The following is a 70,876-nucleotide window of genomic DNA, read 5'->3' as shown; positions in this document are numbered from 1 at the left end:
TGTGAGGTGGACGGATTATCTCGGCAAAGGAGAAGTGATCACTAACACAGATTTACACAGATTTGTGAAGAATATTGGAGAGAAATCGGCCTTCTGTGTCCATAGAAAAGTCTGAGATCTCTGAGTTCAGCTCATGGAAAATGGCGGCAAAAACAAAAGTGTTTATAATTGTGTTCAGTTTACTCCCCTCTTCTATAGGGGACAATGCCTGCTATGTGCCCCCCCCCACAGATCTTATCTATCCATACATCCCTCTTCTATAGGGGACAATGCCTGCTATGTGACCCCCCCCCCCCCCCATCCAACACCGCACAGATCACATCTATCCATACAGCCTTCTTTTATAGGGGACAATATCTACTATGTGCCCCCCCCCTTTGCACAGATCTTATCTATCCATACATCCCTCTTCTATAGGGGACAATGTCTACCGTGTGCCCCCCCCCCCACTGCACAGATCTTATCTATCCATACATCCCTCTTCTATAGGGGACAATGTCTACCGTGTGCACCCCCCCCCCCCCCACTGCACAGAACTTATTTATCCATACATCCCTCTTCTACAGGGGAAAATATCTTCTATGTGACCCCCCCCCCCTCATCCAATATAAGATAAGGATACAATGAGGAGTGAAGGACAGGATATTTAGTACTGTGTGAGCGCCCCCCACCTGCCAGGTCCGGAGTGGAGAGTTCCTCACCTGCCTGGATCCAGAGGCACAAAATATACCAAACATGAGAAATATTTGTACCCCAAACACAAGCTGCACAGTGCCTCCGGATCCGTCCCCAGAGAGGTGACAACCGGCTGCTGATGTCCCCAGCCAGGTGAGCGGCTGCTAGGTTACCATCTGATGGGTAAACAGATCCTTCCTCTGATAGGACCAGAGCCAGCCCTACATTCCCCGTCATTAACCCTCCATACCAACCTCAGAGACCCGACAACTGCTAACAGGGGGGAGAACAGACCGCACCCCGCTCTAATGGGGGAGAACAGACCGCACCCCACACTAATGGGGGAGAACAGACCGCACCCCGCTCTAATGGGGGAGAACAGACCACACCCCACACTAATGGGGGAGAACAGACCACACCCCACACTAATGGGGGAGAACAGACCGCACCCCACACTAATGGGGGAGAACAGACCGCACCCCACTCTAATGGGGGAGAACAGACCGCACCCCGCTCTAATGGGGGAGAACAGACCGCACTCCCCACTAATGGGGGAGAACAGACCACACCCCGCTCTAATGGTGGAGAACAGACCACACCCCGCTCTAATGGGGGAGAACAGACCGCACCCACTCTAATGGGGGAGAACAGACCACACCCGCTCTAATGGGGGAGAACAGACCGCACCCCGCTCTAATGGGGGAGAACAGACCGCACCCCGCTCTAATGGGGGAGAACAGACCACACCCGCTCTAATGGGGGAGAACAGACCGCACCCCGCTCTAATGGGGGAGAACAGACCGCACCCTGCTCTAATGGGGGAGAACAGACCACACCCCGCTCTAATGGGGGAGAACAGACCGCACCCCGCTCTAATGGGGGAGAACAGACCACACCCCACTCTAATGCCCTCGAGGTCTGTACTGGTCTGTACACATAGGGAAGGTTAGTGGTCAGTTACTGGTCTGTACACATAGGGAAGGTTAGTGGTCAGTTACTGGTCTGTACACATAGGGAAGGTTAGTGGTCAGTTACTGGTCTGTACACATAGGGAAGGTTAGTGGTCAGTTACTGGTCTGTACACATAGGGAAGGTTAGTGGTCAGTTACTGGTCTGTACACATAGGGAAGGTTAGAGGTCAGTTACTGGTCTGTACACATAGGAAAGCTTAGTGGTCAGTTACTGGTCTGTACACATAGGGAAGGTTAGTGGTCAGTTACTGGTCTGTACACATAGGGAAGGTTAGTGGTCAGTTACTGGTCTGTACACATAGGGAGGCTTAGTGGTCAGTTACTGGTCTGTACACATAGGGAAGGTTAGTGGTCAGTTACTGGTCTGTACACATCAGGAGGCTTAGTGGTCAGTTACTGGTCTGTACACATAGGGAGGCTTAGTGGTCAGTTACTGGTCTGTACACATAGGGAAGGTTAGTGGTCAGTTACTGGTCTGTACACATAGGGAAGGTTAGTGGTCAGTTACTGGTCTGTACACATAGGGAAGATTAGTGGTCAGTTACTGGTCTGTACACATAGGGAAGGTTAGTGGTCAGTTACTGGTCTGTACACATAGGGAAGGTTAGTGGTCAGTTACTGGTCTGTACACATAGGGAAGGTTAGTGGTCAGTTACTGGTCTGTACACATAGGGAAGGTTAGTGGTCAGTTACTGGTCTGTACACATAGGGAAGGTTAGTGGTCAGTTACTGGTCTGTACACATAGGGAAGGTTAGTGGTCAGTTACTGGTCTGTACACATAGGGAAGGTTAGTGGTCAGTTACTGGTCTGTACACATAGGGAAGGTTAGTGGTCAGTTACTGGTCTGTACACATAGGGAAGGTTAGTGGTCAGTTACTGGTATGTACACATAGGGAAGGTTAGTGGTCAGTTACTGGTCTGTACACATAGGGGGGCTTAGTGGTCAGTTACTGGTCTGTACACATAGGGAAGGTTAGTGGTCAGTTACTGGTATGTACACATAGGGAAGGTTAGTGGTCAGTTACTGGTCTGTACACATAGGGAAGGTTAGTGGTCAGTTACTGGTCTGTACACATAGGGAGGCTTAGTGGTCAGTTACTGGTCTGTACACATAGGGAAGGTTAGTGGTCAGTTACTGGTATGTACACATAGGGAAGGTTAGTGGTCAGTTACTGGTCTGTACACATAGGGAAGGTTAGTGGTCAGTTACTGGTCTGTACACATAGGGAAGGTTAGTGGTCAGTTACTGGTCTGTACACATAGGGAAGGTTAGTGGTCAGTTACTGGTCTGTACACATAGGGAAGGTTAGTGGTCAGTTACTGGTATGTACACATAGGGAAGGTTAGTGGTCAGTTACTGGTCTGTACACATAGGGGGGCTTAGTGGTCAGTTACTGGTCTGTACACATAGGGAAGGTTAGTGGTCAGTTACTGGTCTGTACACATAGGGGGGCTTAGTGGTCAGTTACTGGTCTGTACACATCAGGAGGCTTAGTGGTCAGTTACTGGTCTGTACACATAGGGAAGCTTAGTGGTCAGTTACTGGTCTGTACACATAGGGAAGGTTAGTGGTCAGTTACTGGTCTGTACACATAGGGGGGCTTAGTGGTCAGTTACTGGTCTGTACACATCAGGAGGCTTAGTGGTCAGTTACTGGTCTGTACACATAGGGAAGCTTAGTGGTCAGTTACTGGTCTGTACACATAGGGAAGGTTAGTGGTCAGTTACTGGTCTGTACACATAGGGAAGGTTAGTGGTCAGTTACTGGTCTGTACACATAGGGAAGGTTAGTGGTCAGTTACTGGTATGTACACATAGGGAAGGTTAGTGGTCAGTTACTGGTCTGTACACATAGGGGGGCTTAGTGGTCAGTTACTGGTCTGTACACATAGGGAAGGTTAGTGGTCAGTTACTGGTATGTACACATAGGGAAGGTTAGTGGTCAGTTACTGGTCTGTACACATAGGGAAGGTTAGTGGTCAGTTACTGGTCTGTACACATAGGGAGGCTTAGTGGTCAGTTACTGGTCTGTACACATAGGGAAGGTTAGTGGTCAGTTACTGGTATGTACACATAGGGAAGGTTAGTGGTCAGTTACTGGTCTGTACACATAGGGAAGGTTAGTGGTCAGTTACTGGTCTGTACACATAGGGAAGGTTAGTGGTCAGTTACTGGTCTGTACACATAGGGAAGGTTAGTGGTCAGTTACTGGTCTGTACACATAGGGAAGGTTAGTGGTCAGTTACTGGTATGTACACATAGGGAAGGTTAGTGGTCAGTTACTGGTCTGTACACATAGGGGGGCTTAGTGGTCAGTTACTGGTCTGTACACATAGGGAAGGTTAGTGGTCAGTTACTGGTCTGTACACATAGGGGGGCTTAGTGGTCAGTTACTGGTCTGTACACATCAGGAGGCTTAGTGGTCAGTTACTGGTCTGTACACATAGGGAAGCTTAGTGGTCAGTTACTGGTCTGTACACATAGGGAAGGTTAGTGGTCAGTTACTGGTCTGTACACATAGGGGGGCTTAGTGGTCAGTTACTGGTCTGTACACATCAGGAGGCTTAGTGGTCAGTTACTGGTCTGTACACATAGGGAAGCTTAGTGGTCAGTTACTGGTCTGTACACATAGGGAAGGTTAGTGGTCAGTTACTGGTCTGTACACATAGGGAGGATTAGTGGTCAGTTACTGTCCAGTCATTGGGTTGATCTATCGTAGGAGAAGAGACTGCTCACTTAGCAAAGTGAATGTTCACTGACTTTAGTAAATGAGCTTTAGACTCAGCTTTTATAATGGTAAAAATATAATTATTCCCGTGTTTTATAATCAGAATACCCTCCCCCCCACCCCACACACACTACCTCCCTCCCCCTCCACCCCACACACACTACCTCCCTCCCCCTCCCTCCTCTTCCCAATCTATCGGAGAATCTTACATCGGTTTCTTTTTCTATACTTTGTATCCATCTGTGTGTATTGTGTCTCCCCCTGCAGGCAGATGAGGGAAAGTACAGGGATACATGTAATCTGTGTGTAGATTTACAGCAACCTCCAAACAAGGGACACCTGACAGCAAAGGTATATGTAGGTATAGGACACACCCCCTGTCACGCCCCCCCCTTAAAGGAGACTTGGCCAAAAAAAATATTGGTTAATCCCAGAAGTGCTTTTTTTTTTACTATTATTTCTTTATATTGACTTTTGGAATTTACAAATGCAGCAACCGTGCTTCTCCCTAAACTCACATGGTGCATGCCGTACCGTGCTTCTCCCTAAACTCACATGGTGCATGCCGTACCGTGCTTCTCCCTAAACTCACATGGTGCATGCCGTACCGTGCTTCTCCCTAAACTCACATGGTGCATGCCGTACCGTGCTTCTCCCTAAACTCACATGGTGCATGCCGTACCGTACTTCTCCCCAAACTCACATGGTGCATGCCGTACCGTGCTTCTCCCTACACTGACATGGTGCATGCCGTACCGTACTTCTCCCCAAACTCACATGGTGCATGCCGTACCGTGCTTCTCCCTACACTGACATGGTGCATGCCGTACCGTACTTCTCCCCAAACTCACATGGTGCATGCCGTACCGTGCTTCTCCCTACACTGACATGGTGCATGCCGTACCGTGCTTCTCCCCAAACTCACATGGTGCATGCCGTACCGTGCTTCTCCCCAAACTCACATGGTGCATGCCGTACCGTGCTTCTCCCCAAACTGACATGGTGCATGCCGTACCGTGCTTCTCCCTACACTGACATGGTGCATGCCGTACCGTACTTCTCCCCAAACTCACATGGTGCATGCCGTACCGTGCTTCTCCCCAAACTGACATGGTGCATGCCGTACCGTGCTTCTCCCTACACTGACATGGTGCATGCCGTACCGTGCTTCTCCCTAAACTCACATGGTGCATGCCGTACCGTACTTCTCCCCAAACTCACATGGTGCATGCCGTACCGTGCTTCTCCCCAAACTGACATGGTGCATGCCGTACCGTGCTTCTCCCTACACTGACATGGTGCATGCCGTACCGTGCTTCTCCCTAAACTCACATGGTGCATGCCGTACCGTACTTCTCCCCAAACTCACATGGTGCATGCCGTACCGTGCTTCTCCCCAAACTCACATGGTGCATGCCGTACCGTGCTTCTCCCCAAACTCACATGGTGCATGCCGTACCGTGCTTCTCCCTAAACTCACATGGTGCATGCCGTACCGTGCTTCTCCCCAAACTCACATGGTGCATGCCGTACCGTGCTTCTCCCCAAACTCACATGGTGCATGCCTTACCGTGCTTCTCCCTAAACTCACATGGTGCATGCCGTACCGTGCTTCTCCCCAAACTCACATGGTGCATGCCGTACCGTGCTTCTCCCCAAACTCACATGGTGCATGCCGTACCGTGCTTCTCCCCAAACTCACATGGTGCATGCCTTACCGTGCTTCTCCCTAAACTCACATGGTGCATGCCGTACCGTGCTTCTCCCTAAACTCACAAGGTGCATGCCGTACCGTGCTTCTCCCTAAACTCACATGGTGCATGCCGTACCGTGCTTCTCCCTAAACTCACATGGTGCATGCCGTACCGTACTTCTCCCAAAACTCACATGGTGCATGCCGTACCGTGCTTCTCCCTACACTGACATGGTGCATGCCGTACCATGCTTCTCCCCAAACTGACATGGTGCATGCCGTACCGTGCTTCTCCCCAAACTCACATGGTGCATGCCGTACCGTGCTTCTCCCTAAACTCACATGGTGCATGCCGTACCGTGCTTCTCCCCAAACTGACATGGTGCATGCCGTACCGTGCTTCTCCCCAAACTCACATGGTGCATGCCTTACCGTGCTTCTCCCTAAACTCACATGGTGCATGCCGTACCGTGCTTCTCCCTAAACTCACATGGTGCATGCCGTACCGTACTTCTCCCCAAACTCACATGGTGCATGCCATACCGTGCTTCTCCCTACACTGACATGGTGCATGCCGTACCGTGCTTCTCCCTAAACTCACATGGTGCATGCCGTACCGTGCTTCTCCCCAAACTGACATGGTGCATGCCGTACCGTGCTTCTCCCCAAACTCACATGGTGCATGCCGTACCGTGCTTCTCCCTAAACTCACATGGTGCATGCCGTACCGTGCTTCTCCCCAAACTGACATGGTGCATGCCGTACCGTGCTTCTCCCCAAACTCACATGGTGCATGCCGTACCGTGCTTCTCCCCAAACTCACATGGTGCATGCCTTACCGTGCTTCTCCCCAAACTCACATGGTGCATGCCGTACTGTGCTTCTCCCCAAACTGACATGGTGCATGCCGTACCGTGCTTCTCCCCAAACTCACATGGTGCATGCCGTACCGTGCTTCTCCCCAAATTCACATGGCTCCAGACTGTCATACTTTTAAAGGTTGCTGCAACGGAAAGAGGTTGAGTAACTCGGGTTCAGACAATACAATTGCACTGAAACCCATTATTATACAGGATTTATATAGCGCCAATAGTTTGCACAGCACATTATTATTCCACATCCTTACAGGAACTGCCCTTAGGATGGAGATGACTGTAGGTGGTCCTAAAAGAGAAGTATGAGCAAACTTTTATTAGCTGTACTTTTCTTTAGGGTTACGGCGTACATTTACTATGGTCATGCTCAGAGACGAGTTGGTGCATGCACTGTGGAATTATGGGTAGTGGCATGCTGACACCAGCAGAGGTCAGTGTTTAGCTCTAGTCGGGGGGATGGTATGCTGACATCATCAGAGCCCGGATAGCTCAGTCGGTAGAGCATCAGACTTTTAATCTGAGGGTCCAGGGTTCAAGTCCCTGTTCGGGCGTCTGTCTTTTACCTACATTTCTATAGTTCTCTATATAGGATCACGGCTTGGAGAGGTCCCCCCGAGAAATGTAATATTTAACAGAATTGATGGAGGATTGTGACCTTTGCACCACAGTGAATTCCCCTGAACATCAAATAAAGATAAATATACAAAAATATAAAACAAACGACGTGCATTTTGTCCTGATTGACTTCCCTTTGTCCAGTGAGTAGAAGATTCCTCCTGCCACAGGAGGCAGCGGGCGCCCTCGTATTCATGGCTTGCATGCCTCTTGTTCCGTGAGAAAAACCTACCCTCGTCACTTCCTGCCAGGAACAGCTGAGCAGCGCAGCAGTGCGCATGCTCACAGCCCCGGATACGTAATGGAGCAGCTGAGGAGCTGACTAGTGCGCATGCTCACTAGTATAAAATGATCACGGTGTCCGTAAAAAAACCTACCCACGCGGCGGTTACATTAAAACAGCTGTGCTGCAATATGAGTCATCTCCGCTCCTGTCCCTGTCACTTCCCTGATCTTGGGTAGTAAATATAAAACCAGCTCTAGGCTCCGAGATTTATCTTTTCATACACCCGCCGCCTCTTTTATATTTACTAGCCCAGATCAGGGAAGTGACAGGGACAGGAGCGGAGATGTCTCATATTGCAGCACAGCTGTTTTAATGTAACTGCCGCGTTACACACAGTGCCGTCCACCGGAAGTGACGAGGGTAGGTTTTTCTCACAGGGTAGGTAATTCTCACGGAACACCTCTTCTAGGGCAGTGACATCACCGCCCTCGTATTCATGGCTTGCATGGCTCTTCTAAGACAGTGACATCACCGCCCTCATATTCAGCCTCTTCTAGGGAAGTGACATCACCGCCCTCATATTCATGGCTTCCATGCCTCTTCTAGGGCAGTGACATCCCCGCTCCCCTTGTATTCATGGCTTCCATGGCTCTTCTAGGGCAGTGACATCACCGCTCCCCGCGTATTCATGGCTTCCATGCCTCTTCTAGGGCAGTGACATCACCGCTCCCCGCGTATTCATGGCTTCCATGCCTCTTCTAGGGCAGTGACATCCCCGCTCCCCTTGTATTCATGGCTTGCATGGCTCTTCTAGGGCAGTGACATCACCGCTCCCCGCGTATTCATGGCTTGCATGGCTCTTCTAGGGCAGTGACATCCCCGCTCCCCTCGTATTCATGGCTTGCATGGCTCTTCTAGGGCAGTGACATCACCGCTCCCCGCGTATTCATGGCTTCCATGGCTCTTCTAGGGCAGTGACATCACCGCTCCCCTCGTATTCATGGCTTCCATGGCTCTTCTAGGGCAGTGACATCACCGCTCCCCTCGTATTCATGGCTTCCATGGCTCTTCTAGGGCAGTGACATCACCGCTCCCCTCGTATTCATGGCTTCCATGGCTCTTCTAGGGCAGTGACATCCCCGCTCCCCTCGTATTCATGGCTTGCATGGCTCTTCTAGGGCAGTGACATCACCGCTCCCCTCGTATTCATGGCTTCCATGCCTCTTCTAGGGCAGTGACATCACCGCTCCCCTTGTATTCATGGCTTGCATGGCTCTTCTAGGGCAGTGACATCCCCGCTCCCCTTGTATTCATGGCTTCCATGGCTCTTCTAGGGCAGTGACATCACTGCTCCCCGCGTATTCATGGCTTGCATGGCTCTTCTAGGGCAGTGACATCACTGCTCCCCTTGTATTCATGGCTTCCATGGCTCTTCTAGGGCAGTGACATCACCGCTCCCCTTGTATTCATGGCTTGCATGGCTCTTCTAGGGCAGTGACATCACCGCTCCCCGCGTATTCATGGCTTGCATGGCTCTTCTAGGGCAGTGACATCACTGCTCCCCTTGTATTCATGGCTTGCATGGCTCTTCTAGGGCAGTGACATCACCGCTCCCCGCGTATTCATGGCTCTTCTAGGGCAGTGACATCACCGCTCCCCTCGAATTCATGGCTTCCATGCCTCTTCTAAGGCAGTGACATCACCGCTCCCCTCGTATTCATGGCTTCCATGCCTCTTCTAGGGCAGTGACATCACCGCTCCCCTTGTATTCATGGCTTGCATGGCTCTTCTAGGGCAGTGACATCCCCGCTCCCCTTGTATTCATGGCTTCCATGGCTCTTCTAGGGCAGTGACATCACTGCTCCCCGCGTATTCATGGCTTGCATGGCTCTTCTAGGGCAGTGACATCACTGCTCCCCTTGTATTCATGGCTTGCATGGCTCTTCTAGGGCAGTGACATCACCGCTCCCCGCGTATTCATGGCTTGCATGGCTCTTCTAGGGCAGTGACATCACTGCTCCCCTTGTATTCATGGCTTGCATGGCTCTTCTAGGGCAGTGACATCACCGCTCCCCGCGTATTCATGGCTCTTCTAGGGCAGTGACATCACCGCTCCCCTCGTATTCATGGCTTCCATGCCTCTTCTAAGGCAGAGACATCACCGCTCCCCTCGTATTCATGGCTTCCATGCCTCTTCTAGGGCAGTGACATCACCGCTCCCCTTGTATTCATGGCTTGCATGGCTCTTCTAGGGCAGTGACATCCCCGCTCCCCTTGTATTCATGGCTTCCATGGCTCTTCTAGGGCAGTGACATCACTGCTCCCCGCGTATTCATGGCTTGCATGGCTCTTCTAGGGCAGTGACATCACTGCTCCCCTTGTATTCATGGCTTCCATGGCTCGTCTAGGGCAGTGACATCACCGCTCCCCTTGTATTCATGGCTTGCATGGCTCTTTTAGGGCAGTGACATCACCGCTCCCCGCGTATTCATGGCTTGCATGGCTCTTCTAGGGCAGTGACATCACTGCTCCCCTTGTATTCATGGCTTGCATGGCTCTTCTAGGGCAGTGACATCACCGCTCCCCGCGTATTCATGGCTTGCATGGCTCTTCTAGGGCAGTGACATCACTGCTCCCCTTGTATTCATGGCTTGCATGGCTCTTCTAGGGCAGTGACATCACCGCTCCCCGCGTATTCATGGCTCTTCTAGGGCAGTGACATCACCGCTCCCCTCGAATTCATGGCTTCCATGCCTCTTCTAAGGCAGTGACATCACCGCTCCCCTCGTATTCATGGCTTCCATGCCTCTTCTAGGGCAGTGACATCACCGCTCCCCTTGTATTCATGGCTTGCATGGCTCTTCTAGGGCAGTGACATCCCCGCTCCCCTTGTATTCATGGCTTCCATGGCTCTTCTAGGGCAGTGACATCACTGCTCCCCGCGTATTCATGGCTTGCATGGCTCTTCTAGGGCAGTGACATCACTGCTCCCCTTGTATTCATGGCTTGCATGGCTCTTCTAGGGCAGTGACATCACCGCTCCCCGCGTATTCATGGCTTGCATGACTCTTCTAGGGCAGTGACATCACTGCTCCCCTTGTATTCATGGCTTGCATGGCTCTTCTAGGGCAGTGACATCACCGCTCCCCGCGTATTCATGGCTCTTCTAGGGCAGTGACATCACCGCTCCCCTCGTATTCATGGCTTCCATGCCTCTTCTAAGGCAGAGACATCACCGCTCCCCTCGTATTCATGGCTTCCATGCCTCTTCTAGGGCAGTGACATCACCGCTCCCCTTGTATTCATGGCTTGCATGGCTCTTCTAGGGCAGTGACATCCCCGCTCCCCTTGTATTCATGGCTTCCATGGCTCTTCTAGGGCAGTGACATCACTGCTCCCCGCGTATTCATGGCTTGCATGGCTCTTCTAGGGCAGTGACATCACTGCTCCCCTTGTATTCATGGCTTCCATGGCTCTTCTAGGGCAGTGACATCACCGCTCCCCTTGTATTCATGGCTTGCATGGCTCTTTTAGGGCAGTGACATCACCGCTCCCCGCGTATTCATGGCTTGCATGGCTCTTCTAGGGCAGTGACATCACTGCTCCCCTTGTATTCATGGCTTGCATGGCTCTTCTAGGGCAGTGACATCACCGCTCCCCGCGTATTCATGGCTTGCATGGCTCTTCTAGGGCAGTGACATCACTGCTCCCCTTGTATTCATGGCTTGCATGGCTCTTCTAGGGCAGTGACATCACCGCTCCCCGCGTATTCATGGCTCTTCTAGGGCAGTGACATCACCGCTCCCCTCGTATTCATGGCTTCCATGCCTCTTCTAAGGCAGTGACATCACCGCTCCCCTCGTATTCATGGCTTCCATGCCTCTTCTAGAGCAGTGACATCACCGCTCCCCTCGTATTCATGGCTTCCATGCCTCTTCTAGGGCAGTGACATCACTGCTCCCCTTGTATTCATGGCTTGCATGGCTCTTCTAGGGCAGTGACATCACTGCTCCCCTTGTATTCATGGCTTGCATGGCTCTTCTAGGGCAGTGACATCCCCGTTCCCCTTGTATTCATGGCTTCCATGGCTCTTCTAGGGCAGTGACATCACCGCTCCCCTCGTATTCATGGCTTCCATGGCTCTTCTAGGGCAGTGACATCACCGCTCCCCTCGTATTCATGGCTTCCATGGCTCTTCTAGGGCAGTGACATCACCGCTCCCCTCGTATTCATGGCTTCCATGGCTCTTCTAGGGCAGTGACATCCCCGCTCCCCTCGTATTCATGGCTTGCATGGCTCTTCTAGGGCAGTGACATCACCGCTCCCCTCGTATTCATGGCTTGCATGGCTCTTCTAGGGCAGTGACATCACCGCTCCCCTTGTATTCATGGCTTCCATGGCTCTTCTAGGGCAGTGACATCCCCGCTCCCCTCGTATTCATGGCTTCCATGGCTCTTCTAGGGCAGTGACATCCCCGCTCCCCTCGTATTCATGGCTTCCATGGCTCTTCTAGGGCAGTGACATCCCCGCTCCCCTCGTATTCATGGCTTGCATGGCTCTTCTAGGGCAGTGACATCACCGCTCCCCGCGTATTCATGGCTTCCATGGCTCTTCTAGGGCAGTGACATCCCCGCTCCCCTCGTATTCATGGCTTCCATGGCTCTTCTAGGGCAGTGACATCCCCGCTCCCCTCGTATTCATGGCTTCCATGGCTCTTCTAGGGCAGTGACATCCCCGCTCCCCTCGTATTCATGGCTTCCATGGCTCTTCTAGGGCAGTGACATCACCGCTCCCCTCGTATTCATGGCTTCCATGGCTCTTCTAGGGCAGTGACATCACCGCTCCCCTTGTATTCATGGCTTCCATGGCTCTTCTAGGGCAGTGACATCACCGCTCTCCTTGTATTCATGGCTTCCATGGCTCTTCTAGGGCAGTGACATCACCGCTCCCCGCGTATTCATGGCTCTTCTAGGGCAGTGACATCACCGCTCCCCTTGTATTCATGGCTTCCATGCCTCTTCTAGGGCAGTGACATCCCCGCTCCCCTTGTATTCATGGCTTCCATGCCTCTTCTAGGGCAGTGACATCACCGCTCCCCGCGTATTCATGGCTCTTCTAGGGCAGTGACATCACCGCTCCCCGCGTATTCATGGCTTCCGTGGCTCTTCTAGGGCAGTGACATCACCGCTCCCCTTGTATTCATGGCTTCCATGGCTCTTCTAGGGCAGTGACATCACTTGAAACTGGATTGGTTGTCGTACGTTATACAGAAGTCATAGAAAAGCTTCCATCAGAGGTTTCTCTCAGAGAAGTCTCCCATACTTCTATAGCCTTTCAGAGTCCTCGTACGTCATTGTAAAGTGGTAGCTCTGCAGAAACATTAAGTCCCGGATCACACTTCTGTGATGACAGACATTGCGTGTGATTCGGGACACTAGTGCAGGGATTTCCTCTCACTTCCTGTAGTGTCTCAGGGACAGGAAGTGAAATCTTCCAATGGGGACACTAGCTCAGGAATTTCCTCACTTCCTGTGGTGTCTCAGGGACAGGAAGTGAAGGGAAATCTCCCCAATGCAGGGATTTCCTCTCACTTCCTGTAGGGGACACATGACAGGGGGTATAACCCTCCATTACTCCATCTACAAATAAAATAAAAGGCCTTCAGTTCCTCTATACGATTGTGTCCAACTTTGACTGACCTGACTGGAAGGCGGGGGATGGGTGGAGGGCGGTGACGTCTATACATTATATTGTATATACATTATATAAATAAATATGTGATGGGAAGTGACATTATGAGCACACAGTGTAAGGAAGGGGAATGATGGGAGTTGTAGTCCTCTGTGTATTATTGCTCAGGTAATCTGACACACCTTCCTCACCTTTCCCGCCTTTCTTCAGTCCGACGCGTCACCAACTATCTGGCGCTCGCTGACGTGTGAGGAAAGGGCGGAGCATGCGCAGTGATAGGTCTCTGGATTCTCTCCAAAATATGAATTCGGTGACGTTTTCCTCGTTCATTTCTATAGTAGATATAGGGTGTGCGGGGCCATTCAATAATAATACATATTATTAATTCTATAACACCGGGGGCCTCATGACGGCGGCCATATTGGTCTCGGGCATACAAAATCCTAATTGGTTAAAGTTTGCAGCGTTGTCTATATAGAAGAATGCATTGATGTAGATTCTATATAACAAAAAGGTGGAATGTGTATATTATAGGAGCTAATGGCGACCAACAGAGCGGAATAGAAGGTACGTGCCCGGGACAAAGATGGCGGAGGGTGTGCGGCGACGTGTCCACAGGTGACAGGAGGTGTCGCTGTGTGATTGGTCGGCTGTCGGACTCTTCCGGTGAGGTGGAGAAGCCTCTGAAGACCGCAATGATGGCAGCTCCCGTGTCCCCCATTCTACTGATCATCGCCGCCTTCAGCCTGGGGACCCCCCGGGCCCTCGCCGCCCCCCGAACCCTCATCCTGCTGGAGAACATCAACCTCCGGGAGACACACTCACTGTTCTTCCGGAGTCTGAGCGGTAAGTACCCCCTCCCCCCCAATACATCACCATCCCCCCTCCCAATACATCACCACCCCCCCCAATACATCACCAAACCCCCCCCTCCCCCCAATACATCTCTATACCCCCCCTCCCCCCAATACATCACCACACTGATCCCCCCCCCATACATCACCATACCCCCCCCCCAATACATCTCTATACCCCCCTCCCCCCAATACATCACCATACCCCCCCCTCCCCCCAATACATCACCATACCCCCCCCTCCCCCCAATACATCACCATACCCCCCCCTCCCCCCAATACATCTCTATACCCCCCTCCCCCAATACATCTCTATACCCCCCCTCCCCCCAATACATCTCTATACCCCCCTCCCCCAATACATGACCATACCCCCCTCCCCCCAATACATCACCATACCCCCCCCTCCCCCCAATACATCACCATACCCCCCCTCCCCCCAATACATCACCATACCCCCCCCTCCCCCCAATACATCTCTATACCCCCCCTCCCCCCAATACATCTCTATACCCCCCCCCATACATCTCCACACTGATCCCCCCCCCCCCCAATACATCTCCACACTGATACCCCCCCCCATACATCTCCACACTGATCCCCCCCCCCCATACATCACCATACCCCCCCCCCAATCTCTATACACCCCCCTCCCCCCAATACATCTCCACACTGATCCCCCCCCCCCCCCCAATACATCACCATACCCCCCTCCCCCCCGCCCCATACATCTCCACACCCCCTCCTCCCCAATACATCCCATACTGACACCAGACTACCCCCCTATACACTGCTATACCTCTCTCTCTCTCTCTCTCTCTCTCAGATCGTGGCTTTGATCTCACCTATAAGACAGCGGATGACCCGAGCCTCTCCCTCATCAAATATGGAGAATTCCTGTATGACAACCTCATCATCTTCTCCCCGTCTGTGGAAGGTCTGTACCCCTCTGTATGTATTGCAGTGGATGTGGCCAATGGGGGGGGGAACTTCTCTTAGTCCCCCTGTCCTATCAGAGTCCTGACATACCTGGAGATCCTGCTTATTACTGACCACACTAGACATGGAGGTGGGTCTGTCCCTGTTCCTCTGTGCTGACACATGGCCACGCCTCCAGTCCTGAAGTCAGATTACAGATGCCACACCCCCTGCAGTTTGAGTGACAGCGGCTCCTGCACATCCCCCCACCTACAGCCTGAGAACGCATCTTCTGCAGTCTCCACCCCCAGCCCTCTACTTCGGGGGAGGAGTCATGTGACCGCTACTCACAGTCCCCAAAAACGGCATTCCGTTGATTATTGTAGTGTAAGAGGGGTGAATGTATAAAGATGGAGCCCAGGGTGAATGTATAAAGATGGAGCCCAGGGTGAATGTATAAAGATGGAGCCCAGGGTGAATGTATAAAGATGGAGCCCAGGGTGAATGTATAAAGATGGAGCCCAGGGTGAATGTATAAAGATGGAGCCCAGGGTGAATGTATAAAGATGGAGCCGAGGGTGAATGTATAAAGATGGAGCCCAGGGTGAATGTATAAAGATGGAGCCCAGGGTGAATGTATAAAGATGGAGCCCAGGGTGAATGTATAAAGATGGAGCCGAGGGTGAATGTATAAAGATGGAGCCGAGGGTGAATGTATGAAGATGGAGCCCAGGGTGAATGTATGAAGATGGAGCCCAGGGTGAATGTATAAAGATGGAGCCCAGGGTGAATGTATAAAGATGGAGCCCAGGGTGAATGTATAAAGATGGAGCCCAGGGTGAATGTATAAAGATGGAGCCCAGGGTGAATGTATAAAGATGGAGCCCAGGGTGAATGTATAAAGATGGAGCCCAGGGTGAATGTATAAAGATGGAGCCCAGGGTGAATGTATAAAGATGGAGCCCAGGGTGAATGTATAAAGATGGAGCCCAGGGTGAATGTATGAAGATGGAGCCCAGGGTGAATGTATGAAGATGGAGCCCAGGGTGAATGTATAAAGATGGAGCCCAGGGTGAATGTATAAAGATGGAGCCCAGGGTGAATGTATAAAGATGGAGCCCAGGGTGAATGTATAAAGATGGAGCCCAGGGTGAATGTATAAAGATGGAGCCCAGGGTGAATGTATAAAGATGGAGCCCAGGGTGAATGTATAAAGATGGAGCCCAGGGTGAATGTATAAAGATGGAGCCCAGGGTGAATGTATAAAGATGGAGCCCAGGGTGAATGTATGAAGATGGAGCCCAGGGTGAATGTATGAAGATGGAGCCCAGGGTGAATGTATGAAGATGGAGCCCAGGGTGAATGTATGAAGATGGAGCCCAGGGTGAATGTATAAAGATGGAGCCCAGGGTGAATGTATAAAGATGGAGCCCAGGGTGAATGTATAAAGATGGAGCCGAGGGTGAATGTATGAAGATGGAGCCCAGGGTGAATGTATGAAGATGGAGCCCAGGGTGAATGTATGAAGATGGAGCCCAGGGTGAATGTATAAAGATGGAGCCCAGGGTGAATGTATAAAGATGGAGCCGAGGGTGAATGTATGAAGATGGAGCCGAGGGTGAATGTATAAAGATGGAGCCGAGGGTGAATGTATGAAGATGGAGCCCAGGGTGAATGTATAAAGATGGAGCCCAGGGTGAATGTATAAAGATGGAGCCCAGGGTGAATGTATAAAGATGGAGCCCAGGGTGAATGTATAAAGATGGAGCCCAGGGTGAATGTATAAAGATGGAGCCGAGGGTGAATGTATAAAGATGGAGCCGAGGGTGAATGTATGAAGATGGAGCCGAGGGTGAATGTATGAAGATGGAGCCCAGGGTGAATGTATAAAGATGGAGCCCAGGGTGAATGTATAAAGATGGAGCCGAGGGTGAATGTATAAAGATGGAGCCCAGGGTGAATGTATAAAGATGGAGCCGAGGGTGAATGTATAAAGATGGAGCCGAGGGTGAATGTATAAAGATGGAGCCCAGGGTGAATGTATAAAGATGGAGCCCAGGGTGAATGTAGAACTCCGGCCTCAGCCTTCCCCACTCTGTCCAAAACTTACAGAAAAGGTTTTGTTTAGCGTTCCCCTTACAGAATCCATGACCCTCAGGTGTTAAACTGGCGGCCCTCCAGCAGAACTACAAGTCTCAGGAGGCATTGCAAGGCTGACAGTTACAAGCATGACTCCCACAGGCAGTGGTATGATGGGAGTTGTAGTTCTGCAACAGCTGGAGGGCTGCCAGTTAGACACCCGGCTATGGAGAGGTAAGAGAGAAGATTTAGCTCCTCAGTACAGGACATACAGATCCATATATGGAGATCTCTTGGTATTGGATTGTTCTTTCTTTAGGCAGTCTGGTTCAGATTGTGATGAATGGATGGCGGTATTGCTTGGCTCTGATCAATGTCATTTCTTTTCTCCAGACTTCGGTGGGAACATCAATACAGAAACCATCAGTTCTTTCATCGATGGCGGAGGCAGCGTCCTTGTGGCGGCCGGCTCTGACGTAGGTAAGTCTGCGGGGTCTGAGTCCATTATCATATCTAAAGATACCCAAATACTGGGCCAGAATCTTCCACAAAGGTTTTGTAGATCAGAGGTAAGATAATGGAAGAGCAGATCCAGTCCGGATACATGGGATACATTCTATACATGGGATACATTCTATACATGGGATACATTCTATACATGGGATACATTCTATACATGGGATACATTCTGTACATGGGATACCTCCTGTACATGGGATACATTCTATACATCGGATACATTATATACATGGGATACATCCGGATACATGGGATACATCCGGATACATCCGGATACATGGGATACATCCGGATACATGGGATACATCCGGATACATGGGATACATCCCATACATGGGATACATCCCGTACATGGGATACATCCCGTACATGGGATACATCCCGTACATGGGATACATTCTGTACATGGGATACATGGGATACATTCTATACATGGGATACATCCCGTACATGGGATACCTCCTGTACATGGGATACATTCTATACATCGGATACATCCGGATACATTATATACATGGGATACATCCAATACATGGGATACATCCGGATACATGGGATACATCCGGATACATGGGATACATTCTATACATGGGATACATTCTGTACATGGGATACATTCTATACATGGGATACATTCTATACATGGGATACATTCTATACATGGGATACATTCTATACATGGGATACATCCGGATACATGGGATACATCCTGTACATGGGATACATCCTGTACATGGGATACATCCTGTACATGGGATACATCCCGTACATGGGATACATCCCGTACATGGGATACATCCCGTACATGGGATACATCCCGTACATGGGATACATCCCGTACATGGGATACATGGGATACATCCCGTACATGGGATACATCCCGTACATGGGATACATCCCGTACATGGGATACATCCCGTACATGGGATACATCCCGTACATGGGATACATTCTGTACATGGGATACATTCTGTACATGGGATACATTCTATACATGGGATACATTCTGTACATGGGATACATCCTATACATGGGATACATCCTGTACATGGGATACATCCTGTACATGGGATACATCCGGATACATGGGATACATCCGGATACATGGGATACATCCGGATACATCCTGTACATGGGATACATTCTATACATCGGATACATCCGGATACATCCTATACATGGGATACATTCTATACATGGGATACATTCTATACATGGGATACATCCGGATACATGGGATACATCCGGATACATGGGATACATTCTATACATCGGATACATCCGGATACATGGGATACACCCTGTACATGGGATACACCCTGTACATGGGATACACCCTGTACATGGGATACACCCTGTACATGGGATACACCCTGTACATGGGATACACCCTGTACATGGGATACACCCTGTACATGGGATACATTCTATACATGGGATACATTCTATACATGGGATACATCCGGATACATGGGATACATCCGGATACATGGGATACATCCGGATACATGGGATACATCCGGATACATGGGATACATCCGGATACATCCGGATACATGGGATACATCCGGATACATCCGGATACATGGGATACATCCCGTACATGGGATACACCCTGTACATGGGATACACCCTGTACATGGGATACATTCTGTACATGGGATACATTCTGTACATGGGATACATTCTGTACATGGGATACATTCTGTACATGGGATACATCCTATACATGGGATACATCCTATACATGGGATACATCCCATACATGGGATACATCCCATACATGGGATACATCCCATACATGGGATACACCCTGTACATGGGATACATTCTGTACATGGGATACATTCTGTACATGGGATACATTCTGTACATGGGATACATTCTGTACATGGGATACATTCTGTACATGGGATACATCCTATACATGGGATACATCCTATACATGGGATACACCCTGTACATGGGATACATCCTGTACATGGGATACATCCTGTACATGGGATACATCCTGTACATGGGATACATCCTATACATGGGATACATCCTGTACATGGGATACATCCTGTACTTGGGATACATTCTATACTGGGCTGGTCTCAGACCATCTTGGAGGTGAAGATGCTGGATGTGAAGGTCCTGGGCTGGTGTGGTTACACGTGGTCTGTGGTTGTGAGGCCGGTTGGATGTACTGCCAAATTCTCTGAAACGCCTTTGGAGACGGCTTATGGTAGAGAAATGAACATTCAATTCACGGGGAACAGCTCTGGTGGACATTCCTGCAGTCAGCCAATTGCACAATCCCTCAGAACTTGTGGCATTGTGCTGTGTGATAAAACTGCAGATTTTAGAGCGGCCTTTTATTGTGGGCAGCCTAAGGCACACCTGTGCAATAATCATGCTGTCCAATCAGCATCTTGATATGCCACACCTGTGAGGTGGACGGATTATCTCTGCAAAGGAGAAGTGATCACTAAGGCCCCTTTCACACGTCTCTTTTCCGTTGACGGAGCCGTTCTGCTCAGCGGGGATCGATCTGCCGATCTCCGCTGAGCAGGCGGATGACAGCTCTGTCTCTGCTCTGTGTGCAGAGATGGAGGTGTCAGACCCGCGCTGTCCTCTATGGGGGAATCGGATGAGAACGGACCGCCTGTCTGCTCTCATCTGATCCGCCAGACGGATGGAAAATAGGGTTTCCATCGGTCCGGATTTGATGGATCGGATGTCGGTGGAGGTGTCTCCGCTGACATCCGATGCCCCATAGAGATGCATGGAGGATCCGTTCAGATCCGCCTGAAAAACTGACAGAGACCGGATCTGATCGGACCGCATGTGTGAAAGGGGCCTAAAGCCCCGTACACACGTACTGATCGTCGGCCGAACAATCGGCCGTCTTTTGTCTGGTGCTGTCCTGTTGGTTGAAAACTGCAAAAGACTGCACACGAATTTTGTCGGCCAACAACAGGACGACTGCAGAAGTGATGTCATGTGATGGGTAACTTTCCTTGTCTTTTTTCTTCTCTGAGCATGCCCAGTCTTGCAAATCTGCTGTCTGTCAGCCGAATTCTGTACTGACTGACGAACAATCTGCCGTTCTGGTGTTGGCCAACAAAAATTTTAATGCCTGCACAACAGATTCTGTTCGGCCGAAAATGCGCTGTCGGAAGCATCATACTAACAAGCCGACAATCGGCCTATTGGTCGTCGGCCGAATATTTACGGCCGACAATCGGTACGTGTGTATGGGGCTTTACACAGATTTGTGAAGAATATTGGAGAGAAATCGGCCTTCTGTGTTCATAGAAAAGTCTGAGATCTCTGAGTTCAGCTCATGGAAAATGGGGGCAAAAACAAAAGTATTGTGTTTATAACTTTAAATGCACTCCCCTCCAGTCCGGGCCTTTTCTGTCACTTTTTGTTTAAAGCAAACACCCAAGGGAATAAATTGGCGGGTTTTGCAATTTTTTTATGTCACGGTATTTGCGCAGCGGTTTTTCAAACGCAATTTTTTGGGGGGAAAAAATACTTTTTTGAATTTTAATGCAAAAAAACACAGTACATATATTTTTGTAAAATATAAAAGTTGATGTTACGCTGAGTAAATACACCAAATGTGTCACGTTTTAAAATTGCGCAGGCCCGTACAATGGTGACAAATGACGTAAATTTTACTATCCAATAGGTGACGCTTTAAAAGCCATTATAGGTCACCACTTTAGATTTACAGAGGATGTCTGGTAATAGAGTTACTACCCATGATCTGATATTCATGACGATCCCTCACATGTGTGGGGTGACCGATGATCCCGGCTTTGTTTGGCTGTCCACCCTGCCAACGAGTGCATTGACTAGTTGGTTGTGTCTCCTGGCGGGACAGGAAAGCCCGAGCAAGTCATGAAAGTTGGGGGGGGGGGGGGCTGCTTGTAAAAGCAATCCAGCAACTAGTTGGGAACTAGGATTGCTTTTACGATTAAAGAACAGCGTATGCGGTACATCGCTGGTCTGGAAGTGGTTGTAGAGCCATTTATCTGATTTGCATGCAGTTTCCAGCTGGGCAGCTCTCATCAGTGCAGGTATCACCATGAACTTCTTCTGGATGTACATTGTATCGGTTATGTTCCAGGGGATCCTCTGCGGGAATTGGGCAGTGAATGCGGCATTGAATTTGATGAGGAGAAAACGGCGGTCATTGATCACCACAACTATGACATATCTGACCCTGGACAGGTAAGTACTGAGACCGCCGAACCGCGATTCTTCCACCCCGCAATGAAGTGATGATAACCCGTCTTTATTCTTCCTCAGCACACTCTGATTGTAGCGGATTCCCAGAACCTCCTGAAAGCTCCGACCATTGTGGGGAAGTCCACGCTGAACCCCATTCTCTTCAGAGGAGTAGGGTGAGTGTGCAGCCAATATCCGTTCTGTGCTCCATGTGTCATACAGATGTTATAATATGGATCTTCTTGTATTACGCAGGATGGTGGCCGATCCGGATAATCCTCTGGTACTCGACATCCTGACCGGATCCTCCACCTCCTACTCGTTTTTCCCAGATAAAGCCATTACACAGGTATGTCCTCCCTTTCATTCATTCATTCATACACGCTCCTATTCACTTCAGACTTCAGAGAATGAGCAGGATAAGAACGTCTCATTATCTGAACTCTGACTTCTGTTATAGTTGTGGAAAAAAAATCAGATCAGTGTTGAGGTAGCCATAGCAACAGTACCCCTCACCTCTCCTGGGATCCAGCGTGGGGTCTTCTTAATATATTCAGTGCCTGCACCTCGTTCAGTCTGAAGACAGCTTTTCTGATTGGCACCACCCCTAAATTTCTGAAGTGACATGCACCTCAGCGTTTGAGCAATGAGTCACTACCCCACCCCCGGGGCAGTACTTACCTGTATCCCCCGCACCTCTTGTATCCTCCCTGGCTGCCTCCAGTCTGAGTACTCTGTGTCTTAACCACATCCCGCAAACCGACGTCCCTGTACCTTTCCCTGTCCCTGTACGTCGACTCGAAGAAGTGGTTGTAGCGGGATGATCTGCTGGAATTTGCCCGGTATGGAGGCAGTTAACCACTTTTGGATCAGGTCTATTTCTGACGCAAGGTTGTTTACAAGTTAAAATCAGTATATTAAAAAAGAATAGCGCACACATGCAAAAGAAATGACTATCAAATATGGAGACAATCCATAAATAAAAATGGGGCTTGAGCACGATATGGCCATATGGTGGGACTAAATCCCCATTTTTATTTATGGATTGTCTCCATATTTGATAGTCATTTCTTTAGCATGTGTGCGCTATTCTTTTTTAATATACATGTTGCCTGGTCCATAGCTGCACTGGCTTTAGATATACATGCTCAGGGTTTGCTCCTCCAATTTTTTGCAAGTTAAAATCAGTATTTTTAATTTTCTAGCAAAAAATACTGATTTTAACCTGTAAACAACCTTGCGTCAGAAATAGACCTGGTCCAAAAGTGGTTACCTGCCTCCATACCGGGCAAATTCCAGCACTCCTCCTACATGTAAAAATCCATGTTTTTTGTTTTTTTCTTATAACTCAAAAGCCCTAAATATTTTATATATATATATATATAGGGCTGCTGTTAGAAATCGTGGGGCCCCGTACAGACTACCTGGACAGACTACCTGGCAGGGCCCCCCCCCCCCAAGAAAATATTAAAGATATATTTAGCTAAAATTACAACAAAATCACTAATATCAGACACAAATATAACAACTCGCATAATTCCTGCTAAATCTAAAAAAAAACTATGTTAAATAAAAAAGAAGATGAGATGAGAAAAATATACAGGCTGGGCAGTTGGAGCTCAGTGATCAGAGAGACAGAGAAACAAAGTTACAAATAAACTCCTGAGCAGAGATAACATTAGAGCCTGTGCTGGAAGGGGGGCCCACACAGGATTAGTGAGGGACAACTGTCTCTTTCTCAGCAGATAAAAGCTGATAGCAGGGAGGGGGACAGATCAGATTCAGGAGCTGGAGGAAGAATTCTGTATTTGTTGTCCATCACTAATCCCCCTCTCTTCGTGGGCCCCCCTACAAGAGGGCTGGTGGTCCCTCCCCCCCCCCCTCCCCCTATCAGCGGCCCTGTGTATATACCATATTTTCCGGCGTATAAGACGACTGGGCATATAAGACGACCCCCCCCCCTAATTTTCATCTACCGGTAATACTTATACTTAGGTTACCTTGGAGATATTATACTCGGCGTATAAGACGACCCCCCCATTTATGGGGGATTTTTTTGAGGTTCAAAAGTAGTCTTATACGCCAGAAAATACAGTGTGTGTGTATATATATATATATATATATATATATATATATATATATATATATATATATATATATATATATAGTGGAGACCTTATGGAATAAAATGGCGGTTGTTGCAATATTTTATGTCACACTGTATTTGCACAGCAATTTTTAAAACACTTTTTTTTTTTTTTTTTTGGAGGAAAAAAAAAACTTTCACGAATTGAAAAAAAAAAATCAGTAAAGTTAGCCCAATTTTTTCGTATAATGTGAAAGATGATGCTACGCCGAGTAAATAGATACGGAACGCGTCATGCTCTAAGTTTGCACATCGTTTGCTCGTGGAATGGCGCCAAACGTCGGTACCTAACAACAAAAATCTCCATCGCTGAAGCTTTAACATTTTGTACTGGTTACCAGTTTAGAGTTACAGATGAGGTCGGGGGATGGAATTATTGCTCTCCTTCGAATGTTGGCGGCGATACCTCACATGTGGTTTGAACGTTGTTTACAGATGCGGACGTGATCTACGCATGCGTTCGTTTCTGCGTGAGAGCGTGAGAGGACAGGGTGCTGTCAACTTTTTTTATTTTTACCTTTTTGAAGTAGAACTATGGGTGTTTTTCCCCATTTCGGATAGAGGAAGGGAAGGTTCTAACCTGTCATATTTTTTTTTTTTCCCATTGTGGAGATTTCCTTTCACTTCCTATTCCATAGCCAACAGGAAGTGTGAGGAAATCCCTGTAAATAAAGGGAATTTTTTGGGGACCTCCAAGTCATCAGAAGTGTCCCCATTGGCAGATTTCCCCTCTGGTACTTTTCTGGAGACAACCCAAAATTTGGGTAATTTTATTTTTTTTCAGTTTTATTTTACTTTCACTTTAAATTATAATGTTAATAGGACAAATAGAGAGGATGAATCTCCCCAACGGGGGCACAGACCGCAATAAAAACTGTCAGGGGTTTTAATCTCTCCACTAAAGAAAAAAGTTTTGCCTTTTAGTTCTACTTTTTTTTTTTTTTCTTTGATCCCTATTACAAGGAATGTTACCATCCCCCTGTAATAGGACTAAGGCATGACAGGTCCTCTTCATGGAGAGATGGGGGGTCTATAAGATCTCTCCTCCAGGCTGGAAAGCCTGAGACTAAAAAAGAAAAAAGATCCCTGACTTTCTAGGTAAACACACGGCAGTGTTTACATCTGCGGAGGCCGAACGTGACATCATAACATCGCGCCTGGCCTCCGAGAGTCATAGAGATGACTGGGGACCATCTGGTCCTTTGTCAGCTCTATGGTAAACTTCTGCTGCCGGGGGTTTTTTCTCCGGTTCACCAATTATACAGGCGAGCCGGTAGAAGCATCGGAGGGAGGGGCTATGATTGTTTTTACAGTACAGGGATCTGCCTGCAGAAAATAAAGATCTGAATGACGCCGGCAGCTCCACCCATCATTCAGATATCTCCGCTCCAAGTCCGGGACGTCATATGACGTTCAGCGGTATGGAAGAGGTTAAAGTGCACCCAGTGACTCCAGGAACACCCCCAATCCTCAGGTGATTCCTAGAGGGATATTTAGGAAAACCGGAGCAGAGAGAGTCTTAAACAGCTGCTTATGGCAACCAATCAGCTTCTAGCTTTCATTTTCAAAGTGTAAAGTGTTTGTGAAATGCAGAAGGTGCATTCTATGCATTAAGAGCAGCCCCCCTAATACTTACCTGAGCCCCATCTCGATCCAGTGATCACAGCTGCACACTCTAGATTTAGATGTCTTAGAAGCTGGAATGTGTGTGGGCGGAGCTCATGAATGGATGAGGAATGTGTGTGGGCGGAGCTCATGAATGGATGAGGAATGTGTGTGGGAGGAGCTCATAATGGATGAGGAATGTGTGTGGGAGGAGCTCATAATGGATGAGGAATGTGTGTGGGAGGAGCTCATAATGGGTGAGGAATGTGTGTGGGCGGGGCTCATAATGGGTGATGAATGTGTGTGGGCGGGGCTCATAATGGGTGAGGAATGTGTGTGGGCGGGGCTTATAATGGGTGAGGAATGTGTGTGGGCGGGGCTCATAATGGGTGAGGAATGTGTGTGGGCGGGGCTCATGATGGGTGAGGAATGTGTGTGGGAGGAGGTCATGAATGGATGAGGAATTGGGCGGAGCTCTCTGTAGTGCTGGTGTTGCCGGTTCTCATCTCCTCTCCTCCGTACAGTACCCTCACGCTGTTGGGAAGAACACCCTCCTGATCGCCGGGCTCCAGGCCAGGAACAACGCCCGCGTGGTCTTTAGCGGCTCTCTGGACTTCTTCAGCGATGCGTTCTTCAACTCCGCCGTGCAGAAGGCCGCCCCGGGCTCTACCAGGTACGTGTGTGCTAGGAGCCGACCAGTAGAGGCCATATTTGTTTCTGTATATTGTACCCGCTGGATGGAGGCCGACTTCTCCTCTCATCTCCTTCCAGGTATGCCAAGACTGGGAACTATGAGCTGGCCGTGGCCCTCTCCCGCTGGGTGTTCAAGGAGGAGGGAGTGCTGAGAGTCGGGGCCGTGTCCTATCACCGCGTGGGAGAGACGGAGCCTCCCACTGCGTACACCATCACCGACCTCGTGGTAAGAAGGGCGGAGCATGTGGATGTTACGGCAAATAAAAAGTATCGCAGGCAGAAATCTACTGTTATGTTGGTGATCGCAGCAGATCCTCCTTCATCTGTCCTCCTCCTTCTCCTCCTTCAACCTGTCCTCCTCCTTCAACCTGTCCTCCTCCTTCTCCTCCTTCAACCTGTCCTCCTCCTTCTCCTCCTTCAACCTGTCCTCCTCCTCCTCCTCCTTCAACCTGTCCTCCTCCTCCTCCTTCAACCTGTCCTCCTCCTCCTCCTTCAACCTGTCCTCCTCCTCCTCCTCCTCCTCCTCCTCCTCCTCCTCCTCCTCCTCCTCCTCCTCCTCCTTCAACCTGTCCTCCTCCTCCTTCAACCTGTCCTCCTCCTCCTCCTCCTTCAACCTGTCCTCCTCCTTCAACCTGTCCTCCTCCTCCTCCTCCTCCTTCAACCTGTCCTCCTCCTCCTCCTCCTCCTTCAACCTGTCCTCCTCCTCCTCCTCCTCCTTCAACCTGTCCTCCTCCTCCTCCTCCTCCTTCAACCTGTCCTCCTCCTCCTCCTTCAACCTGTCCTCCTCCTCCTCCTTCAACCTGTCCTCCTCCTCCTCCTTCAACCTGTCCTCCTCCTCCTTCAACCTGTCCTCCTCCTCCTTCAACCTGTCCTCCTCCTCCTTCAACCTGTCCTCCTCCTCCTCCTCCTCCTTCAACCTGTCCTCCTCCTCCTCCTCCTCCTTCAACCTGTCCTCCTCCTCCTCCTCCTCCTTCAACCTGTCGTCCTCCTCCTCCTCCTCCTTCAACCTGTCGTCCTCCTCCTTCTCCTCCTTCACCTGTCGTCCTCCTCCTTCTCCTCCTTCACCTGTCGTCCTCCTCCTTCACCTGTCGTCCTCCTCCTTCACCTGTCGTCCTCCTCCTTCACCTGTCGTCCTCCTCCTTCACCTGTCGTCCTCCTCCTTCACCTGTCGTCCTCCTCCTTCTCCTCCTTCTCCTTCACCTCCTCCTTCTCCTCCTTCTCCTTCACCTCCTCCTTCTCCTCCTTCTCCTTCACCTCCTCCTTCTCCTCCTTCTCCTTCACCTCCACCTGTTCTCCTCCTTCTCCTTCACCTCCACCTGTTCTCCTCCTTCTCCTTCACCTCCACCTGTTCTCCTCCTCCTCCTTCTCCTTCACCTGTCCTCCTCCTTCTCCTCCTTCTCCTTCAACTGTCCTCCTCCTTCTCCTCCTTCTCCTTCAACTGTCCTCCTTCTCCTTCTCCTCCTCCTTCTCCTCCATCTGAAGTCCTCCTCCATCATCTGAGGTCCTCCTCCTTTTGCAGGAATACAGCATTGTGATTGAGAAGCTCTCGGACGGCCAATGGGTTCCCTTCGATGGAGATGACATCCAGTTGGAGTTTGTCCGCATTGACCCTTTTGTGCGAACCTTCCTAAAGAAGAACGGTGAGCCCCCTCCCCCATGTACACACCCCTTCCCACTGGACAAATCTGCCCATTCAGGGGAGGGGTCAGCTCTGAAAGGGGAATTTGGACTGGTGGCTGTGGGATACTCATCATGTGACTTTTCCTTTGTCTCCTATAGGTGGAAAATACAGCGTCCAGTTCAAACTTCCCGATGTCTATGGCGTGTTCCAATTCAAAGTGGATTATAACCGGCTGGGATATACTCACCTCTACTCCACCACACAGGTACGGCTGGGGGGGGGGGGGGGGGGGGCGCGTTTCTGCTCATAGCAACCAGATTCTTCTTCAAATGTCTGAAGCCGCACTGGACACGCCCATAGTGCGGACACGCCCATAGTGCGGACACGCCCATAGTGCGGACACGCCCATAGTGCGGACGCTGCTGTTGTGTACACTTTTTTTTTTTTTTTTTTCTTCTTTAAATCCTCCCTCCCCCTTCATCGTGCACAGGTGTGCACCGGCTTCCCTCCTGAAACGGCTTCCTCTGATTTCACTGCACACTCTGAGCTTCTCACAATGTGCATTAGAAGCTGCAGCAAGTCACATAGAGCCCGTTTCATTCCCTGGCTGGAGAACGTCCAGCATCTAGCCCAGGGGTAGGCAACCTTTCAGAGGTTGAGATCTACCTGGACAGCATAGAGGAAAGCAAAGATACCCGGGGGGGGGGCGGGAAGGGTTGCCTCCTTGTCATCCCTATTAAAATTAAAGCCCCCCCCCCCCCCAAAAAAATACAGCTATCTCCTGCCCCACTTCAAATCACTCCACCCCCCCCCCCCCCCGTAGTGCTCTTTGCCCCTCCATACTTGTGTCCCCTTCTATTCCCCCCCCCCCCCCACACACACACGCACAGGTGTCCTCTGCCTCCCGTTGTACTGCTGTAGTGCCCTCCCCTCTGCCCCCCATAACACTGTCCTCTGCCACCCCCCCCCCCCCCAAAACACATGCACTAGTTTCCTCTGCCCCCCACTGTAGTGCCCTCCCCTCTGCCCCTCATAGCACTGTCCTCTGCCACCCCCCCCATATACACACACACACACAGGAACTAGTGTTCTCTGCCCCCCTTTGTAGTGCCCTCCCCTCTGCTCCTCATAGCACTGTCCTCTGCCGCCCCCCCCCCCCCAAACACATGCACTAGTTTCCTCTGCCCCCCACTGTAGTGCCCTCCCCTCTGCCCCTTATAGCACTGTCCTCTCCCACCCCCCCCCCCCAAACACATGCACTAGTTTCCTCTGCCCCCCACTGTAGTGCCCTCCCCTCTGCCCCTCATAGCACTGTTCTCTGCCCCCCCATATACACACACAGGAACTAGTGTTCTCAGCCCCCCTTTGTAGTGCCCTCCCCTCTGCCACCCCCCCCCCATAGACAGGAACTATTGTTCTCTGCCCCCATTGTAGTGCCCTCCTCTCTGTCCTTCATAGCACTGTCCTCTACCACCCCCCCCCCCTTTATATATACACACACACACACAGTAGTGTCCTTTGCACTGCCCCACTATAGCGGTTTCCTCTACAGAAGCTCAGAGTGGTCAGTCTATAATAAGGTCTGTAATGAAAACTGAAAACTGGTTTTATTTGTTTAATTAGCATGTTGATGAGATTGGAGGGGGAAAGGAAATTAGATTAAAGTTAATCTTTTAACTTGTCTTCCCTGGGGTGCCCCAATTTCTGGCATATGCCTTCTCACATGCTTCTGTTGGCCAGTAAATCTGCCCATTATAGAGAACTGCCAATAGGAAGAGGTGGGTGGAGGTGCACAGGCTCTTGTTCCAGGATTAGGGGTGTGTGCAGGCTCGGTATGGGGGTGCTGTAGCCAATCACAGCTGGCAGCCCCCCTCTGCTTTGTACTGAGCTCTGTTTTTCCTCTTTCAGGTGTCCGTCCGCCCCCTGGAGCACACCCAGTATGAGCGCTTTATCCCTTCCGCCTTCCCGTACTACGCCAGCGCCTTCTCCATGATGTTCGGCCTCTTCATCTTCAGCCTCGTCTTCCTGCACATGAAGGAAAAGGAGAAATCTGACTGAGGAGCCATCAATTCCGCACCACTCAGCGGGGGCCGTCACCGGCCTGGCCATGGGAGCAGCAGCAGGAGCCCGGGGGACTCTCATTGGTTCCTATTCCAAACTGAAGACACTGTAATAATTTCCAAGAGGGGGTGGACAGGAAGGGGGGGGGGGGGGGGACATCAATGCAGTAAGCTGTGATCCGGTCTCATCCTGTCCGGTGCGTCATTGGTTTTGTATTTTTGGTTGTATTTTTTTCTTTTGTTTTTTTCCCCCCATTTTTGGTTATTTGGGACTCTTGATAACTGATCATTGCCACTCAATAATTGATTTGGTCTTTTTTCAGAAAATAATAAATTGTCCCCCCCCCCCCCATAGTCTCTTTTCTTGGATGTTTATTATTATATGGGATTGGTATAGTTAGCATCTTACAATAGACAATTCAATACAATACAAGAGGGTTAGGAGGGCCCTGGTTCTGGGAGCTTACAATCTAATAGGGAGGGGCTGGTGAAACAAATGTAGTAACTGTGAGGAATGAACTAAAGAGGGAAGTAGAAGATTTGGTTGTTAGCTGAGGGCAGCGTAGGCCTCCCTAAAGAGATACGTTTTCAGGGATTGTTTAAAAGTTGACAGAGTAGGAGATAACCGGACCGATTGGAATAGGGAGTTAAATTGTTAGTGTTTTGAATTTATTTGGTTGGGCAGTGGGAAGCCAGTAGAGGGATTGGCAGAGAGGGGTGGAGGACACAGAGGACAGTTGAAAGATTGGTAAAGAGGGGCAGAGGAAACTGGAGGCGAGTGGAGGGATTGGCAGAGAGGGGTGGAGGACACTGAATGAAGGCCGGTGGAAGACAGTGGAGGGATTGGCAGAGGGGTGGAGGACAGTGGAAAGATTGGTAGAGAGGGACAGAGGAGACTGAATGGAGGCCAGTTGGGGGGATTGGTAGAGAGACGGAGAACAGTGGAGGGATTGGTAGAGAGGGATATCTGAAAAGAAAATGTCTGGCGGAGGAGGTATCTGGAAGGGAAAGGTCTGGCGGAGGAGGTATCGGGACGAGAAAGGTCTGGCAGAGGAGGTATCTGGAAGGGAAAGGTCTGGCGGAGGAGGTATCTGGAAGGGAAAGGTCTGGCGTGGGAGGTATCTGGAAGGGAAAGGTCTGGCGTGGGAGGTATCTGGAAGGGAAAGGTCTGGCGGAGGAGGTATCTGGACGAGAAAGGTCTGGCAGAGGAGGTATCTGGACGAGAGTGGTCTGGCGGAGGAGGTATTTGGAAGGGGACGTAGGTATCTGGAAGGGAATGGTCTGGCAGAGGAGGAGATATCTGAAAGGGAACGGTCTGGCAGGGGAGGGATATGGAAGGGGGAAAGGTCTGGCAGAGGAGGTATCTGGAAGTGAAAGGCCTGGGGAGGCGGAATCTGAAATATCAAGGTCTGGCGGAGGAGGTATCTGGAAGGGAAAGGTCTGGCGGAGGAGGTATCTGGAAGGGAAAGGTCTGGCGGAGGAGGGATGTGGAAGGGAAAGGTCTGGGGAGGTGGGATCTGGAAGGGAAAGGTCTGGCGGAGGAGGTTAATGGAAGGGAAAGGTCTGGCAGAGGAGATGTCTGGAAGGGAAAGGTCTGGGGAGGTGGGATCTGGAAGGGAAAGGTCTGGCAGAGGAGGTTAGTGGAAGGGAAAGGTCTGGCGGAGGAGGGATTTGGAAGGGAAAGGTCTGGCGGAGGAGGTGTCTGGAAGGGAAAGGTCTGGCGGAGGAGGTATCTGGAAGGGAAAGGTCTGGCGGTGGAGGGATTTGGAAGGGAAAGGTCTGGCGGAGGAGGAATCTGGAGGGGAAAGGTCTGGCGGAGGAGGAATCTGGAGGGGAAAGGTCTGGCGGAGGAGGAATCTGGAGGGGAAAGGTCTGGCGGAGGAGGAATCTGGAGGGGAAAGGTCTGGCGGAGGAGGAATCTGGAGGGGAAAGGTCTGGCGGAGGAGGAATCTGGAGGGGAAAGGTCTAGCGGAGGAGGTTAATGGAAGGGAAAGGTCTGGCGGAGGAGGTTTCTGGAAGGGAAAGGTCTGGCGGAGGAGGTATCTGGAATGGAAAGGTCTGGCGGAGGAGGTTAAAGGAAGGGAAAGGTCTGGCGGAGGAGGTATCTGGAATGGAAAGGTCTAGCGGAGGAGGTATCTGGAATGGAAAGATCTGCGGAGGAGGTATCTGGAAGGGAAAGGTCTGCGGAGGAGGTATCTGGAAGGGAAAGGTCTGGCGGAGGAGGTATCTGGAAGGGAAAGGTCTGGCGGAGGAGGTATCTGGAAGGGAAAGGTCTGGCGGAGGAGGTATCTGGAAGGGAAAGGTCTGGCGGAGGACAATCTGGAAGGGAAAGGTCTGGCGAAGGAGGGATCTGGAAGAGAAAGGTCTGGCGAAGGAGGGATCTGGAAGAGAAAGGTCTGGCGGAGGAGGGATCTGGAAGGGAAAGGTCTGGCGGAGGAGAATCTGGAAGGGAAAGGTCTGGCGGAGGAGGGATCTGGAAGGAAAGGTCTGGCGGAGGAGGGATCTGGAAGGGAAAGGTCTGGCGGAGGAGGGATCTGGAAGGGAAAGGTCTGGCGGAGGAGGAATCTGGAGGGGAAAGGTCTGGCGGAGGAGGTATCTGGAAGGGAAAGGTCTGGCGGAGGAGGTATCTGGAAGGGAAAGGTCTGGCGGAGGAGGGATCTGGAAGGGAAAGGTCTGGCGGAGGAGGGATCTGGAAGGGAAAGGTCTGGCGAAGGAGGGATCTGGAAGGGAAAGGTCTGGCGGAGGAGGTATCTGGAGGGGAAAGGTCTGGCGGAGGAGGTATCTGGAAGGGAATGGTCTGGCGGAGGAGGTATCTGGAAGGGAAAGGTCTGGCGGAGGAGGAATCTGGAAGGGAAAGGTCTGGCGGAGGAGGAATCTGGAGGGGAAAGGTCTGGCGGAGGAGGAATCTGGAGGGGAAAGGTCTGGCGGAGGAGGAATCTGGAGGGGAAAGGTCTGGCGGAGGAGGTTAATGGAAGGGAAAGGTCTGGCGGAGGAGGTATCTGGAAGGGAAAGGTCTGGCGGAGGAGGTATCTGGAATGGAAAGGTCTGGCGGAGGAGGTTAAAGGAAGGGAAATGTCTGGCGGAGGAGGTATCTGAAATGGAAAGGTCTAGCGGAGGAGGTATCTGGAATGGAAAGATCTGCGGAGGAGGTATCTGGAATGGAAAGATCTGCGGAGGAGGTATCTGGAAGGGAAAGGTCTGCGGAGGAGGTATCTGGAAGGGAAAGGTCTGCGGAGGAGGTTAATGGAAGGGAAAGGTCTGGCGGAGGAGGTATCTGGAAGGGAAAGGTCTGGCGGAGGAGGTATCTGGAAGGGAAAGGTCTGGCGGAGGAGGTATCTGGAAGGGAAAGGTCTGGCGGAGGACAATCTGGAAGGGAAAGGTCTGGCGAAGGAGGGATCTGGAAGAGAAAGGTCTGGCGGAGGAGGGATCTGGAAGGGAAAGGTCTGGCGGAGGAGAATCTGGAAGGGAAAGGTCTGGCGGAGGAGGGATCTGGAAGGAAAGGTCTGGCGGAGGAGGGATCTGGAAGGAAAGGTCTGGCGGAGGAGGTATCTGGAAGGGAAAGGTCTGGCGGAGGAGGGATCTGGAAGGGAAAGGTCTGGCGGAGGAGGGATCTGGAAGGGAAAGGTCTGGCGGAGGAGGAATCTGGAGGGGAAAGGTCTGGCGGAGGAGGTATCTGGAAGGGAAAGGTCTGGCGGAGGAGGTTAATGGAAGGGAAAGGTCTGGCGGAGGAGGTTAATGGAAGGGAAAGGTCTGGCGGAGGAGGGATCTGGAAGAGAAAGGTCTGGCGAAGGAGGGATCTGGAAGAGAAAGGTCTGGCGGAGGAGGTATCTGGAGGGGAAAGGTCTGGCGGAGGAGGTATCTGGAAGGGAATGGTCTGGCGGAGGAGGTATCTGGAAGGGAAAGGTCTGGTGGCGGAGGTATCTGGAAGGGAAAGGTCTGGCGGAGGAGGTATCTGGAAGGGAAAGGTCTGGCGGAGGAGGTTAATGGAAGGGAAAGGTCTGGGGAGGAGGGATCTGGAAGGGAAAGGTCTAGCGGAGGAGGTTAATGGAAGGGAAAGGTCTGGCGGAGGAGGGATCTGGAAGAGAAAGGTCTGGCGGAGGAGGGATCTGGAAGAGAAAGGTCTGGCGGAGGAGGTTAATGGAAGGGAAAGGTCTGGCGGAGGAGGTTAATGGAAGGGAAAGGTCTGGGGAGGAGGGATCTGGAAGGGAAAGGTCTAGCGGAGGATGGATCTGGAAGGGAAAGGTCTGGTGGAGGAGGTTAATGGAAGGGAAAGGTCTGGGGAGGAGGGATCTGGAAGGGAAAGGTCTAGCGGAGGAGGTTAATGGAAGGGAAAGGTCTGGCGGAGGAGGGATCTGGAAGAGAAAGGTCTGGCGGAGGAGGGATCTGGAAGAGAAAGGTCTGGCGGAGGAGGGATCTGGAAGAGAAAGGTCTGGCGGAGGAGGGATCTGGAAGGGAAAGGTCTGGCGGAGGAGGTTAATGGAAGGGAAAGGTCTGGGGAGGAGGGATCTGGAAGGGAAAGGTCTGGCGGAGGATGGATCTGGAAGGGAAAGGTCTGGTGGAGGAGGTTAATGGAAGGGAAAGGTCTGGGGAGGAGGGATCTGGAAGGGAAAGGTCTAGCGGAGGAGGTTAATGGAAGGGAAAGGTCTGGCGGAGGAGGGATCTGGAAGAGAAAGGTCTGGCGGAGGAGGGATCTGGAAGGGAAAGGTCTGGCGGAGGAGGGATCTGGAAGGGAAAGGTCTGGCGGAGGAGGGATCTGGAAGGGAAAGGTCTGGCGCAGGAGGTTAATAGACGGGAAAGGTCTGGCGGAGGAGGGATCTGGAAGGGAAAGGTCTGGCGGAGGAGGGATCTGGAAGGGAAAGGTCTGGCGGAGGAGGGATCTGGAAGGGAAAGGTCTGGCGGAGGAGGGATCTGGAAGGAAAGGTCTGGCATAGGAGAATCTGGAAGGGAAAGGTGTGGCGGAGGAGGGATCTGGAAAGAAAGGTCTGGCGGAGGAGGTATCTGGAAGGGAAAGGTCTGGCGGAGGAGGTTAATGGAAGGGAAAGGTCTGGCGGAGGAGGGATCTGGAAGAGAAAGGTCTGGCGGAGGAGGGATCTGGAAGAGAAAGGTCTGGCGGAGGAGGTATCTGGAAGGGAAAGGTCTGGCGGAGGAGGGATCTGGAAGGGAAAGGTCTGGCGGAGGAGGGATCTGGAAGGGAAAGGTCTGGCGGAGGAGGGATCTGGAAGGGAAAGGTCTAGCGGAGGAGGTTAATGGAAGGGAAAGGTCTGGCGGAGGAGGTTAATGGAAGGGAAAGGTCTGGCGGAGGAGGTATCTGGAAGGGAAAGGTCTAGCGGAGGAGGTTAATGGAAGAGAAAGGTCTGGCGGAGGAGGTATCTGGAAGGGAAAGGTCTGGCGGAGGAGGTATCTGGAAGGGAAAGGTCTGGCGGAGGAGGGATCTGGAAGAGAAAGGTCTGGCGGAGGAGGGATCTGGAAGAGAAAGGTCTGGCGGAGGAGGGATCTGGAAGGGAAAGGTCTGGCGGAGGAGGGATCTGGAAGGGAAAGGTCTGGCGGAGGAGGTATCTGGAAGAGAAAGGTCTGGCGGAGGAGGTATCTGGAAGGGAAAGGTCTGGCGGAGGAGGGATCTGGAAGAGAAAGGTCTGGCGGAGGAGGGATCTGGAAGAGAAAGGTCTGGCGGAGGAGGGATCTGGAATTGGTGTGGGAAATGTTCAGAGGGGATGTTCCCAGGGGAGGAGGGTAAGATCAGGGTGTGGGAGGTGTTTAGAATGGTGGGGGAGGGGTGGGGTGTACACTTTGGGCCCCTTCTGTCAGTATTTGGGGTCCCCTCAATCCTTCAGGTTCTGTATGCACAGGCACTGCTCCCCTAATCACACCCTTCACTGACGTCACTTAACCACACCCACTCACACATTTCTGGTCACATGACCAGGCGCTCCGTACAGCGTGTTACGTAGTGGGAGGAGCGCAGAGCGATGTCAGGCCGCGGAGGATTGTGGGACGCTCTGGGTGTGAAGGTAGCGGTGGGCGGGGTCGTAGTGGGACACGTGACCCCGGGGAAGCCGCGCATGCGCAGTAGGCGGCCGGTGAGGAGAGACGGGCCGGAGCCGCCATGTTGATCACCGTGTACTGCGTCCGCCGGGACCTGAGCGAGGCCACCTTCTCCCTGGAAGTGGATCCGGACTTCGAGCTGGAGAACTTCCGGGCTCTGTGCGAGCTGGAGAGCGGCATTCCCTCCGACCAGGCCCTGGTGAGGAGTCCGAGGGGGGAGGGGAGAGTCAGAGGAGAACCCTGAGGGGGGGAGGGGAGAGTCTGAGGAGAACCCTGAGGGGGGGAGGGGGAGAGTCTGAGGAGAACCCTGAGGGGGGGAGGGGGAGAGTCTGAGGAGAACCCTGAGGGGGGGAGGGGGAGAGTCTGAGGAGAACCCTGAGGGGGGAGGGGAGAGTCTGAGGAGAACCCTGAGGGGGGGAGGGGGAGAGTCTGAGGAGAACCCTGAGGGGGGAGGGGAGAGTCTGAGGAGAACCCTGAGGGGGGAGGGGAGAGTCTGAGGAGAACCCTGAGGGGGGAGGGGAGAGTCTGAGGGGGGAGGGGGAGAGTCTGAGGAGAACCCTGAGGGGGGGAGGGGGAGAGTCTGAGGAGAACCCTGAGGGGGGAGGGGAGAGTCTGAGGGGGGAGGGGGAGAGTCTGAGGAGAACCCTGAGTGGGGGAGGGGAGAGTCTGAGGGGGGAGGGGGAGAGTCTGAGGAGAACCCTGAGGGGGGAGGGGAGAGTCTGAGGGGGGAGGGGGAGAGTCTGAGGAGAACCCTGAGTGGGGGAGGGGAGAGTCTGAGGAGAACCCTGAGGGGGGGAGGGGAGAGTCTGAGGAGAACCCTGAGGGGGGGAGGGGGAGAGTCTGAGGAGAACCCTGAGGGGGGAGGGGAGAGTCTGAGGAGAACCCTGAGGGGGGAGGGGAGAGTCTGAGGAGAACCCTGAGGGGGGGAGGGGGAGAGTCTGAGGAGAACCCTGAGGGGGGAGGGGGGAGGAGAGTCTGAGGAGAACCCTGAGGGGGGAGGGGGAGAGTCTGAGGAGAACCCTGAGGGGGGGAGGGGGAGAGTCTGAGGAGAACCCTGAGGGGGGGAGGGGGAGAGTCTGAGGAGAACCCTGAGGGGGGAGGGGAGAGTCTGAGGAGAACCCTGAGGGGGGAGGGGAGAGTCTGAGGAGAACCCTGAGGGGGGGAGGGGGAGAGTCTGAGGAGAACCCTGAGGGGGGAGGGGGGAGGAGAGTCTGAGGAGAACCCTGAGGGGGAGGGGGGAGGAGAGTCTGAGGAGAACCCTGAGGGGGGAGGGGGGAGGAGAGTCTGAGGAGAACCCTGAGGGGGGAGGGGGAGAGTCTGAGGAGAACCCTGAGGGGGGGAGGGGGAGAGTCTGAGGAGAACCCTGAGGGGGGGAGGGGGAGAGTCTGAGGAGAACCCTGAGGGGGGGAGGGGGAGAGTCTGAGGGGGGGGGGAGAGTCTGAGGAGAACCCTGAGGGGGGGAGGGGGAGAGTCTGAGGAGAACCCTGAGGGGGAGGGGAGAGTCTGAGGGGGGGGGGGAGAGTCTGAGGAGAATCCTGAGGGGGGGAGGGGAGAGTCTGAGGGGGGAGGGGGAGAGTCTGAGGAGAACCCTGAGGGGGGGAGGGGGAGAGTCTGAGGAGAACCCTGAGGGGAGGAGGGGGAGAGTCTGAGGAGAACCCTGAGGGGGGACGGGAAGAGTCTGAGGAGAACCCTGAGGGGGGAGGGGGAGAGTCTGAGGAGAACCCTGAGGGGGGAGGGGGAGAGTCTGAGGAGAACCCTGAGGGGGGAGGGGGAGAGTCTGAGGAGAACCCTGAGGGGGCAGGGGAGAGTCTGAGGAGAACCCTGAGGGGGCAGGGGAGAGTCTGAGGAGAACCCTGAGGGGGGAGGGGGAGAGTCTGAGGATAACCCTGAGGGGGGGAGGGGGAGAGTCTGAGGAGAACCCTGAGGGGGGAGGGGAGAGTCTGAGGAGAACCCTGATGGGGGAGAGGGAGAGTCTGAGGATAACCCTGAGGGGGGGAGGGGGAGAGTCTGAGGAGAACCCTGAGGGGGGAGGGGAGAGTCTGAGGGGGGGGGGGAGAGTCTGAGGAGAACCCTGAGGGGGGAGGGGGAGAGTCTGAGGAGAACCCTGAGGGGGGAGGGGGAGAGTCTGAGGAGAACCCTGAGGGGGGAGGGGGAGAGTCTGAGGAGAACCCTGAGGGGGGAGGGGGAGAGTCTGAGGAGAACCCTGAGGGGGCAGGGGAGAGTCTGAGGAGAACCCTGAGGGGGGAGGGGGAGAGTCTGAGGAGAACCCTGAGGGGGGAGGGGAGAGTCTGAGGAGAACCCTGAGGGGGGAGGGGAGAGTCTGAGGGGGGGAGGGGGAGAGTCTGAGGAGAACCCTGATGGGGGAGAGGGAGAGTCTGAGGAGAACCCTGAGGGGGGAGGGGGAGAGTCTGAGGAGAACCATGAGGGGGGAGGGGGAGAGTCTGAGGAGAACCCTGAGGGGGGAGGGGGAGAGTCTGAGGAGAACCCTGAGGGGGGGAGGGGGAGAGTCTGAGGAGAACCCTGAGGGGGAGAGTCTGAGGGGGGGAGGGGGAGAGTCTGAGGAGAACCCTGAGGGGGGAGGGGGAGAGTCTGAGGAGAACCATGAGGGGGAGAGTCTGAGGAGAACCCTGAGGGGGGGAGGGGGAGAGTCTGAGGGGGGGAGGGGGAGAGTCTGAGGAGAACCCTGAGGGGGGAAGGGGGAGAGTCTGAGGAGAACCCTGAGGAGGGGAGGGGGAGAGTCTGAGGAGAACCCTGAGGGGGCAGGGGGAGAGTCTGAGGAGAACCCTGAGGGGGGAGGGGGAGAGTCTGAGGAGAACCATGAGGGGGGGAGGGGGAGAGTCTGAGGAGAACCATGAGGGGGGGAGGGGGAGAGTCTGAGGAGAACCATGAGGGGGGGAGGGGGGAGTCTGAGGAGAACTCTGAGGGGGGAGGGGGAGAGTCTGAGGGGGGGAGGGGAGAGTCTGAGGAGAACCCTGAGGGGGGAGGGGGAGAGTCTGAGGGGGGAGGTGGAGAGTCTGAGGAGAACCCTGAGGGGGGAGGGGGAGAGTCTGAGGAGAACCCTGAGGGGGGAGGGGGAGAGTCTGAGGAGAACCCTGAGGGGGGAGGGGGAGAGTCTGAGGAGAACCCTGGGGGGGGGAGGGGGAGAGTCTGAGGAGAACCCTGGGGGGGGAGGGGGAGAGTCTGAGGAGAACCCTGAGGGGGGAGGGGGAAAGTCTGAGGAGAACCCTGAGGGGGGACGGGAAGAGTCTGAGGATAGCCCGGAGGGGGAGAGTCTGAGGATAGCCCGGAGGGGGAGAGTCTGAGGATATCCCGGAGGGGGAGAGTCTGAGGATAGCCCTGGGGGGGGAGGGGGAGAGTCTGAGGATATCCCGGAGGGGGAGAGTCTGAGGATAGCCCTGGGGGGGAGGGGGAGAGTCTGAGGATAGCCCTGGGGGGAGGGGGAGAGTCTGAGGATAGCCCGGAGGGGGAGAGTCTGAGGATAACCCGGAGGGGGGAGGGGGAGAGTCTGAGGATAACCCGGAGGGGGGAGGGGGAGAGTCTGAGGAGAACCCTGAGGGGGGAGGGGGAGAGTCTGAGGAGAACCCTGAGGGGGGGAGGGGGAGAGTCTGAGGAGAACCCTGGGGGGGGAGGGGGAGAGTCTGAGGAGAACCCTGGGGGGGGAGGGGGAGAGTCTGAGGAGAACCCTGAGGGGGGAGGGGGAGAGTCTGAGGAGAACCCTGAGGGGGGAGGGGGAGAGTCTGAGGAGAACCCTGAGGGGGGAGGGGGAGAGTCTGAGGAGGACCCTGAGGGGGGGGGGGGGAGAGTCTGAGGGGGGGGGGAGAGTCTGAGGAGAACCCTGAGGGGGGGAGGGGGAGAGTCTGAGGAGAACCCTGAGGGGGAGGGGAGAGTCTGAGGGGGGGAGGGGGAGAGTCTGAGGAGAATCCTGAGGGGGGGGGGAGGGGAGAGTCTGAGGGGGGAGGGGGAGAGTCTGAGGAGAACCATGAGGGGGGAGAGGGAGAGTCTGAGGAGAACCCTGAGGGGGGGAGGGGGAGAGTCTGAGGAGAACCCTGAGGGGGGGAGGGGGAGAGTCTGAGGAGAACCCTGAGGGGGGGAGGGGGAGAGTCTGAGGAGAACCCTGAGGGGGGGAGGGGGAGAGTCTGAGGAGAACCCTGAGGGGGGGAGGGGGGGAGTCTGAGGAGAACCCTGAGGGGGGGAGGGGGAGAGTCTGAGGAGAACCCTGAGGGGGGAGGGGGAGAGTCTGAGGAGAACCCTGAGGGGGGGAGGGGGAGAGTCTGAGGAGAACCCTGAGGGGGGGAGGGGGAGAGTCTGAGGAGAACCCTGAGGGGGAGGGGAGAGTCTGAGGGGGGGAGGGGGAGAGTCTGAGGAGAACCATGAGGGGGGAGAGGGAGAGTCTGAGGAGAACCCTGAGGGGGGGAGGGGGAGAGTCTGAGGAGAACCCTGAGGGGGGGAGGGGGAGAGTCTGAGGAGAACCCTGAGGGGGGGAGGGGGAGAGTCTGAGGAGAACCCTGAGGGGGGGAGGGGGAGAGTCTGAGGAGAACCCTGAGGGGGGAGGGGGAAAGTCTGAGGAGAACCCTGAGGGGGGACGGGAAGAGTCTGAGGATAACCCGAAGGGGGGAGAGTCTGAGGATGAGGCGGAGGCGGAGATTCTGAGGATAGCCCGGAGGGGGGAGGGGTAGAGTCTGAGGATAGCCCGGAGGGGGGAGGGGGAGAGTCTGAGGATAACCCGGAGGCGGAGGCGGAGATTCTGAGGATAGCCCGGAGGGGGGAGGGGGAGAGTCTGAGGATTGCCCGGAGGGGGAAGAGTCTGAGGATAACCCTGAGGGGGGAGGGGGAGATATAGGAATGGATGGATGGAAAGCCCTATGGGCGGGGTCTGTCATCCTGGTGATCCCACCATGGAGGTTTTTGTTCAGGCACTTCCTGTTATAAGGTGACATCACTCTGCCCGGGCGGGGGAGGGGGGCTCTGGGTGTGACGATGGCTCTGTATTTCCCTCATACAGAGAAGTCCCAGCGATCGATCGATGTTCCCGGATCTCCATTAGTATTATTAGGAAACTTCACAGCCAATAAAAGTCAGCTTTGGAGGGGCGGCAGATCTGTGGAAGTGGAAAGAATTTGGGGGGACGGAACTCTGCTGGGATTTATTTCCTGTAATGTAATCGGTGTGAGAGCTCCGCCCATCCAACGCTTTAATACTGCGCAGCGCATGCGGCATCTGGGGAGCGTTCTTAAGTCATCATTACCCCTCATCTAGAGCCCATACTAGCACTCATTACCCCTCATCTAGAGCCCATACTAGCACTCATTACCCCTCATCTAGAGCCCATACTAGCACTCATTACCCCTCATCTAGAGCCCATACTAGCACTCGTTACCCCTCTTCTACAGCCCATACTAGCACTCATTACCCCTCATCTAGAGCCCATACTAGCGCTCATTACTCCTCATCTAGAGCCCATACTAGCACTCATTACCCCTCATCTAGAGCCCATACTAGCACTCATTACCGCTCATCTAGAGCCCATACTAGCACTCATTACCCCTCATCTAGAGCCCATACTAGCACTCATTACCCCTCTTCTACAGCCCATACTAGCACTCATTACCCCTCATCTAGAGCCCATACTAGCACTCATTACTCCTCATCTAGAGCCCATACTAGCACTCATTACTCCTCATCTAGAGCCCATACTAGCACTCATTACCCCTCATCTAGAGCCCATACTAGCACTCATTACCGCTCATCTAGAGCCCATACTAGCACTCATTACCCCTCATCTAGAGCCCATACTAGCACTCATTACCCCTCTTCTACAGCCCATACTAGCACTCATTACCCCTCATCTAGAGCCCATACTAGCACTCATTACTCCTCATCTAGAGCCCATACTAGCACTCATTACTCCTCATCTAGAGCCCATACTAGCACTCATTACTCCTCATCTAGAGCCCATACTAGCACTCATTACTCCTCATCTAGAGCCCATACTAGCACTCATTACCCCTCATCTAGAGCCCATACTAGCGCTCATTACCGCTCATCTAGAGCCCATACTAACACTCATTACCCCTCATCTAGAGCCCATACTAGCACTCATTACCCCTCATCTAGAGCCCATACTAGCACTCATTACTCCTCATCTAGAGCCCATACTAGCACTCATTACTCCTCATCTAGAGCCCATACTAGCACTCATTACCGCTCATCTAGAGCCCATACTAGCACTCATTACCCCTCATCTAGAGCCCATACTAGCACTCATTACCCCTCATCTAGAGCCCATACTAGCGCTCATTACCGCTCATCTAGAGCCCATACTAACACTCATTACCCCTCATCTAGAGCCCATACTAGCACTCATTACCCCTCATCTAGAGCCCATACTAGCACTCATTACCCCTCATCTAGAGCCCATACTAGCACTCATTACCCCTCATCTAGAGCCCATACTAGCACTCATTACCCCTCATCTAGAGCCCATACTAGCACTCATTACCCCTCTTCTACAGCCCATACTAGCACTCATTACCCCTCATCTAGAGCCCATACTAGCACTCATTACTCCTCATCTAGAGCCCATACTAGCACTCATTACTCCTCATCTAGAGCCCATACTAGCACTCATTACCGCTCATCTAGAGCCCATACTAGCACTCATTACCCCTCATCTAGAGCCCATACTAGCGCTCATTACCGCTCATCTAGAGCCCATACTAACACTCATTACCCCTCATCTAGAGCCCATACTAGCACTCATTACCCCTCATCTAGAGCCCATACTAGCACTCATTACCCCTCATCTAGAGCCCATACTAGCACTCATTACCCCTTTATCTAGAGCCCATACTAGCACTCATTACCCCTCATCTAGAGCCCATACTAGCACTCATTACCCCTCTTCTACAGCCCATACTAGCACTCATTACCCCTCATCTACAGCCCATACTAGCACTCATTACTCCTCATCTAGAGCCCATACTAGCACTCATTACTCCTCATCTAGAGCCCATACTAGCACTCATTACCCCTCATCTAGAGCCCATACTAGCACTCATTACCCCTCATCTAGAGCCCATACTAGCGCTCATTACCGCTCATCTAGAGCCCATACTAGCACTCATTACCGCTCATCTAGAGCCCATACTAGCACTCATTACCCCTCATCTAGAGCCCATACTAGCACTCATTACCCCTCATCTAGAGCCCATACTAGCGCTCATTACCGCTCATCTAGAGCCCATACTAGCACTCATTACCCCTCATCTAGAGCCCATACTAGCACTCATTACCCCTCATCTAGAGCCCATACTAGCGCTCATTACCGCTCATCTAGAGCCCATACTAGCACTCATTACCCCTCATCTAGAGCCCATACTAGCGCTCATTACCCCTCATCTAGAGCCCATACTAGCGCTCATTACCGCTCATCTAGAGCCCATACTAGCACTCATTACCCCTCATCTAGAGCCCATACTAGCACTCATTACCCCTCATCTAGAGCCCATACTAGCGCTCATTACCCCACATCTAGAGCCCATACTAGCGCTCATTACCCCACATCTAGAGCCCATACTAACGCTCATTACCCCTCATCTAGAGCCCATACTAGCACTCATTACCCCACATCTAGAGCCCATACTAACGCTCATTACCCCTCATCTAGAGCCCATACTAGCGCTCATTACCGCTCATCTAGAGCCCATACTAGCACTCATTACCCCTCATCTAGAGCCCATACTAGCACTCATTACCCCTCATCTAGAGCCCATACTAGCGCTCATTACCCCACATCTAGAGCCCATACTAGCGCTCATTACCCCACATCTAGAGCCCATACTAGCGCTCATTACCCCACATCTAGAGCCCATACTAGCGCTCATTACCCCACATCTAGAGCCCATACTAACGCTCATTACCCCTCATCTAGCGCCCATACTAGCACTCATTACCCCTCATCTAGAGCCCATACTAGCACTCATTACCCCACATCTAGAGCCCATACTAACACTCATTACCCCTCATCTAGCGCCCATACTAGCACTCATTACCGCTCATCTAGAGCCCATACTAGCGCTCATTACCCCACATCTAGAGCCCATACTAGCACTCATTACCCCTCATCTAGAGCCCATACTAGCACTCATTACCCCACATCTAGAGCCCATACTAACACTCATTACCCCTCATCTAGCGCCCATACTAGCACTCATTACCGCTAGTCCATCGCCCGTACTGACGCTATAGGAGAGTTTAAGCGTTAGAAGTTTAGTCCAGTGTGAAGAAGCCCTTGCAGAGCGTCTCATAGTCAGGGAATGTGAGGAGAGCTGCAGACTGTCAGTCACCGCTCTCACCCGCCCCCCCCCCCCCCTTTGTTTATTGGATCGCTGGGCTGTGAAGAGGGCGGGAGCAGCCGGCTCAGACTGTCAGTGGCTCTCTGATAGGCTGACCTGGGTACCAGTCCAGGCATGTAGGTGGATCCTGACCATATTGTCCCCAGCCTAGACTGGCTCTCTGAGGAGTGAAGCGGCCTCAGCTCGGGTCACAGGAGTGCAGAACGAGCTTTCCTCAGGAGGCGTACAGCCAAACAAGCTTTCCCCGTACTTCTCCTTTAATTTGTATATTTTTAGTTGAAGATTTTAGGAGTAACCCCGATGGTTGTCTGATTTGAGGTGTATTAGGGAATCTCCTAGTCGGGGGTTATGTTGAAGCGGAGTTCTACCCAAAAGTGGAACTTTTGCTTTAAGGACTCCTGAACCCACTGACATGTCATATTTTGGGGGGAGCGGGTACCTAGATTTGACAGGGACCCACTTATACTTGGGCCGCCTTTGACAGGGACCCACTTATATACTTGGGCCGCCTAAGTTCTTCTCCTCTCCCTCCCTGCAATCTTCTTGGACACGTCACATGTCTCAGAAAATTCCCCGGCCATTCAGGAGGTGCAGTGCCACTCACGCATGCGCATGTTGGGGAGGCTGGCAGCCAGGGGTGGTATAGAGGGGCCTGGCGTCATGTAGAGGGGGTTGTTTGCATGTCGGGGAGGCTGGCAGCCAGGAGTGGTGTAGAGGGGCCTGGTGGCGTGTAGAGGGAGTTGGTTGCATGTCAGGGAGGCTGGCAGCCAGGGGTGGTGTAGAGGGGCCTGGTGGCGTGTAGAGGGAGTTGGTTGCATGTCAGGGAGGCTGGCAGCCAGGAGTGGTGTAGAGGGGCCTGGTGGCGTGTAGAGGGAGTTGTTTGCATGTCAGGGAGGCTGGCAGCCAGGGGTGGTGTAGAGGGGCCTGGTGGCGTGTAGAGGGAGTTGGTTGCATGTCAGGGAGGCTGGCAGCCAGGGGTGGTGTAGAGGGGCCTGGTGGCGTGTAGAGGGAGTTGGTTGCATGTCAGGGAGGCTGGCAGCCAGGGGTGGTGTAGAGGGGCCTGGTGGCGTGTAGAGGGAGTTGGTTGCATGTCAGGGAGGCTGGCAGCCAGGAGTGGTGTAGAGGGGCCTGGTGGCGTGTAGAGGGAGTTGTTTGCATGTCGGGGAGGCTGGCAGCCAGGGGTGGTGTAGAGGGGCCTGGTGGCGTGTAGAGGGAGTTGGTTGCATGTCGGGGAGGCTGGCAGCCAGGGGTGGTGTAGAGGGGCCTGGTGGCGTGTAGAGGGAGTTGGTTGCATGTCAGGGAGGCTGGCAGCCAGGAGTGGTGTAGAGGGGCCTGGTGGCGTGTAGAGGGAGTTGTTTGCATGTCGGGGAGGCTGGCAGCCAGGGGTGGTGTAGAGGGGCCTGGTGGCGTGTAGAGGGAGTTGGTTGCATGTCAGGGAGGCTGGCAGCCAGGAGTGGTGTAGAGGGGCCTGGTGGCGTGTAGAGGGAGTTGTTTGCATGTCGGGGAGGCTGGCAGCCAGGGGTGGTGTAGAGGGGCCTGGTGGCGTGTAGAGGGAGTTGGTTGCATGTCAGGGAGGCTGGCAGCCAGGAGTGGTGTAGAGGGGCCTGGTGGCGTGTAGAGGGAGTTGTTTGCATGTCGGGGAGGCTGGCAGCCAGGGGTGGTGTAGAGGGGCCTGGTGGCGTGTAGAGGGAGTTGGTTGCATGTCAGGGAGGCTGGCAGCCAGGAGTGGTGTAGAGGGGCCTGGTGGCGTGTAGAGGGAGTTGGTTGCATGTCAGGGAGGCTGGCAGCCAGGAGTGGTGTAGAGGGGCCTGCCGGCGTGTAGAGGGAGTTGGTTGCATGTCAGGGAGGCTGGCAGCCAGGAGTGGTGTAGAGGGGCCTGGCGGCGTGTAGAGGAGGTTGGTTGCATGTTGGTTAGGTTGGCAGCCAGGGGTGGTGTAGAGTGGGTGGGTTGGTTGGGTGTCGTGGAGCCTGGTGGCCGGGAGCCGACATATCAGGGAGCCTGGTGGTGGCGTAATGTGGAGCCTTGCGGCGGTGTGTCGAGGTACCTGGCAGCCTGGTGGCGCATGTCCTTGCAGCCTGCCAGCCTGCCTGGCATGTCAAGGGGCCAGGGAGCTTGGTGGTGCCGTGTTGAGAGCCTATCAGCATGTTGTGGGGCCTAGCAGCCGAGGGGGAGGTGTCAGGGAAGCCTATCAGCATGTTGTGGGGCCTGGTGGCTGGGGGAGGCATTTCATGGCGGGCAGGGGGCAGTGTGTTGGAGAGCCTGGTGGTGTGCCGAGGGGCCTGGGGGTGGCATTTTAGGGAGCTTGTCAATCTGGGGTGGCGTGTCGGGGAATCTGGCAGCCGGGGGTTGCATGTCGATGGGGCCTGGTGGCTGGGGGGGCAGTGTGTTGGAGTGCCTGGGGGGGGGGGGGGTGTCGGGGAGCCTGGTGACCTGGGGGGGCGTGTCACAGAGTCTGGCACCCAGGGTGGGGAATAGGTCAGGGGGCCTGGTGACCAGGGGGGGGCGTGTCATGGAGTCTAGCGTGTCACGGAGTCTGGCAGCCATAGTGGGGATAGGTCAGGGGGCCTGGTGACCAGGGTGGCGTGTCACGGAGTCTGGCAGCCAGGGTGGGGATAGGTCAGGGGGCCTGGTGACCGGGGTGGCGTGTCACGGAGTCTGGCAGCCAGGGTGGGGATAGGTCAGGGGGGCTGGTGACCAGGGGGGGGCGGGGGCGTGTCACGGAGTCTGGCAGCCAGGGTGGGGATAGGTCAGGGGGCCTGGTGACTGGGGTAGCGTGTCACGGAGTCTGGCAGCCAGGGTGGGGATAGGTCAGGGGGGCTGGTGACCTGGGGTGGCCTGTCACGGAGTCTGGCAGCCAGGGTGGGGATAGGTCAGGGGGCCTGGTGACTGGGGTAGCGTGTCACGGAGTCTGGCAGCCAGGGTGAGGATAGGTCAGGGGGCCTGGTGACTGGGGTGGCGTGTCACGGAGTCTGGCAGCCAGGGTGGGGATAGGTCAGGGAGTCTGGCAGCCAGGGTGGGGAATGGGTCAGGGGGCCTGGTGACTCTGCTGGCAGGGATAAGGTGCCGTACTGAGCCAGGCGGTTGGGGAATAACCAGCGGGATTATGGGATTATCCTGGCAGCATATGGCCGGTGGTGTCACCTCCCGTATGATCATATCATGGCTCAGAGTGATGGGATTCAATAGTCGGTGGGGGGGGGGGATTAATCCATTTATATATATTATAAGAGATTCCACCGACATTTATTCATTCAGAGCGGAGATATTCATTCTGTCTCTCCCGGCACTCAGGACCGGCGCTGTCGCTGCAGCACAAAGTGTCAGTGGGCTCAGAATTCCTCCTCCTGCGGCTGAGCAGCACAAATCTGATTTGTTCATTATCAATGTGGGGGGGGGGGGGGGGTAAAGGAGTATAGAACCTCATCCTGGAGCCACTCCCCCCTGCGTATAATCAGAATGATGGTGGACTGCAGAGGTGTTCACATCCGGGAGAATGAGTCCAGGGATAGTCCTGTGGAAGGGTCCTACGGGGATAGTCCTGTGGGAGGGTCCTACGGGGATAGTCCTGTGGGAGGGTCCTACGGGGATAGTCCTGTGGGAGGGTCCTACGGGGATAGTCCTGTGGGGGTGGGGTACTGGGACAGTCATGTGTAATAGGGGATGCTGTAAGTCATTCTTTTAGAACCCAAGACTACACCCCCCCCCCATTCCATTGGTGAGAAAGGAATTGTGGCCCCTGGAGGAGATTAGCCCCCAAACTTTGTACCATGGGTCCTTGGCCCACAGAGTAATATAGCCCCCCCCCAAAAAAAATGTATAATAGTTCCAGAGGAAAACAGCTGCAGAAATGATTGGTGTCAGTATAATAGTGGCCACCGGGGGAAAAGCCCCCCCCCATGATTGGTGTCAGTAAGATAATGGCCTATGGGGGGAAATAGCCCCCCCATGATTGGTGTCAGTAAGATAATGGCCTATGGGGGGGAATAGCCCCCCCATGATTGGTGTCAGTAAGATAATGGCCTATGGGGGGAATAGCTCCCCAATGATTGGTGTCAGTAAGATAATGGCCTATGGGGGGGGGGGAGTATCCCCCCCAATGGTTGGTGTTACATACACTTTGTGTTCCCAGCATCAGCTGCTGTGATTTGTTGTGTCAGATGCCCCTCCTCCCCCCCCCTCCCCCCCACATAATCCTCCAGACACATAACATGTCCTCATCAGATGTGATTCATCATCCCTTCCCCCTCCTCTCCCCTATAGATCATCTATGCAGAGAGACCCCTGACGGACAATCAGCGCTCGCTGTCCTCGTACGGTTTGAAAGATGGAGATGTGGTGATCTTGAGGCAGAAGGATCCGTCGGAGGCGCGGCCTGTGGCCCCGGCACCAGGTATGAGGATGTATTCCCCTAAGGGAGGGGAAAACCACAAACACCGTCTCATGTCTGGAACCCTCCCAGCCAATTTACCAGAACCGGCAGCTCTTCCAGAAACTTCATGTAATATTCACAGCCCACAGAATGCATTTCCCTTAACTGCACATACAGGGGGGTGGGGGGGGAAATCTGATTATGTGCAGCACCTGGCATGTCATTTCGTCATACTCTGCCTTATTCTTCTTCAGTTCTATCCCCATTTCCCCCTCAACATATGCAGAGCAGCACAGGGAAGTGGTGATGTAACATAGCAACCCGTTCTGCAGTGCTGGTCCCCCTGATCCACCTCGTATCCATCTCATGTGGTTGTATGTTATCTCACATGGAGGGTTGCCTTTCCACGGCTTCCCTGCACAGCGAAACGGGGAGCTGTGCCTGCCCACCGCTTCCCTGCGCCACTCTTCTTGTGGGGAGGATAGACCCCATCCCCCCAGAGGGTAGGGACAGTGGGGATCCGGTCTGCCTGTCACACTGTAGATAGCAGTCTGCCTGTTGCTGACCCCTGACTTAGGTCGCTGCCTTGTTTCTACATTCTAATGTACCCATGTTGTGTTTCTCCTCAGTGGGATTGCCCAGGATAGATTTCAGCAGCATCGCCGTCCCCGGAACCTCCAGCCAACCGCCGGCCCCTCAGCCCCCTCGGCCTCCCGCTCCGGATTCAACAACTTTCCCACAGGGGCTGGATAACCCGTCTCTGCTGCGGGAAATGCTGCTGGCAAATCCTCATGAACTATCACTACTGAAAGAACGGAACCCCCCACTGGCAGAGGCACTGCTGAGCGGGGATTTGGGTGAGTCGGACTCCATAGTCTCCTATTCTGCTACAGCCGGGGGTGGGGAGCGGTATGTGAACTTATACCATGCATGTCTTCCACAGACAGATTCACAAGAGTCCTCCTCGAGCAACAACAAGAGCGAGCCCGGAGGGAGCAGGAGCGGATACGGCTCATATCTGCCGACCCCTTCGATTTAGAAGCTCAAGCCAAAATAGAGGAAGACATAAGGTGACGGAACTGATATTTCCTGTGGGCTCCTCCTACATTGTGTGCAACCGTCTCTGGTAGAAGGGTTGGGTTCACACAGGCAGTACTAATAAGCCTCTGGCAAACTACTTGGCCGATTGTCTCTGTGAGGGAAAGACCTCCAGGCATTGACAGGGCGAGGCAAACTCTGTGTGTGAATGCTGGAAGAATGCCGCCATTCTGGTCTGAGCTCTGCTGTAATAGAGGACCTCCTCTGACGCTTCCAGTTGCCTGGTGACTGTGCTGCTTCATAGAAACCTCCGACACTTTGTCACTCGATTCTCAGATTGTCTGATTATGGGTTATCTTCAATTTGGGGAACTGCATTTGTCGTCATGGCTTCGAATAGAAAACGTTCCGGGGCTTCTCTAACTTTAGTCACTTTTTTCCTTTCTTTTTTTTCCTATTTCCCTAATTTCTCTGCTTACCTGTCATACAGCATTGTCCTGGATTCAGATTTTCACTTGCCTGCTGGATCCGGCATGATTCTGCTGTGATCCACCGATCAGGTGCTGCAGCCCAGATCCCTCCTCGGTTGTCAGAGACCGGCTGCCCCTTTTCCGGGTTCAGGCAGCCGGCCTCCGATGACAACCGTGCCTTCACCCACCAGCCGCTGAGGCAACAGGGACGCCGCATCCTTGCCTAGGTGAGAATGGCGGTGGGCGGGGCCAGACCTAAAGTGTAAAAAAAAAAAAAAAAAAGCTGATTCATATTGTGGAAAGTAGTGGCAGTGCACAGAGGTTTACATAAAAGGGGGGGGGGGGTGAAGGTCCACTTCATTTGATTTCCAAAGCTTGTTACAAAACCAGTCAGAGTGCATGCAAAATATTTGGAGCTTTTTAAAAATACTTCGTTCTCACGCTTGAATGTACTTCAAAAGAGGTTGTAAACCTCAAAAAAGAAAAACCTGAAAGACCAAGGCTTAATTAATGTGTGGGGTGCATCATAGTAGATCATTATGAGATACTTGGAACGAAGCCCCCACAGTACCGCCTGCTCAGCAGGGACACAGCAGACATTTTCTTCCGTTCTTCTTCCTGGTTTGCATCCTCCGACCATCTGATTGGCCGGAGGCGTGATGACATCACTCCTGCACATGCACTTTCATGTGTGACCGGCACAGAGAGATCAGTCAGCTTAGCTCAGACACACGATCGCTCTGTTCATGTGACCGGCACAGAGAGATCAGTCAGCTTAGCTCAGACACACGATCGCTCTGTTCATGTGTGACCGGTACAGAGAGATCAGTCAGCATAGCTCAGACACACGATCGCTCTGTTCATGTGACCGGCACAGAGAGATCAGTCAGCTTAGCTCAGACACACGATCGCTCTGTTCATGTGTGACCGGTACAGAGCGATCAGTCAGCATAGCTCAGACACACGATCGCTCTGTTCATGTGTGACCGGCACAGAGAGATCAGTCAGCATAGCTCAGACACACGATCGCTCTGTTCATGTGACCGGTACAGAGAGATCAGTCAGCATAGCTCAGACACACGATCGCTCTGTTCATGTGACCGGTACAGAGAGATCAGTCAGCTTAGCTCAGACACACGATCGCTCTGTTCATGTGTGACCGGCACAGAGAGATCAGTCAGCATAGCTCAGACACACGATCGCTCTGTTCATGTGTGACCGGCACAGAGAGATTAGTCAGCATAGCTCAGACACACGATCGCTCTGTTCATGTGTGACCGGCACAGAGAGATCAGTCAGCATAGCTCAGACACACGATCGCTCTGTTCATGTGACCGGTACAGAGAGATCAGTCAGCTTAGCTCAGACACACGATCGCTCTGTTCATGTGTGACCGGTACAGAGAGATCAGTCAGCATAGCTCAGACACACGATCGCTCTGTTCATGTGTGACCGGCACAGAGAGATCAGTCAGCATAGCTCAGACACACGATCGCTCTGTTCATGTGTGACCGGCACAGAGAGATCAGTCAGCTTAGCTCAGACACACGATCGCTCTGTTCATGTGTGACCGGTACAGAGAGATCAGTCAGCATAGCTCAGACACACGATCGCTCTGTTCATGTGTGACCGGCACAGAGAGATCAGTCAGCATAGCTCAGACACACGATCGCTCTGTTCATGTGTGACCGGCACAGAGAGATCAGTCAGCTTAGCTCAGACACACGATCGCTCTGTTCATGTGTGACCGGTACAGAGAGATCAGTCAGCTTAGCTCAGACACACGATCGCTCTGTTCATGTGTGACCGGTACAGAGAGATCAGTCAGCATAGCTCAGACACACGATCGCTCTGTTCATGTGTGACCGGCACAGAGAGATCAGTCAGCATAGCTCAGACACACGATCGCTCTGTTCATGTGTGACCGGTACAGAGAGATCAGTCAGCTTAGCTCAGACACACGATCGCTCTGTTCATGGGTGACCGGCACAGAGAGATCAGTCAGCTTAGCTCAGACACACGATCGCTCTGTTCATGTGTTACAGAAGAGCTGACTGCTTTGCTTACATAGGAAGGCAGCTCTTCTGTCAGCTTCTGTAATGATCGAGGGAGGCCGGCGACGATCGTGCCCGCTCCTCCCGCGGTCTGGCTCCCGCTGTGTCTGGTTACAGCTGGAGCGCGGCTCCGGTGGTGTGCGCCGCCGAGACCGCGTGCACATAATCACGTAGAACTACGTGATTATGCGCAGCCGAGCCACTCTGCCGCAGTAAATCTGCATGGGAGCGGTTGGCAAGTGGTTAAAGAGATGCTGGGAGGTTAATTGGCTCCTGTCTAAATTATCCCTAGTATGTCAGATAGGGACCTTAGATTGTAAGCTCCTGAGGACAGGGACTGATGTGGCTGTACAGCAATAAAAAATAATTTGATCTTTCGGTTATACTTCAGATCTTCTACTTGTGGTGACTTTCTGTGTCTTCTCTCTCAGGCAGCAGAATATAGAAGAGAATATGACGATCGCCATGGAAGAGGCTCCAGAGAGCTTTGGTCAGGTAGTGATGCTTTATATCAACTGCAAGGTGAACGGATACCCCGTGAAGGCGTTCGTTGATTCAGGTGGGAACCCCCTCCTATCAGGCATCCAGCACTGGGGGTCACGAGGGTGACAAGGTGACTGATCTCTCTTCCTCATGGCAGGTGCCCAGATGACAATCATGAGTCAGGCCTGCGCCGAGCGCTGTCACATCATGCGGCTGGTGGACAGAAGGTGGGCCGGGATCGCTAAGGGGGTCGGCACCCAGAAGATTATCGGCAGAGTCCATCTGGGTAAGCCAGTTTTTTTCTGTCAGGCCTATCGTTTTATCTGATAGAAAAATAAAATCCTCCCCCGCCAAGATCTTATTTGTACGATGTCTTGTTTATTGTAGCTCAGGTACAGATCGAAGGAGACTTCCTGCCCTGTTCCTTCTCCATCTTGGAGGAGCAGCCGATGGATATGCTGCTTGGCCTCGACATGTTAAAGAGACACCAGGTATTGATCTGAGTACAGTATTCAATCCTTCCTTCTCTGGGTGAGAGAGCACCACCCGGGGAACTCTGAATATTGCTGGGGGTGGGGAACTAGTGATAGTAAACTCTCGTTGTTTTATTTTTACCTACAAATATGCTTATGATAAAGCTTACCTGTCGGTAAAATGAAGATCTTCTAAATGTGCAGCGTTTAGGAGATAATGTAGTGAGCAGCAGCCGGTAATATCACTGGTGTATGCGCTCTGAGGGAATGGCATACCTGTGACACAGCCAGGAGTGACGTCATTGCGGCTCGGCCATTCAGGTGACCGCAGCCCGAGAACCAGGAAGGAAGATGGAAGCCTCTGCAGCAATGACAGCGCGCCGCTGGAGGGCTTCGTTTTCAAAGTCTTTCATAATGTTCTAGTATGTGATGCATAATACAACATTATGATATTCCCCCAAAGGGGAAAGGTATTTATTTTCATAGTTTACTACCGCTTTGAAAAAGTAATATTGGATTATAGAAAAAAAAAAAAAAATGTATGCTCACAGCAAGCATCTGTCCCCCACCCCCTCTAAAACCGAAAACCGAGCAATCAAAGACCGCTGATCGCTCAGTTCTCGGCCTTCAGTGAGCAGAGAGCGGTGAGTTTTATTCATTGGCTCTCTGCTCTTCCCCTCGAGTGCTCACTGGAGCACTGGGCTGTGGAGGGGGCGGCTTGCTCTGGTTTTCAGCTGCCAGTCAGGCATTTTGGGTGGATCCCAACATTAAAGTCGGGATCCCTCTAGAGTCTGGACTGGCTAAGTGACGACAGCGGACTTTAGCCTGCTGTCTGCTGAATACAGGTCACAGAGTTCTGCGACCTACAGGAGAAATAGGGCCCAAAGAGGTTTGGTCCTTCCCTACCGCTCAATAACCAAAAGGCGGCTACGGCGCGGCTCTGTCCCGGGAATCTTGGTGCGATCATCAAATGCTTTTAAGGGCAGAGGAGGTTTCTGGGGTCTTATAAACCCCGGATCTCTCCGTAAAGAGTACCTGTCACATGACTATCACAAGGGTTATTTACATTCCTTGCGACAGGAATAAAAGAGAATTAAAAAAAAAAAAAGTGACTGTAAAAATAAAAAAAATTAAAGTTCCCCCATGCTCGCGCTCAAAGGCGAACGCATTCAAAAAGCAATTGTCCCGCACCAGACCTCCTCTGTACATCTAAAGTGGTAACTAGAGGTGCACCGAATGGGAAATTTTGGTGCCGAAACCGAAAATGCAGGATGCACTTGGCCTGAAAATGACACTTTGTTGTTTAAAAAATATTTATATTTTTATATACAATTTTATATTTGACTTTTTAATTATTATCATTAATTTAAATGAATTTGCCGGCCATTATTGTCATTTAGTGCAAGAAAAATGCATCCCTTTTAAATTTTATGTAAGTCTTCACGCTGGTCTGTTGCGCTTCTGTTGGGGTGTTAAGGCTGGGCTCACACTATTATTGTGATGTCAGACATCGCATGTGATTCGCACCGCATTGTGTGCAGATCACATGCGATGTCTGCGTGATGCAAATTCAGCCATGCAGAGATTGCATCGCATTCAGGCCATAATGGTGCAGGACCCTTTTTTTGGTCCGCACTGGAATTGTGTTCACACCTATGCGATCCGGGTCCTGCACCATTTCACAGTTCACACTGCGATCTGCGAACCAATCTGGGGGTGTCACCTTTTGTATTGACACCTGCAGCGGTTCGCAGAGGGCAGTGTGAACTGCCTGCGAGTGACATGCGATGTGGGAACCCGCACAGGAATGGTACTGGTCCCTGCATCGAATTTGTGTGATTCCAACCTAAAAATCCTGCTTGCTGTATTTTTGGGCAGTTAAAAAAATAGCATGACCTATGAAAAACAAACCATAAGTGCAGTAAATCGTGACAATATCGCTGCAAATTCGCAGTAAAATCGTTGCGGATTTGCAGCAAAATTGAGTGCTTTTTGGGTGCCTTTATCGGCACCTTTTTCTCTTATCGGCAAAATGCCAATAACGCCATTGTCGGCGGCCGAAATGTCAGTACATCTCTAATGGTGACCTGTAAAGGCTTTTATACCATTGCCTTAGAACAGGGTTCGACAAACCCCGGTCGCCAGGTCGCCATGGCGACCAGAAACCGCGTCCTGGCTCCTAATTTGCCGCCAGCCCACTCTCTGCAACTCCTGACTGACTGCCCGGACACGCAGCTCAGAGTGTCAGGCAGCTGATGCTTTGCTCTCCCCCTCTCTGGTCTCCGTGCAGTAATCTGAAGTCCGGCTGTGAGTAATGTGAGAGGGGAGGGGGCTGGCCTCCTCCCCTCTGCCAGAGCAAGGTCCGGTGTAGCATGAAGATCGGTATCCTGTGAGAATGGCTGCTCTCTGAGTTCTCTTATGCTGCCCGTAGCGTCCTTATCAGGCTTGCCTTCCTCCCCCCAGAGCCCACAGCAGGAGTTCAGACCTTGGAGAAGGGTGAGGAGGAGGGGGACCCGGCAGCCTGTGTGGCCTTTACCTGACCTAGCAGGCAGACTATCACAGTCACTACTGTGAGGGAGGGGGGGGGGAGGGTTCTGGTGGAGGATAGAGAACGGGGGCTGCCTGTGTGTGTGTGTGTGTTCTGTGTCCACACTGAGCCGCTGTTCTAATAGTGCAAAGTTGTTTAAGGTGTGCTGTGAGGTGGAGGAAGGGAGATGAGGCAAGGCATGCTTTAAAATTATCTTTTTATGTCCTCTGATAAAGCCCTGTGTATTATCCACAATCACCACAGGGGGACACACATGCAGGAAGTAGCTGCAAAGAGGCAACAGAAGATCAGCAGCGCTGGGATACGTCTTTCATCCTTTTCGGTGTTTTATTTAAAATGTCACAAAGGCTTTATTTAGATGTGCAGTTGGGTGGTAAAAATGTGCTGTAAAGACATGTTTTTGCCACCCACCAACAGCCACCCTTAAGCTACAATAGGCAGCAGATGAGGGTATTTTACATGCCGCAGTCATGATGCATTCGCATAAAAAGGAGTTTCCCCTATAACAGGTTTTTAATGTCATTCTTTCTGGCCAGCCCATAACCTTGACATAATGCGTTACATTGGAGTTATTGACTGACCGCTCTGCTGTAAGTTAGTTAGGGGGCGCAAATTACTTGCCCTGACAACCCACGCTACAAAAAAAAAACTGGCTCCTAACTTTTTTAGCTGGCTCCTAGATTCATAGCAAATTTGTCGAGCCCTGCCTTAGAATAATAACATTTACATCGCTTGCCGCCGTTGCTTGGGCATGCGCAATTTTAGAGTGTAACATGTTTGGTATCTAATGACCTCAACTTTCATATTTTACAAAAAAATATTGGATTATATATTGTGCTTTTTGCAATAACATTTTTTACATAAAAATTTGCGTTTGGAAAACCGCTGGGCAAATACTATGTGACCTAAAAAATTTCAGAGCCCCCCAATTTATTCTCTAGGGCTGTGATGGCGAACTTTGGCACCCCAGATGTTTTGTAACTACATTTCCCATAATGCTCGTGTACTCAGCAGTGAAGGTGAGCATCATGGGAAATGTAGTTCCAAAACATCTGGGGTGCCAAGTAGGGATGCACCGGTCTGACTTTTTTGGACCCGATACCGATATCTGGTGTTGTGAAATCGCCGATACCGGAACCGATCCGGAGCTACACACAAAGCATGCGGCTGCAGTACAGAGCAAAGCCTCTGCTTCATGTGTACGGCTCCTCCATTCACAGGCGGAGTGCATCTGATATCACTCCGCCTGTGAGCCAGGACTATACAGGAAGTAGTGGCTCCCATCCGATACTATTACTACACCAAGTAAGGGATGGCTGAGCCGTTACTAAGCAAAAAACGGATCGGCCAGTGGATCGGTCAATGTTACTGTCCCCCCCCCCCCCCCCCCCCAATCCAGCTACAATGGCCATATCGGCGCCGACATCCAATTAGAATATCGGATTGGTGCATCCCTAGTGCCAAGGTTCGCCATCCCTGCCCTAGAGAATAAATTGGTGGGCTTTGAAATTTTTTAGGTCGCGTAGTATTTGCCCAGCGGTTTTCCAATGTGACCTAAAAGATTTCAAAGCCCACCAATTTATTCTCTAGGGCAGGGATGGCGAACCTTGGCACCCCAGATGTTTTGGGGTGCCAATAATGCTCGTGCACTCTGCAGTGAAGGTGAGCATCATGGGAAATGTAGTACCAAAACATCTGGGGTGACAAGGTTCCCATCACTGCTATTGGGTCTCTGCCCTTAAATACAAAATGTTTGGGGGTTCGAAGTAAAAAACAAATACTGATTGTTACATGTAAACAAAAATTGACAGAAGGTGGCCTGGGGGTGAAGTGGTTAATCTGTTCTCTTCCGCAGTGCTCCATTGACCTGGAGAAGAACGTTCTGGTGATCGGCACCACGGGCACCCGTACCAGCTTCCTGCCTGAGGCCGAGCTCCCCGAGTGTGCCAGGCTAGCATACGGACCGGGCAGGGAGGACATGCGTCCGGAGGAGATGGCGGACCGCGAGTTAGCAGAAGTATTGCAGAAGTCGGCTGATGAAGCAGGTGAGCCGTGTACAGTCCCCTTCTACACGCATGTCCATCCCGTGTGCATGGATCTGAGGTGTGATTAACCACTTAAGGACCGGAAGGTTTTACCCCCTTAATGACCAGGCCAATTTTATGCGATACGGCACTGCGTTAATTTAACTGACAATTGCGCGGTCATGCGAGGCTGTACTAAAATAAAATTGATGTCCTCCTTTTCCCACAAACAGAGATTTGTTTTGGTGGTATTTGATCACCTGTGCAATTTTTTGATCATGCGCTATAAACAAAAAAAGAGTGTAAATTTTGCAAAAATATTTTTCACATTTTTTTATATGAAATTCCCCCCAAAAAAATGTAAAAATCTAAATTTTTAAACATTTTCAGCCAATTTGTTTTATGCTACCTATGTTTGGTAAAAAAAATCACAAAAAGCGTATTTTGATTGGTTTGCGCAAAAGTTATCGCGTTTACTAACAAAGGGAAAGATTTTTGTCATTTTGGTGGGTTTTTTTTTAACGCGTAATGGCGGCGATCTGCGTATTTTTTTTTTTTTTTTGCGGTACTGCGACTTTGCGGCGGACAGATCGGACCCTTGACTGACATTTTTGCCACTTTTGGGGGTACCAGTGACATTACTACAGTAATCAGTGCTATACATATGCACTGTTACTGTAAAAATACACTGGCAGTGAAGGGGTTAACTTTTTTTGAAAGGGAGGGGCTATGTATGTCCCTAGGGGCGTGCTTTCTACTGTGATTGGCTGTGGCTTCAGATGTATGAAGAGTGATCAACGGTTCTACATAGTAGAACCGTATGATCATCCTTCATACACAGGGGAGAATGACAGGCAGCTTGTTTACATTAGCCGCCTGACTTTCTCCCTCTCCCCCGCCGATCGCAGAGTGACCGGCGGACATCGGGTCTGCCGGTCGCACGCGGGAGCGCGCCTCCGGCGGCGCGCGCTCGCTCCCTAGACCCTCACAAGCTAGTGACGTAGACCTACGTCACTTTGCCTGTGAGGGGCTGACCGCCGACGTAGATAGTCGTGCGGCGGTCGGCAAGTGGTTAACCAAAAATATGTAGCAGAATACATATTGGCCTAAAATGATTAACTTTTTTTTTTTTTTTTATTGGGAATGTTTTATAGCAGAAAGTAAAAAAAAAATATATAAAAAAAATAATTATGTGTGTGTGTATATATATATATATATATATATATATATATATATATATATATTAGGGATGCACTGAATAATCGTCGGCCGAACATTATTCGGCCGAAAATAGAAAAAATAGCACTTTCGGTGTTCGGCCGAATAATTTTGTGGCGAATAATAGGGCTGAACGATAGTCGATTTGATATCGACTATCGTTCTGTGGCCGTAGGCGATATTCATATCGCCGAGGTCACGATATTTACAGGGGGAAGGGACTCGGAGGAGGACAGGAGGACTCACAGACTTCCGTGTTAGGCAGGGGAAGCCAGGACACTTCAGCAGTGAGCATACATACATTGCTCACTCGTGCACTGCAGCCCGCCCCACACATTCAGTGAGTCTTACTCTCCTCCCTAGTTTTTTCAATGGCACATTCAGGAAGCCAATCACGCCGTGATTAGCTGCACAGCGAACCAATCACGCGTGCCTGATTGGTTCCGCTGTGCCGCTACTCACGGCGTGATTGGCTTCCTGAATGGGCCATTGAAAAAACTAGGGAGGAGAGTAAGACTCACTGAATGTGTGGGGCGGGCTGCAGTGCACAAGTGAGTAATGTATGTATGCGGCTGTGCTCCTTTCCAGGCTCCTACTAGTTCACCTCCAGCCTCCTACTACCACCACTATGAGAGACTGTCTGTCACTATAATCTGATCGAGTCCACACTGACACTGACTGACTGTCACTGAGTAATTGATGTTACCACATTAACCCTGACCTGCCCAGTGCCCTGTATCTGCAATTAAAATTTACAAGGCTGCCTGCATGCTTCCTGATTTCAATTCCCAGCATCCTTCCCAATCCCTACAGTGTCACTAACATTAACCCTATGGTACAAGGCTGCAGTGTGCACTGAATCCCATTCCCTACAGTAACATTTAGGGAGAGAGAGAGACATGAGAGGACAAGAGAGAGAGAGAGAGGACAAGAGAGAGAGAGAGACATGAGAGGACAAGAGAGAGAGACATGAGAGGACAAGAGAGAGAGACATGAGAGGACAAGAGAGAGAGAGAGACATGAGAGGACAAGAGAGAGAGAGAGACATGAGAGGACAAGAGAGAGAGAGAGACACGAGAGGACAAGAGAGAGAGAGAGACACGAGAGGACAAGAGAGAGAGAGAGACACGAGAGGACAAGAGAGAGAGAGAGACATGAGAGGACGAGAGAGAGACATGAGAGGACAAGAGAGAGAGAGACACGAGAGGACAAGAGAGAGAGAGAGTGAGAGGACAAAAAATTGGCAAAATAAATGGAAAAAATGCAAAACACCGCGTTCGGTATTCGGCCTTCGGCCAAACATTTTATTATTATTCGGCTTCGGCCAAGAATTTCATTTCGGTGCATCCCTAATATAAATATAGAATTACTGTATACATTTTTTATATATATATATATATATATATATATATATATAATATTATATCATTTTACTTTCTGCTATAAAAAAAATCCCAATAACAGATATATACATGTGAAACACCAGCAGGGCAAATGTAAGCAATGAGTAAAAATGATTATTACATAAAAAATGTATAAAAGAGGTACTCCTATAAATGGGGGTAAAATAAGTGTCCAAAGCTATTATCCTATTATGCACAGTCCAAAAAAGTAGAAGGAAAAAAAAGAGTAAAATATACGAGTCCAAAAATAAATTGGATATATGCGAGTCCCATAAATGAAAAATATCATGAATCACCGCTGTGACATCGATCTCCACTCCCATCAGATGGACGCTCACCACATATTGATGCCCCCCATTGGCATGGTTGGGTGAAAGCGCTAATAGGAGCGGTATGTAGAATCCTCTTGGTGGGCTTAAAGTTTGAGTGTGTGACATCACACCGGTGGAGCTTTTCTTACTACATTACCTACGGAGTGACCATTCGAGGAGACGGCAGGAAAGGATTAAGCCCACCTAGAGGATTCTACATATCGCGGCCGCCGGACCGGCTGATTGGCTCCCCCTGTGGCCAATCGGCACACACACCCAAAACTAACTGCTACATGAAGCAACGTACATGTACGTTGTTTCGCGTAACAAAGCCGGCCTGCCGCAGTAAAAACTACGGTGGCTGTTCGGCAAGTGGCTACCTATTTATTGGCCGGCTTTACCGTGTGACCCCCCCCCCCCCCGTATGGCACCGCGGGCCAATTGTATGAAAGTGTCTACAATAAAACTTTTCTACCCTACAAACCAATTGTTAGATTTGACTAATGAAGGAGTTATAGTGTGAAACACCCGGAATTTCCCTGTTCAGATGATCTGATGCCCGGGGCCACTAACTGCACGAGGCTTGTTGTGTTCTAACACCCGTTTGCTGTTTTGTCTCTCCTAATCCTCACAGAGCAGCGGAAACCTTGATGCATGTGCGTGTGATCTACCGCAGGAGGGGCCAAAAGCAGGTAATACCAATGAGGGGAATCCTTCGTGTAAAGTAGAACTCGGATCAGAAGAGAAAATTATATCTATAATGCAGGCTGATGGTAGTATGTAGACCGTGTGAGTATCGCTTTGCAGGGGTGCCATTAGAAATCATGGTACCCCATACAGCCTATCTGACAGGGCCCCCTAGTGTCAACCCAGAAACTGCACCTGCCACTACCCCAGCACACCACACTTCCTGTATCCCCAATACTCCAGTACTGTATTCCCACTGCCCCACAAGTTTGTACTCTCTCTGTATCCCCAGTGCCCCACAGCGTGGCACCCTCTGTATCCCCACAGCGTGGCACCCTCTGTATCCCCACAGCGTGGCACCCTCTGTATCCCCACAGCGTGACACCCTCTGTATCCCCACAGCGTGACACCCTCTGTATCCCCACAGCGTGACACCCTCTGTATCCCCACAGCGTGGCACCCTCTGTATCCCCACAGCGTGGACCCTCTGTATCCCCACAGCGTGGCACCCTCTGTATCCCCACAGCGTGGACCCTCTGTATCCCCACAGCGTGACACCATCTGTATCCCCACAGCGTGGCACCATCTGTATCCCCACAGCGTGGCACCCTCTGTATCCCCACAGCGTGGCACCCTCTGTATCCCCACAGCGTGGCACCCTCTGTATCCCCACAGCGTGGCACCCTCTGTATCCCCACAGCGTGGCACCCTCTGTATCCCCACAGCGTGGCACCCTCTGTATCCCCACAGCGTGGCACCCTCTGTATCCCCACAGCGTGGCACCCTCTGTATCCCCATAGGGTGACACCCTCTGTATCCCCACAGGGTGACACCCTCTGTATCCCCAGCGCCCCACAACGTTGCACCTTTTGTATTTCCACCATCCCACCTCTTGGCACCCTCTGTGTATCCCCACCATTTGGCTATCCTCTGTATCCTTTTTGCCCCACAACTTACTCAATCCCCAACACCAAACATGGCCTGTTGGGGGTACTTGAGGAATGAGGTTGGGAAACCCTGTATACGTAGGAGACAAATGAAAGTCTAACTTCAGCCAACGATTTTTAAGCCGTTACCTCAGGCTGTCATTTTTCCTTCAATCATGGAGTCACAGCATCCAATCTGGGTGTTACCGCGACTGTCTGCCTGAGAACAGCCCCTCCTCCACACAACACCCACCCATGGAGGCATTTTCATATTTGCAAAACTCTTCCCAAGAGCCCACCCATTGCTTGATTGGGTCTGAGGACTGTTGAGAGGGGAGTACTGAGGCCGGGTGCTGTGATGTTTTCAGGAAGCTATGTACCGCCCCCTGCCAGCCCCTCCCACCAGACATGACATCCCACCAGAGATCCAAGGATGACATCATTGGGTCTAACATAAGATGTGTAATGAAAACAGGTTTTTGTCATTTGCATGTTGATGAGGAGGGTGGGGGAAAGTTCCTAATTTGTATGCTATGGAGAATATGTCATGGCTGCACCTCGTGGGGGAGGGGGGGGGGGGGTGATCTGCTTGTTTTTTAGTGATTTGCATTCTTCCATCGATCGCATTCTTTATACAGTATAAAGCCGGGACTGACAAACCCTGATAAAATCTCATTTCTTTCCTCTTTTCTTTTTCAGACAAGGAAACTACCTCAGTGGATCGTCCATCGCTGGTTCCACCAATCGATGGGCTTCACCACCCTGTCCATGCCCCGGGCGTCACGCCAGCTACTCCTGCTCATTCAGCGTCCTCCCAGACCAGCGTCTGCCCACCCCCGTCCGCAGAGAGCAGAGAGTCAGCCATAGATACGAGCGCCATGGACGCTGCCTGCGGTGGTGACCGTGCTTCTCAGACGGGCCATCCACCTTGGCCTCTCAGACTTTCAGACTCCGCAGAGTCTTCATCTTCTCAGTTATCCGGTGGAGAGGAGGACAGGGGACCCGCGGGGGCCTTTCATAACAAACTAGCAGGCGGCTCGGTCACAGACCAGCGCCATAGGGAACCTGCAACTCCAAATTCGCAATTTCAAGCGTGCGTTGAGGATCTTGATGCTGAACTGCATGCTGGTCACTCGCCTCCGGCTCTCCTGCCTGCAAATACAGAGGACACAATGGATGTGGACGCACAGACGTCTCTCGCTGTACCTGCTGCTGAGCCCTGCGACCCGTATGGTGCCGACAACGAGCCTTCATCGTCTACAGAAAACTCCAACAACCAGACAGCCTCCTCCCACCTGCCTGAAGCTTCTGGTTCTGAGATTGTGGACTGCGACACCCCCAAACCACCCAATGTCCCTGGACTTGACATAGATGAAAGCTGCTTCTCTCTGGCTGCCGCTCTGAAAGAACTCCATAAATTAATAGTGGTGAGTGGCCAAGGGCCTGCGAGAACGGCAGCAGAGCCACTTCCTACGGGTCACCCAGAATCTTACATGGACGGGTTATTAGAGGACCGCCCCTCCCAGAGGAACATGACTGGTGAACGGGACAACAACCAAACCACAAATTCAGCCATCTCTGAAAACTCGATACAGGACGAGAACAATCTCTGCAATTCTAATATCACATCTGATGTTACAGAGTCTCTGGCTGTGCACTGTGAACCCCCTGTGTCCGGTCTGCAGCGTGAGTCCCCTGTTTCCAGTCTGCCCTCCATTAATATGCAGTGTGGACCCCCTGTGTCCAGTCTGTCCCCTGCTGATGTGCAACGGGAACCCCTTTTGTCAAGTCTGCCCTCCGCTGATATGCAATACGAGCCCCCTGTCTCCAGTTTGCCCTCCATTAATATGCAGTGTCAACCCCCTGTCTCCAGTATGCCCTCCATTAATATGCAGTGTCAACCCCCTGTCTCCAGTATGCCCTCCATTAATATGCAGTGTCAACCCCCTGTGACCAGTCTGCCCTCCACCAATATTCAGTCTGAGCCCCTGGTGTCCAGGCTGCCCTCTGCTGACATGCAATGGGAACCCCTAGTGTCCAGTCTCTCCTCTGCTAATGTGCAGTATGACTCCCCTGTGTCCAGTCTGTCCTCCGCTGATATGCAGCGTGAGCCCCCTGTGTCCAGTCTGCCCTCCATTGATATGCAGCGTGAGCCCCCTGTGTCCAGTCTGCCCTCCGCTGATATGCAGCGTGAGCCCCCTGTGTCCAGTCTGCCCTCCATTGATATGCAGCGTGAGCCCCCTGTGTCCAGTCTGCCCTCCATTGATATGCAGCGTGAGTCCCCTGTGTCCAGTCTGCCCTCCGCTGATATGCAGCGTGAGCCCCCTGTGTCCAGTCTGCCCTCCATTGATATGCAGCGTGAGCCCCCTGTGTCCAGTCTGCCCTCCATTGATATGCAGCGTGAGCCCCCTGTGTCCAGTCTGCCCTCCATTGATATGCAGCGTGAGCCCCCTGTGTCCAGTCTGCCCTCCGCTGATATGCAGCGTGAGCCCCCTGTGTCCAGTCTGCCCTCCGCTGATATGCAGCGTGAGCCCCCTGTGTCCAGTCTGCCCTCCGTTGATATGCAGCGTGAGCCCCCTGTGTCCAGTCTGCCCTCCGCTGATATGCAGCGTGAGCCCCCTGTGTCCAGTCTGCAGCGTGAGCCCCCTGTGTCCAGTCTGTCCTCCATTGATATGCAGCGTGAGCCCCCGGTGTCCAATCTGCACTCCCCTGAGGTGCTTCATTTAAACCCAGGCGAGGTCACAGATGTGAATGGCAATCCTATCCAGACTTCCCCCAGTGATGAGGGAATGGCTGGATCCGGTGGTGATCCGGAAGGATCCATCGGTGAAGAGATTTCCCTTTCACCGCCCGTTGCCTCCCCTCCATTCTCGCCATCTGCTGTAGAGAGGATAGTCCAGGCGGGGTTCCCATTGCATGACGCACTTCTGGCACTGGAGAGAGCGGACGGTAACGTGGATCTGGCGCTGCTCGCTTTACTGGCTAAACACATTGTGGTTCCTTCGTAATTCATCTCTTCGCCAAAAATCTGGAAAGTAGAATGACGCTCCTCTGAGTTTAGAGAGTCGAGTCAGCTGCGTCTATGATGCCAAAATTCACCCTTCTGGCAGCAGCAGACGGATCCCACTTCCTGCCTGTCTGCGCAGGTCCTGTGAGCAGAAAGCCGATGGCGCACCTCATTCGCACGTATACCAATGGCCTGCACTGTGTACTTCTCCAAGCCATGGGAGGGCGTCTGTGTGCTTACAGTTTACCGGACTTCAGAGACGTTCTTCGAAGAGCCATACTCCCATTTTCCTCAATTTTAATGTATTTTTAAAAAGTTTCTAGAGTCCAGCAGTGGGGTAGTGCGGTGGTGTGCGTGTGGCGGGTGTATACATGCAAGGCTCATACAAGGAATATATAGCAGCCGGGTTTCTACCACTAGATGCAGCATGATGAATCCACCTCATTCTTCCCCTTTTATATCTAAGCTGGTGTATGAATGTGAGTCATGCGTTCTTATTCTGCCCTGACTTGTTATAGACGTCACACCTTGCTTGTACGCCAGATATTAACCTGTACTCCATAGGAGGAAACTCCTTTATTTAAAGGAACAATGAACTTTACATATTCAGTGTCTGCAGATGGGCCACCCACAAGGCCTTCACCCAGCCGCACTCCCTCACATCCCCGCCACTGCAGCGTCCCGACTCCTTCTTCTTAGCCCCTGTATCCGAGCTTAGACGGGGATGTCGTCACACTGCATCAGTGACAGTGTTTGCTGCCTGGTGATTGGCCCAAGCACTGTCATATGGGGACCCCCCCCCCAGCAATGCTCCTTATCACTGACAGGGTAAGCTGTGGTGTAACTTATTTGGCAGAATGATGCTACAAACCCAGCCCTCCCACCCATGTGACAGTGTTCAGGCCACTCAGGTATGAGCACTGGCACATGCACCCCCATCCTGGGACGACTCTATTAGGCCCCACCAGGAGGACTCTGTTTAGATCAGCAGGTGATCTGTCAGCTGAGCAGAGCGGGCCAGTGACGGGTCCGTGTCTACTCAGGTTATGGGGCGGCCGGGGTAAACTGGACTTCACTACCTGTTTACACCTGAATGCCCTCCAATCTGCGTAGACTAAAGGGGAATATATATATATATATATATATATAGAACAAATCAAAAAAAAATTTATATATATTTATATCAAAAAGAGCAGCACTCTTGAAAGGTGAATGCATGATAAGTTTTATTTTGATGAGGCACAAGATCCCGAGGAAGACGAGCTTGTGCCTCATCTAAATAAAACCGTTATCGTGCGTTCACCTTTCAAGACCCATGAGTGACGCTCTCTTTTGATGTATATGTATGCGTGTGTAATATAAATATATGTTTATTTATTACACCAGCTGGCCCATAGGGGTGTAAAGAGGGTCCGCTTGCTCTAACCATTTGTGTGAAAAGGGGGCCTAACTTATCCAGGAGCAAGCTACAGCCCTCACCCATGTGACGGTGTTCAGGCCTGGCAGTTGAGCGCCGCCACATGCTCCCCTATCCCAGAAGGACTCCATTAGAGCCACGCCGGGCCCATTCACACCATGTGCATTGGGCTACGTTGCTAAATGCCGGCCCAAATAAAATCCTTTGTTGCAAATCGGCTCAGTTCACACCATGCATTGGTGTTTGCTTGATGAAAATGGAACATGCAGCATTTAAAAGAGAAGTCTGGGGTAAGAAAATAACCTTCCTGCTCACCTCCATGCTGCAGCATCGCTCCAATGCTGCAGCTGTCCCCTGCCAGCTCTAAGCCCGAGAACTGAGCGATCCCATGACCGCTGATCACTTAGTTCTCAGTCTTCCAGTAACAGAGAGCGGTGACTGTCAGTTACTGCTCCCCTTTGCTCTACCCCTCCGGTGGTCACTGGAATGCTGGGCGGGAGAGGGGTGGGCACGGTTGGCTTTGGCTCTCTACCACACATTGAGAGCCAGAGCCAGCTGTCAATCAGGCATCTTGGTGGATCCCGACAAATTTGTTGGGATTCTTCCAGAGCAAGGAGCAGTTGTGTGACATCAACAGCGGGTTGTCGGGGAGGTGCAGAGGGAGCGCCGATGTGGTTTCTCAGGAGGCAAAGTGACCGTCTCTCTCATTTTGTTTTTTTTTAAATAAAATTAATTTATATTTTTAGCCAAAGAATGAGATGCAGTGCAGAAGCCCCACCCTCCCCGGAATGGCCGTGTTACCCTACTATACCTGTAGGTCTGACACTGGAGATGGATGTGCTGGTTGTAGGTGTTTATGCTGGTGGCCTGGTGTGTCACATTGCTTTGACCCTCCTCATGGGGGCATTGCTCCGGCCACTGAGGGCAGTTTTTAATAAGTGAGGCTCACTCTGATCGAATGAACTGCTACAAAAATAAAACAATTTGCCTCACATTGCCCACCTCTGGGTACCATTGCACACTTGGGAGATGATGATGGCGGAAAGCAATTGGTGGCGGGAGGCGATGATGGTGGAAGGCAGTTGGTGGCGGGAGGCGATGATGGTGGAAGGCAGTTGGTGGCGGGAGGCGATGATGGTGGAAGGCAGTTGGTGGCGGGAGGCGATGATGGTGGAAGGCAGTTGGTGGCGGGAGGCGATGATGGTGGAAGGCAGTTGGTGGCGGGAGGCGATGATGGTGGAAGGCAGTTGGTGGCGGGAGGCGATGATGGTGGAAGGCAGTTGGTGGCGGGAGGCGATGATGGTAGAAGGCAATTGGTGGCGGGAGGCGATGATGGTGGAAGGCAGTTGGTGGCGGGAGGCGATGATGGTGGAAGGCAATTGGTGGCGGGAGGCGATGATGGTGGAAGGCAGTTGGTGGCGGGAGGCGATGATGGTGGAAGGCAGTTGGTGGCGGGAGGCGATGATGGTGGAAGGCAGTTGGTGGCGGGAGGCGATGATGGTGGAAGGCAGTTGGTGGCGGGAGGCGATGATGGTGGAAGGCAGTTGGTGGCGGGAGGCGATGATGGTGGAAGGCAGATGGTGGAAGGCAGTTGGTGGCGGGAGGCGATGATGGTGGAAGGCAGTTGGTGGCGGGAGGCGATGATGGTGGAAGGCAGTTGGTGGCGGGAGGCGATGATGGTGGAAGGCAGTTGGTGGCGGGAGGAGATGATGGTGGAAGGCAATTGGTGGCGGGAGGCGATGATGGTGGAAGACGATCAGTGCTTGCAAATGCCAAACAGCTGCTTTTGCATTTTGTTTTTTATTCGGGAGAATGCTGGGTTATCATTTTAGGACATGTTGATGTAATAAATTTTTTTTTATTCTTTCTGGATTGTATAGTTGTTGCCTTAATTCACCTTTTACAGTATGGGTGAGATCATTCTGATAGCTCAAATAATGTAAAATAAATTGCATTTGGGTATTTATATTTATGTCCTGTCTTCTGAGATTCCTGACCGCAGATCCTTGGTTGGTGTGGTATGTTGGTGTGTGGTGGGTCTGTTGTGACGAAGACGACGTACATGTTTGTGTTGAATGTACTAGGGGCCATGTGTGATGGTTGGCTTGGATGTCATTGATAGGGAGCCATGTGTGATGGTTGGCTTGGATGTCATTGATGGGGAGCCATGTGTGATGGTTGTGTTGGATGTCATTGATGGGAGCCATGTGTGAGGGTTGTGTTGGAGGTCATTGATGGGAGCCATGTGTGATGGTTGTGCTGGATGTCATTGATGGGAGCCATGTGTGATGGTTGTGTTGGATGTCATTGATAGGGAGCCATGTGTGATGGTTGGCTTGGATGTCATTGATAGGGAGCCATGTGTGATGGTTGGCTTGGATGTCATTGATAGGGAGCCATGTGTGATGGTTGGCTTGGATGTCATTGATGGGGAGCCATGTGTGATGGTTGGCTTGGATGTCATTGATGGGGAGCCATGTGTGATGGTTGGCTTGGATGTCATTGATGGGGAGCCATGTGTGATGGTTGGCTTGGATGTCATTGATGGGAGCCATGTGTGATGGTTGTGTTGGATGTCATTGATGGGGGCCATGTGTGATGGTTGTGTTGGATGTCATTGATGGGAGCCATGTGTGATGGTTGGCTTGGATGTCATTGATAGGGAGCCATGTGTGATGGTTGGCTTGGATGTCATTGATGGGGAGCCATGTGTGATGGTTGTGTTGGATGTCATTGATGGGAGCCATGTGTGAGGGTTGTGTTGGAGGTCATTGATGGGAGCCATGTGTGATGGTTGTGCTGGATGTCATTGATGGGAGCCATGTGTGATGGTTGTGTTGGATGTCATTGATGGGAGCCATGTGTGATGGTTGTGTTGGATGTCATTGATAGGGAGCCATGTGTGATGGTTGGCTTGGATGTCATTGATGGGGAGCCATGTGTGATGGTTGGCTTGGATGTCATTGATGGGGAGCCATGTGTGATGGTTGGCTTGGATGTCATTGATGGGAGCCATGTGTGATGGTTGTGTTGGATGTCATTGATGGGGGCCATGTGTGATGGTTGTGTTGGATGTCATTGATGGGAGCCATGTGTGATGGTTGGCTTGGATGTCATTGATGGGGAGCCATGTGTGATGGTTGGCTTGGATGTCATTGATGGGAGCCATGTGTGATGGTTGGCTTGGATGTCATTGATGGGGAGCCATGTGTGATGGTTGGCTTGGATGTCATTGATGGGGAGCCATGTGTGATGGTTGGCTTGGATGTCATTGATGGGGAGCCATGTGTGATGGTTGGCTTGGATGTCATTGATGGGAGCCATGTGTGATGGTTGGCTTGGATGTCATTGATGGGGAGCCATGTGTGATGGTTGTGTTGGAGGTCATTGATGGGGAGCCATGTGTGATGGTTGTGTTGGAGGTCATTGATGGGGGCCATGTGTGATGGTTGTGTTGGATGTCATTGATGGGGAGCCATGTGTGATGGTTGGCTTGGATGTCATTGATGGGGGCCATGTGTGACGGTTGTGTTGGATGTCATTGATGGGGGGGCCATGTGTGACGGTTGGCTTGGATGTCATTGATGGGGGGGCCATGTGTGATGGTGGTGTTGGATGTTATCGATAGGGGGCCATGTGTGATGGTTGGGTTGGAGGTCATTGGGGACCTTGTGTGAGGGAGGGGATTGATGCGGGCCATGTGACGGTTGGGTTGGAATTGATGGGGGGTACATTGTCACTTCCTGGTTTTACTATGGGACAGGAAGTGAGGGGAAATGTCTTCAACGTGACACAGATGTCAAAAACTGACTGGGATTGTATCCTTCCATCCAATTATGGTAAATGTTTTTTCCTTTA

General features: G+C 52.2%; 2 protein-coding genes and 1 long non-coding RNA gene across 4 annotated transcripts in view; 2 read left to right on the top strand and 1 right to left on the bottom strand.

The window, feature by feature from the left end:
- Window positions 1-969, bottom strand: part of LOC309568143 — a 13,040-nt gene extending 12,071 nt beyond the window's left edge. The window contains exon 1 of one of the 2 annotated variants that reach the window (XR_014226005.1): window positions 849-969. This is a non-coding gene — a long non-coding RNA (uncharacterized lncRNA). Of the gene's footprint in view, window positions 1-701; window positions 824-848 lie in introns of those variants that run through there. The other variant, XR_014226006.1, reaches the window with a different exon arrangement.
- A 13,159-nt stretch (window positions 970-14,128) lies between these two features.
- DDOST (dolichyl-diphosphooligosaccharide--protein glycosyltransferase non-catalytic subunit) lies at window positions 14,129-30,541 on the top strand. Its single transcript, XM_082273526.1, has 11 exons — window positions 14,129-14,321; window positions 15,156-15,266; window positions 17,720-17,806; window positions 21,969-22,072; window positions 22,151-22,245; window positions 22,325-22,418; window positions 26,345-26,493; window positions 26,592-26,739; window positions 28,033-28,153; window positions 28,293-28,399; window positions 30,043-30,541. Exons 1-11 carry the CDS (start codon window positions 14,171-14,173, stop codon window positions 30,190-30,192), a joined length of 1,317 nt encoding a protein of 438 aa, XP_082129652.1. The 5' UTR covers window positions 14,129-14,170; the 3' UTR covers window positions 30,193-30,541.
- Window positions 30,542-36,243: 5,702 nt separating this feature from the next.
- Window positions 36,244-66,261, top strand: LOC309569051 (uncharacterized protein). The gene is made up of 9 exons (XM_082274812.1): window positions 36,244-36,435; window positions 48,852-48,981; window positions 49,590-49,817; window positions 49,904-50,030; window positions 52,953-53,080; window positions 53,162-53,290; window positions 53,392-53,495; window positions 57,881-58,070; window positions 63,294-66,261. The coding sequence occupies exons 1-9, from the start codon at window positions 36,298-36,300 to the stop codon at window positions 65,600-65,602; spliced, it is 3,483 nt and encodes a 1,160-aa protein (XP_082130938.1). The 5' UTR covers window positions 36,244-36,297; the 3' UTR covers window positions 65,603-66,261.
- The last annotated feature ends 4,615 nt before the right edge of the window (window positions 66,262-70,876 follow it).

The sequence above is a fragment of the Pelophylax lessonae genome (genome assembly GCF_965119305.1).
Source record: "Pelophylax lessonae genome assembly, chromosome: 12".
NCBI classification, from domain to species: domain Eukaryota; kingdom Metazoa; phylum Chordata; class Amphibia; order Anura; family Ranidae; genus Pelophylax; species Pelophylax lessonae.
The sequence above is the reverse complement of the archived record's forward strand: the minus strand, read 5'-3'. Positions and strand labels throughout refer to the sequence as shown.

Bases quoted from the DNA above. Each gene is read 5' to 3' on its own strand.
- DDOST (XM_082273526.1), top strand. From the start codon at position 14,171: ATGATGGCAGCTCCCGTGTCCCCCATTCTACTGATCATCGCCGCCTTC. The intron at 26,494-26,591 runs GTACGTGTGTGC...ATCTCCTTCCAG, and splicing joins GCCGCCCCGGGCTCTACCAG to GTATGCCAAGACTGGGAACT. The intron at 28,400-30,042 runs GTACGGCTGGGG...TTCCTCTTTCAG, and splicing joins ACCTCTACTCCACCACACAG to GTGTCCGTCCGCCCCCTGGA.
- LOC309569051 (XM_082274812.1), top strand. From the start codon at position 36,298: ATGTTGATCACCGTGTACTGCGTCCGCCGGGACCTGAGCGAGGCCACC. The intron at 36,436-48,851 runs GTGAGGAGTCCG...TCTCCCCTATAG, and splicing joins TTCCCTCCGACCAGGCCCTG to ATCATCTATGCAGAGAGACC. The intron at 50,031-52,952 runs GTGACGGAACTG...CTTCTCTCTCAG, and splicing joins AAAATAGAGGAAGACATAAG to GCAGCAGAATATAGAAGAGA.